This window comes from Leptosomus discolor, chromosome 16, assembly GCF_034619465.1.
Source record: "Leptosomus discolor isolate bLepDis1 chromosome 16, bLepDis1.hap2, whole genome shotgun sequence".
In the NCBI taxonomy this organism is placed as follows: Eukaryota; Metazoa; Chordata; class Aves; order Leptosomiformes; family Leptosomidae; genus Leptosomus; species Leptosomus discolor.
The window spans coordinates 3,274,986-3,345,473 of NC_141406.1; the positions used below are offsets into that span (position 1 = coordinate 3,274,986).

The 70,488-nt window shown below is 48.7% G+C and overlaps 1 protein-coding gene across 1 annotated transcript; it reads left to right on the plus strand.

The window, feature by feature from the left end:
* The first annotated feature begins 7,305 nt into the window (after nucleotides 1-7,305).
* TBX5 (T-box transcription factor 5) lies at nucleotides 7,306-48,599 on the plus strand. The gene is made up of 9 exons (XM_086474182.1): nucleotides 7,306-7,339; nucleotides 9,840-10,015; nucleotides 11,779-11,873; nucleotides 14,581-14,700; nucleotides 15,337-15,484; nucleotides 17,710-17,862; nucleotides 28,050-28,141; nucleotides 39,544-39,770; nucleotides 48,016-48,599. The coding sequence occupies exons 1-9, from the start codon at nucleotides 7,321-7,323 to the stop codon at nucleotides 48,597-48,599; spliced, it is 1,614 nt and encodes a 537-aa protein (XP_086330308.1). The 5' UTR covers nucleotides 7,306-7,320.
* The last annotated feature ends 21,889 nt before the right edge of the window (nucleotides 48,600-70,488 follow it).

Below are 70,488 nucleotides of genomic sequence, written 5' to 3' on the forward strand. Positions count from 1 at the left end.
CCCGCTCAGGGCTCGTCTCTCAAGGAGAGCCGGGGCGCAGCGGGGCCGCGGACCGGTCCTGCCCGCCGGGGGTCGGGGGGGAGGAAGGAACAATTACAGGTGTCTCTTGGGCGGCCTTTTTTTTTTTTTCTTTTTTTTTTTTTTTTTTTTTAACGACTAATTCAAAGCCTTTCGGTTCGGGTTCCTCTCCCCATCCCCCCGATCCATCCCGCCCGCCCAGCTCCCCCTTTCAAGGTCATTGCAAGATCACTTTCAGGGAAAGGCGCGGGGCGCTAAAGACTTTCCCCCTCTTGCCCCCATTAACTTTCTTCCCAGAGCGAGAGCGAAGGCCTTATCTGCTTTTATTTTCTCCTTCGGCCCTAGATAACGCCCTGATTGACACCCTGTTTGGCAAGAGCAGATTAGCCCTTCCATTCCGGCATCGATAACGCGCCCCTCTCCATCGGGAACATCAGTCATTGATCGGGACGGGGAGGGGGATCTCACGGGCACCCTGTGCCAAAAAATCATCCGGACTGGCTCCCTGAGAGTCGAGGAAAAGAGAAATGCAGCCCAATTCCCACTTGTCCCTGTGCCCACAGGAAAATCTGGGGAAAGGGCCGAGACGCGGCTCCCCCGAGCTGCAGTTAATTCTGGGGGAAGATGCCTTTTTGGAGGCAGAGAGGGGTGAGAGAGTAGATACTTTTTGCTCCAGGGATGCTCCTAGTTGGATTTTGGGACCCTCTCTCCCCCTCCCCACTTGGGAGAAAAAGGGGCCTCTGTCCCACGGGCACGCGTGGGAGGCTCCGAAGGACCGCGCTGTGCCCGCGCCACGCCGGGCTCTGCAGCCCTGCCTCTGCCCGGCTGCTTGTTTTTCATTTTCGTCACGGTTTTAAAGCCTGGAGTTCGCCTGGGAAATTAATGGGCTGAAGGGAGGGGGGAACGGTTCTTAATTGCAAGTTTTTTCTTTTTTTTTCTTTTTTTTTTCTTTTTTTTTTTTTTTTTTTTAAAGTAGCCAGAAGGGCGGGAAAAAGGACCCGAAACCACAAACTTTAAAAGAAAAAAGCTGTTCACCTGTAATTAAAAAAATAAAAAAAATAAAAAGCTCGACCCGTATATCTACCCCCGAAGGCTCGTCTAAGCATACAAATTGTAGACCACTAAATGCAGGATTTTGTAATGGAAATGCTGAGACGAGGAGAAAGGTATTGGCGTTCATTTGACACAAATATCTTGCTGATAAACACTCAAATAAATGCAGTCAGCCATCGCCCCAGTAAATTAGGGGAAAAAAAACCCCAACAACAACAAAAAAACAACACCCCAAACAAGTGAATGGACCAAAATTCTTCCAGAGAGAATGACTTTTTTAAAAACTTGTTTTCTCCCAGGTGCGTATTTCGCTAAAGCGGCCAACAAAGGGAAGTTAGAAATAAAAGAAGAGAGAACTGGTCGGAGAGGGGAAGTAAATTACTTAAAAATGGAAGGTGAAAAAAAAAAAAAAAATCCCTGCTATGGGGGAGCTAAATCTCTGGGATAAAAAAAAGTAAAAGAGAGAGTTAGAAAGCCAAAAACTCCGCAGTATATGTGTTTTATAAGCTGGGGGCTGCCCGTCTCTGAGCAGGGTGGCTGCCGAGGAGCCGCCGGCTGCGGGCGAAACGCAAAAGCCTTTTCGATTTGGTTAAGTCGACCCAAGAAGTGATTTTAAAGGGTGTGCGGGGGCGGAGGGGGGGTTAGTGAGTTCATGCTCGGCACTATTTCTTACTGCTGACACCTCGACCCCACTGCAAGCCAGCACCCCGGCCATCCCCCCCTCCCTCCACCTCTCCAGGGTAAAACCCGAGAGGAGAAACCTCGAGGGTGAGTGACACCCTCCAAAGGTAGTAAGAGGGCAGAGGGGCTGCGCAGGGCTCCGGCCATGCGGTCCCCGAAAACCGGGGTTCCCCGCGGCCTGAGGCCCCCAGGACGGGCGGCGGGGCCCGGGCTGAGCGGGTTTGATCCTGCGCTCCTGACTGCGGCGAGGAGCTGAGCAACAGGGATCGAGCCCGGGGGGGGGGGGGGGCTACAGAGGGCTCGCCCCCCCCTCCGCCCAGCCACGCACCCCCACACCCACGTAGGTAAGTGCCCACGGTGTGGGTGTTGGGGTCCGTGGCTGCTGATGGACGCTCCGGTATTTCTACCCGTGTGGGAGCTTAAATATATATATGTGTAGTACGGCGTATAGGCGCTGTGCACACACTTACCCGCTCGCCCGGGTTTTGGGGGCGCGCAGATTTGCGCGGAGCTGTGCGCAGGGTGGGGGCAGGTTGAAGCTTGCGCGCACCCAAAGCCTGTGTGTAAAGCGCCGGTGAAATGTGAATATTCACGCGTGGGGCCGATGGACGGGGCGCGGGCGGCTCGCACTTGCATCGCTGCTGCGGTGCGAGTGTGCGTGGCCGTCTCCTCATCCGCGGACCCCGCACTGCACGGTTTTGTGATGTGCGTGTCCGGCTACGCACACAGACATAAACAGGCACGTATTTTCACGCGTATCTGTACATCTCCGCTCTTACGCGTTTGTGTTGCGCGCTCAGGCTAAAGATATAAAGATATAAAATGGGCTTAAAGCACCAGAGCAAGGAGAAGGCATGGTGTGTGCGTGCGTGTGCTTTTGCAAACCGTGCGTGTGTTCAGACCCACGTGTGCACACCTCTGCTTAGCTGTATGTATATCCGTGTGCCAACCGTCCTGTTGCTCATCCCCCCCCGGGCCGGGCGGTGCCCGCGGCCCCGCAGCAGCAGCGGGACCCGGCGGTCCTGGGCTCGGCTCGGAGGCCGAGAGCAGCGGTTCCCCGGCCGGACCCGGAGCGGGGGGAAGCGCTTCCCCGTCCCCCGGCTGCAGCCACCTCGAGGGGACCTCAGGGGGCACTGGCGGAGGGGTGTCGAGCACGGGGAGAGGCTTTTATTTCTGATTTGGGGGAAATTTTCAACAGGAAGGTCCCATCCTGCTCTGGTAGAGCCAGCACCTCTGGGCAGTCGGTGCCAGCCTGGCTCCCCGCAGGAGAATCATCCTCCGGGGAATTTTTCCCCCCATCACGGTTATTTGGGCTGAGGAGCACGGCCAGACCGAGGGCTGCACTGGGGCAAATCGGGACAAGGCGGGGGGTTTATTCCCCGACACCCCCCCCCCCCCTTTTTTTTTTTCTTTCCCGATCTCCCTTTTTTTTTTTTTTTTTTTTTTTTTTTCCTTCCCCCCATCCTTGCTGGGGCTTTTGGCAAAGGGCCTGGTTTCCCCTGGGTGTCTGCAGAGCTTAGTGGTGGGGAGAGCTCAGCCTGGGGAAACAGAGTAAATCCAGGCAGGATTTTGCCTGCAGGGAAGGGAAGGCTGCCTGCAGCCCCCTCGGCCGGAGCAGGGCTGGGGGTCCCTGCCTGGGAACACTCACCCTCTGCAGTGTCCACCTCCTGCAGGAACTTCTCGCTCTTCCTTAGGTGTTGCTCTTTATTTTCTTCCTCCCTATTCCTCCTCCTCTTCCTCCTCCTCCTCTCTTTTTCTGTTGGAGGAAACAACGTTTTGGCTTTTTTTTTTTTTTTTTTTTTTTCTTTTTGGGTGAAATCTTTCTGCAGCGGCCTCGAGTGCATCTCCAAATCCCTCCAGGCTGAGGGAGAGCTGGGACGCGGGGAAGCGCCGGCGGCTCCTCTGCAGCCGCTGGCTGCACTTGGAGGGATTTGGGGGGGGTTCGGTGTTGGGTTTTTTTTTTTTCTTTTCCCTTGTCAATCTCATTTGGCAAATAATCGCCTCGATTTACTACTTTTTTTTTTTTTTTTTTTTTTTTTTTTTTTAATCAGAGCAAATAATTGGTTCCCGAAGCACACTTGAATCTGTGCGAATAACCAGGTTATCATTTACTATATATAGCCCAGCGTGCTTGCTTCCAGAGGCGCCTGAGCATTCGTTTGACAAGGTTCCTGCTCGCTCTAATAGCATTATTTAGAAAAAAATAATAAAGCTGAATAATGCCAATCCCGTTGGATTAACTGGGCTGCTTCTGGTGAAGCAAGAGCTTCGCTACTGGTTTCCCTTCCAAGAAAGAGTGGGTTTTCCTCGAGTTTCCAGCGACTCCATGCCTGCTTGGGTGATACACACTCATATACGATATATACTCCCTCACACACGCATGTATACGTATACGTTGTATATCTCGGCGTGTGAATATATGTATTTATGTGTGTATACACACACACACATCTATATATAGAGGTTGCCCCTCCGGTCTCGCTGTATTTTGCATTGCACCTAATGGATTTCTTTGGGGGAAAAAAAAAAAAGGAAAAGCGCAGGAATCTCACTGATAGGGCTTTAAAAAGAGGAGAATAATACAAATTAACCTTCCATTACTGCTGCAGTCAACCATGACAGAATAGGCCAGTTGCGTGGTTGGTGACGTCTCCGTGTCCTATAGGAGCAAAGCTCGTGAGATAGCAGCTATCGCCTTGAACTCTCTTTATTTTATTGGAGTATGGCTGGTAATAAACAGTAATATTTAATTTGTCTGAGACCACAAATCGGCTTCTAGCTGGAAGGCTCCTTCGCCTTGACATTACCGTGCTAGGGAGCCTGGACTTGCCGTCCTTTTCCCAGCTGCCTTTTTTTTTTTTTTTTTTTTTTTTTTTTTTTCCTTCTTCACCCCCTCCCCAACCTGCAGACGGAAATAAATTCGATTTATTTGCATCGTTTTCAGCTTGTCTTCAAGGTGTTTGAGAGCTAGTTTGGCATTGGAGAGGTGAGTGCTTTCCCAGGCAGCGGCCGTGCTCGGGTTTGCTCCTACAAAACTTCAGAGCTTTCCACTTTTGCCTTTCTTTCCGGCGAGGGGAGGGAAGCTCCTGTCCTCTCTCACTAGCAGCCGCGAGAAACCTTTCTCCTCGTTGCTTCGATTTTTTAATTTTTAATTTTTATTTATTTTATTTTTTTTTTTAAGAGAAATTCTTCTTCCTTCGGGCGAGCGGAACGCCCTGGGGGGATGCTCCCAGCACACATGCGGTGCGGGGCGGTTGCAGCCACCGAGCTCGGCGGTCCCTCCCCGCCAGCGCCCAGCACCAGGGTGATCGCCTGCTTTATTTATTTTATTTTTAAATCCCCCCCCCTCCATTTGCACCTTTCAGAGCAGCGCCCGTGCGATGGAAGGGCTTTGCGGGAGCCGGACCGTGCCCGCTCGCCCCAAGGCCGGAGCCGGGGCCGCTCCTGCCGCCGCCTTCCCCGCGGGGGAAGAACCGCCCGGTTTGCTCGCTCGTTTATTTGTGTTTGGAAGGGCTCCACGGCTCCTTTCCCCTCTAAAAATAATGAAATATGGGACAAGCTTTGTTCTGTTTGTTTAAGTAGCGTTCTCTGGCTTATTCTCTGCGGCTACAAGTGCAGTTATTTTATTATTCTTATTTGCGACCGTTTACTCTTGGCTGTTTCTTCTCAAGTAGCTGTTTGAAGTGGTGTGCACATGGAAAAAGGTTTGGGAGATGCCAAACTGCACCCACTACACGCACCCCCCTCCCCAACAGCCGCTCGCCCCCAAACTTTTCTCTTCCTCACCTCAAACTTTCAGAGGGCTCCGGTGCTATCGCGCCCTGCGAGAGCTGGGAGCGAGGGTGGATTTGCTAAAAACTTCCGCGAAATGCAAAAGAAATGACGGAGAGGCAGAAAAGAGAGAAGATTGGGGGGGGGGGGGGGGTGGGGTGGGGCACGGGGGACAGGACGGGGCACACCGACGAGAAGAGGGTGGGGGGAGGAGGAGGAGGAGGGTGGGCAGAGCAGATCTAACCCATGCCATTTATTCCGAGTCTTATCAAAAATCCGCCTCGCCAATCTGGTTCTCTTCAGCCTGCAGAATGCGACAGGGAGGCTGTTTACCCTGCGCTGACCTATTCAACTTTACCCTCCAAATAATACATTAAAAAAAGGGAGCGAGAGGGAGCGAAGGAAGATGCAGATAAAGCCACATCCCCGCTCCTCGCTGACGGGTTGATTATTTGAGCACGGCAAAGAGCTCCGGGGGGCTGCGGCCCTCGGCCGCGGCGGCGGGGCCATGGGGCAACCGAGCCGCTGGGCGAGCAGCGCTGCGAGGGGTGAGGAAAACGATGGGGAAGGGCAGGGAAAAGATCCTGGATGCCTCCAGAAGCGGGGACAAGGGCCACCACCCCACGCACGCACCCCGGGGGCCACCTTCGCCGGGTTTCATCCCTTTTTTATTATTCTCCCCTCCCCCCCGGTTACACCCCTTGGGCGAGTCCGTTTGGGGGGGGGGATTCCCCCCCCGAAAAAGGCCTCTGTGAGCACTAGCAAATATAGAGCTGGGTTTAAATCCCCACCTTTAGGCTGCCTTTTGAGGGCGAGGGGGGCCGGGGGTGGTGCGAGGTTAGCGGAGCCAGCGATTTATTTAAAGGGGTGAGGGAGGGAGGGGGGTGGTGGTGGGGGATATTCCCAGGCGCTGAATTTTCTCTTTGGTTGGGAGAGATGGATGGAGGAGGGAGGGAGGGAGGGAGGGAGCGGGGAAGGAGGTAAGGGAGAGGGGGAGGGTTGCTGGGGAGTTTGATGATTGTCTTTGTGCCTTGTTCTTGTTTGCCGGCCAGAAAAATAGGCTGGAAAAGGAGGTTTGGGGGGGAGGGGGCGGGAGGGAGGGCTGGGTGAGAGTGAGTCTCTCCGGAGCAGGATCCCAGCTGGTTGGGCAGTGGGTCCCGGCACTTGGCGAACGGAGCTGGACGAGCCCACGTCACCTCCGCGCTCCGCTGCGCTCCGCGCCCGGCTCCGCGCAGCCACGGCGGCAGCGCCGCGAACCTGCCCGGAGGAGCGGCGGCTGACAGCCCGCCTGAAACTTTTTTTCTTCTTTTTTTTTTTTTTTTTTTTTTTTTTCCCCCCACCCCCCTCATTATTTTTTTTTTTAAGAGGGTGCTGTTGCTTTTTTTTTTTTTTCCCTCTCTTTCATCCTCCCCCTCTTTTTTATTATTTTATAAAGAATATTTTATTTTTAGGTGGGGAGTAGAAAGAGTGGGGTGGGGAAAACTGTATCTTCCAGATCAGGCTGAGAAAGGGGTGGGGGTGGGGGCTTTATCTTGGTCTCAGGATCCTTTCTAGTGCGTCTGACAACCTGGAAGTGTTTGGAGAGAGCAGAGGAGAGAGAGAGAGAGAGAGAGAGAAGCAGGCAAGCGGGCTTGCATTGGATAGATTTTTTTCTTCCAGGCTGGGTTTTCACATGCTGATCCGCAAATAAATAAATAAAAGGAAATATGCACACGAGAAGCCTGATCCCATTGTAATTTCCATTGCAAAGGGGGAAAATAGACACATACATTATGTATATGGAGATGCATTGATTGCATGGAATTCAACAAGCAAGGTAACAGCTCTTCCATTGCCATGTATGTCCGTCGGTGTCTGTAATCCGTGTGTGCGTGTGTGTGACCGAGGGAGAGCGAAAGTGGCTGGCTGGGGGCATTGTTAGGCACAAATTGGCTTTGCCGAGGAGCTGCGAGGCCTCGGGAGACGTGGGGTGCAGGGGAAGGCGGGGGGGGGGCTGCTCTCCCCAGGGCTCCCGCGGCGGTGTGTGGGGCTGGGGGGGCCGGGGCGAAGCTGGAACAAAAGCAGCGGGTGGGTAATTTTTTTATTATTTTTTCTTCCCCCCCCCCTTTTTTTTTTTGTCCTCCCGCAAACCGACTTTGTGCTACTTTAGCGAAGGAAGATGCATTTTTCATACGGCCACCGCGGCCTGGTTCTGTCAAGCTCCATTTCTTCTCAGAAGCTCTTTAAAGGGGAAAAAAAAAATTTGAAGCCACGGATCGCCAATTGCTCTTAGTTGTTGGGTTATTTTTTGCTGTCACTCCCCCCTCCTTTTTTTTTTATTATTATTATTTTTATATCTGCTTAATTGCGTCTCGACACGGAGAGCGTTGGAGAGGCGCTGCCCTGCGCTGCCATAGCTGGGTCCCTCTTTGTTTTAATAAATATGCTTTATTTTGTTGGTTTTTTTTCCCCTCTCCCTCGCCCTCCCCCACTAACTTTGCCAACTCAGGGGGAATAATAGCTCCAAGCTGGAGGGAAATCGATTAAAAAATGGATAACCAGCACTTCCCAAGCTGCAGCAAGGAAAAAAAAAAAAAAACAACCCACAACAGTCCGGGGGAAAAAAAAAAAAAAAAAAAAAAGAGGAGGAGGGGAAGAGAAAAGCCTTAAATGGTCCCTGGAGCTGCGGCTCTGCCCCCACGAGCTGTGCCCGGGCCCGAGTCAGCAGCTCCCGCAGCGCCCCTCGGCCCCGCTGCCCCCCGCGCACTTTCCGCGCTCGTACTGGTTTTTCTGCGCCCTTCAGTCCCTTTACTGCCGAGCGCCTGGCTGGTGTGCGGTGGGAAAAGAGCGGTTGGGGAGGGGGGGAGGGAGGGAGAGAGGGGGGTACGGGCCGTTTCAGTAGATGATCTTTAGCTCCAGTGCTGCGGATCTGGAGTCCCTTCGCTTTTTGTCCTTTTAAATTATATATGTGTGTATGTATATATTACCCACCACTAGCAGGGAAGATAATTTTCTCCCCCCTCCTTTCCACTCCCAATTTTCCCCTGTATTTAAAGGAGAATTACCTTTTTTTTTTTTTTTTTTTTTTTTTTAAAAAAAAAAGGCTTTTAAATATTGTTGCAGGGAGAAGGAGACCTCATTTCAAAACATTCTCATGTACTTAAAAACAATATTGCCTCCATATGGTTGGCCTTTCAAAAATGAATCCCCGTCTTTGAAATATGCGAGATATTTTTTTTTAAGCTACTAAAACTCTAAACTCCTTAAGAACAAAAAACTAACAGATAATTCAATTGTTTTTTTTTTTTTTTTTTTTTTTTTTTTTTTTTTGTGCTGCTTAGAAACTTTTACCGTTCCTGATAGAGCCTTTAAAGCTACGTCAAAATACTGCTTTTAAAACTTGCTGTGGTTACTCGCATCAGATGTAAACCGTGTAATTTTTTAGCTTATTTTCTCTCCTGGTGCAATTTTATGCTAAATGACTGGCTTAGTTCACTTCAGCCCAAATTTCACCCCTTTTTCACCAACCCGAGTGTGCGTTACCTTGCACGGTGCCTCGACCGATTGATTTATTTGTACTTTTATACTTTCCGTATCTCGTCCATCCTTTGCTTTACTTGCAACTACGCGGGGTGAGGGGAGAAAAGGCGCTTTTTTTTTTTATTTTTTATTTTTTTTTTTTCCGTAGCGGTACGAGAAGGAGGATTTTCTTTGAAAACGGGTTTATATAAGGGGCCTCGCTTGTCAGTGGCTTTCGCCTGGTCGAAACTGGAGTGAGGTGAAAGCTCCCACTTCCCTTGGGAGGAAAGTGGAGGCTTTCAGCCCCCTTGGCCGCAGCGAGCCCCGGGGAATTGGAGGTGTTCAAGGCTCGGGGAAGGCTCTGCCCACCCTCCCCCGCCCCGGACCCCCGACCTCTAGAGTCACTTGTGTGATGAGTTGGCCGGTCCACGGCCCCCCGGTGCCCCGCTCCGCGTGTCCTGCCAGACAGACCTAAAATACGCTGTTTACCTTTTCCAAAAGATGCATTTAATAATACCGCCTCCCCCTTCCCCTCCCTCTCCACCCCCCCCCCCCCCCCCCCCCCCCCCAAATCCTATCATCCCTTGCGGGCTGCGATAATAAATAAAAGTCTTTATTTCTCCCTCTCCCAAAGTTAAAGGGCCTTGTTCCCTCCCCGGGCAGCTGGAAGTGAGTTGCGGGCAGCGCGCGTTTGTGGGGCAGCCCTGCCCAGCGCTCCCCCTCGCAGATGTATAGATGTATATATATATATTTTATTAAACGTCAGCACTGACTTATGCGTCTCTTATCTCTTCTCTCTCCCCGATGTGTGCCTGCAGTGGGGGATTCGGCGAAGGAAGCTCGTAACATGGCGGATAGCGAGGAAGGCTTCGGGCTCCCGACCACGCCAGCGGACTCGGAGGCCAAAGAGCTCCAGGCTGAAGCCAAGCAGGACACCCAGCTGGGGGCCACCAGCAAGTCCCCCACCTCGCCCCAGGCCGCCTTCACCCAGCAGGTAAAAACCTCCGCTTCTCTTGCTCTCCCCCTCGCTCTTTATTTTCCCTTTTCTCCGCGTTTTTCCCCCCAAAGAGCAGCTCAGCTGGGGGGGGCTGCTCCTGCTCTGGGTGGGGATGGGTCGTTTTAGGCCCCACGGGAGTGAAAAGTCTCACCTGAGGGTGGGCCTCATCCTGCTGCGGTGTTACGTGGGGTTGTGTTCAAGCACTGAACCAGCGGGGAAGGGCACGCGTGAATATTGGGGTGCGTGGAGGGGCTCGCACGGAAAAGCACCCAAAATAGCGGGGAGAGGAGCCCGCTCACGCAGCGGCAGACGCACACCCACGGTCACGGAAGTCCACGCGTGAGGGTGTGAATGCACACGCGAACACACCCCCCCAGGCAGCTGTGTGTGCGTGTATATGTTTGCTACGCCCGTGCGTATATGTGAGTTCTAAACATATATATATATATATATATACGTCCCCCTCGTACACCTGGGCGTACGCGTGGACACGCAGAGGCAGCCGTCCTTGTGCACACACAGCTCTGCCTGCACCCACGCAGTGGGTGTCACGCGTGGGCACCCCCCCCCGTAGCCACCCGGGGGCCGGGCAGCTCCGGGGGGTGCCACCCTCCGTCGGCCGTCGCTGCCCGGCTGCCGCGTGTCGCCGCGACACGCGTGGGCTCCCACGCAGGACCCGCCGGCCGCAGCTCCCGGCGGCCCTCCGCGCTGCCGAGGAGAGCAGGCCGGGGCGGCAGCGGGCCAGGCCGCCCCTCGGCTTCTCGTTCTCCGTCGCAGGGGCCTTCCCAGCCCGGGCCGGGCGGCGCTGGGAGCCGTCCCCCGGCGCTCGGCCCCAAGCCGGCTCGGGGCAGCCCGGGGCGGGCGGGGGGAAGGCGGGGAGAGGGGCTTCTCCACGGAGATCGCCTCGCCTGCAGCGGCTGCGGAGCCCCTCTGGAGAGCCCCGCTTGTCCCCTGGCAGGTAAACCCTCGGGGGGAATCCCCCCGTCCGCTGGGGATGCACGGCGGGGACCGTGCGGGCAGGGGTACCGGTACCGGACTTGCCCTGGGGCTACTGCCTGCATTTGGAAACCGACCCCCGGAGCACTTGGCGGGGCGCTTCGGCTTCGTTTTCAGTGAAGGGGAATATGTGCTTGGCTTGGGGGGTGAGGGGGGGGATATCCACTGTGCTTCCTACCCCACGGTGGGGGGATGTATTATCCCCGCGGTGGCATCTGCGGGGACAAGCGTGGGGGGCTCTTGGGGCCCCGCTGCTAGGGGCCCTCGTGGGGTGTGGGCGAAGCAAAGGAGAGGGCGAGGGGAGCAGAGCTGACACCCCACGCCGCTCCAGCCTGCAGAAGCGGAGCCGGCGGGTGTAAATCACTCACCGGAGGGGTGTAGCTCTCCCCTGGCTTGCTCTTGAGAGCAGCTGGGCCGAAGCGCCGAGGTATTTCTCCCAGTCACCGGACCGGACCCGGCTCTGGGTGCCCCCTCCCCTCCCCGGGAGCACCGAGGCCCATAGGATCTTGCCCCAGGCTCCCCCCCGCCCCCTTGACCGGCAACACCGGGCTCCGGCCTGAAGTCCCGTTCTCCGCAAGCGGCCGGATTTTCCCGGGGATGCCCCGAGCTCCGGCCTCCACCGCCGGGCCTTTTCCCTCCGAGCTTCCCGCCGAGGTCGTGCGGGGCCCGGCCGCCCTCTCCCCGGCCGCCTCCGCCGGGGCTCTCCGCTCCGCTCCTCTCCCCGCACCGCCGGGGCTGACGGGTTGTGCCTTCCTCTCTCGCAGGGCATGGAGGGGATAAAAGTGTTTTTGCACGAACGGGAGCTGTGGCTGAAATTTCACGAAGTGGGGACGGAGATGATCATAACAAAGGCCGGGAGGTAAGAGGAGTGGGGGGGTGTCTCCTCCTCTCCCTGCGTGGCTGCATCTGCCTTCGTCTGTGCGTGTTTGCGGGGGATTTTCCTACGGGTGGGGGGGAACCCACGCGTGTTGGCACAGCCCCGTGGGTGGGGGTGCGTGGCCGTGGCCGCTTTCCCTGACATTGGGACGGTCTCGTTTGCGAGACACCCCCACCCCCCGTGTATGTATGTATATGTGTGTGTGTGTGTGTGTGTGTGCGCCACGACCCCGGGAGCGCCCGCAGAGCCCTGCCCGGCGGTGCCCCGGCCCGGCCGGGCGTGCGGAGAACCCTCCCTGCGAGGATATATTCAGAAGAAATTGTTTCTTCTGGCTTCTTTCTTAACCAGAACAGTTGGATCGTTAATCCCAATTTCAGGCCTTTGGAAGCTTTCCAGGCGAACGCGAGTTGCAACCACTTGGCCAAAAGCTAACCTTGTTTAGAGCAGCTCGCTGGGCGATTTCGTTATTATTATTTTTAATTAAAGGAGCAGCTCGGCCCTTCTGCGATTTTGCGAGGCCTTACGCTGTTTACAGAAGTTTCTTATTTATTTTGCGCACGCTGAGGTGAACATATCCAGAACACCCACGCCACCCCATTTAAAAGTATATGTGGTCTGAAGCTACTGTTTATATACTGATAGCAAAGCTGTTTAGATGCATAGATAGATGTGTCCGCAAATAAATAGCATGCGGATCTAACTGCGTCCAGATACACGTTTCTATATGTGTGCGTTTGTCTGCGTGGGTGTGTAGAAAAATATACAGCCTCGCAAATCCAACTTTATTGGGACTGCGTGTAATCGATTCCATGACCGGCTTAGTAAACCCGATCCATAGATATTTATATGGGTACGCGTGTATATCTGAGGCGATCTAACGTTATCTTTATTATTAATGTGTTGGAGGACTGTTAAACTGAAGAGCGCCTAAGCCAGCGAGACCCAGTAAAATAGTCTCCCCAGTCCGGCTGGCAAACTGGGGGCAGCCCGAAAGAGGCTCTTTTCGTTGTGATTTTAAATGAAAATCCTCGGAGGAAGGGCGGGGGGAGGGGGAACCCCTCCACGCGGAGAAATAGTAGTAGCTTTAGATTGCAAGGGCACAATAAACATCGCAGAGTCAAACTTTCATTTTGCTCTGTCATCTGGTATTTGTTGTGGTCTTCCAAAATTTGCCTGAAGAGGGAGGAAAAAAAAATAGAGCTGGTTGTATAAAGTTTTCGCGAATAGATTTGTCTCACGGCTCGCCTTCCCCTTGAACCTCGCTGCTGCTGGAAAAAAATGGGTTTTAAAGAAGGGTCTTGTGTCCAAGGGGACGTGGCACAGAGATGGGGGTGGGAGGCTGCTGGGGGCCGGGATCCTGCCGACCCCTGATGACGGGACACGAGCTGGGGGAGCGGAGGGACCTCCCGAAAAACCCGAGTTCACAGGGAAGGAAAAAAAAAAAAAGAAAAGCAGCTCACGGAAAGAGACATAAACCACCTTGCAGAAATTTCAAACAAATATCGCAGTAGACAGAAAGCTCATCTGGAGAGCAATAAAATAGACATTTACAGCGTAGGGGCTTTAGCGGAGATACGGGATAGGTTTCCTTATTTATATAATTCCCCGTGTTTATTGTTGGAGAAGTCCGTGTTCTTGCTGGTCAGGTGTTTTCGATGGAGTTACAGATCATTCTTCAGGTGGAATTCCGTTTCTTCTGCCGTAAAACGTTAGAACTAAATCCTCGCTTTTTTCGTTGGTAGCTTTTTACCCCTACTCCAGCTTTTTACAAGTGAGTTAAAACCCAGCCCAGATGCCCTATCGCAGAGATAAGAGCCCCAGCCGCGGAGAAGAGTGCAGTATTTTTAGAGGTGTGGGGTTTTTGTTTATGCGTATTTTAAGTCCAGGGATACATTTTCATCTGCTTTATTTTTAAATATTTGGAAAGCTCAAACTAAAATAACATCAGTGTTTTAAGTCCCTGCCTTGCAGTAATGGAAAATATTTCGAAAAGCCCCTGTCTTCAGTGTATATCCGAGTGTTTCCAAGTATTTGTCAGGTGCGTTCGCTGATGTCTCCGTACACGCCTACGGCTGAGCACAGATTTGGTGTTACACCTGAGTGCGTGTAGGGCTTGTTTAATACCTGCACACAGAGCCGTTAATGCACATGCGGGTGATTGAAATATACGTATTTTAAATACATATATTTATAGAAATATATATATACTTTTACTTTTTTTTTCTTGGCACATCTCCCCTCCTGTTCCAACGGTTTATGTCTAGGGGGAAGTAACTTGCTTCCAAATGTTCTCACGATCACATTTGTTCAAAGAACGGAGAGTCGAAGTCTTGGCGAAACAAATAATTAATAAAAATATGACTAAATGTGAGCAGGCACACGAGTAGGTGAAGAAATAACCCCACCAGTCTCGACTCTGTCGTGACAAACCGCTCGTTTCGCCTCAGCTGGGACCCGGGGTGCAGACCCAGCGGCACCCAAACATCTCCCTCACCCCAGGGGAAGGGTGCACCCCTCTTCTGCCCGAGCCTTTTGGGAAGGTCCATCTGAGAGTGTGGCGTTGCCCTTTTGCTAAATGACCCCCCCGCCTCCTCGCAAATACACACACGAAATCGCCTTGGAAAACTTCCCCTTCTCCGCTTTTATATTTATGTACTTTTTTTTTTTTTTTTTTTTTTTTTTTTAATAGGCGTATGTTCCCCAGTTACAAAGTGAAGGTCACTGGACTTAATCCAAAAACTAAGTACATACTGTTGATGGATATTGTACCAGCGGATGACCACAGATACAAATTTGCAGATAATAAATGGTATGCACGCGTGGGGGAAAGGGGAGGGAGGGGAGCTCTGTGTCGGGCTTTCTGGGCTGGCCAAACCTGGATGAGGGAGATACCCTTGAATCAGCGGCTCATCCTTCTCTTTCCCCTACAATGGAGAGACTTTGGGCTGCAGGGGCTTTACCTGAGCCTCTCGGGATGCTCCCGCAGTCCTTGGGAGAGAAATGCATCCAAAACAAGGAGAAAAGTCTGTCGCAATTAGCTAACGATAGCTGTAATCCTGTTTGACGATGAGATTATTGGCTATTGTGGAGCCGATAGTTCAATTATATGAAGGAAGGGAGTATCTCCGAGCAGGAAAGTCCTTAAGGATTGGTACGTGGTCCGTCCTGGCTTGGGTGCCGGTAATTAGGGAGGGGGGAAAGGATGGGGTTAAACGGGGAAACAGCGAAAGCCACCTCGGACGGGAAAGGTGCCAAAGAGCTCAATTAATCCCCGGCGCAGTGTTTTTAAACGCCTGTTCTCCCCACGCACGGCGTGACCGTCCGGCACCGCGCTGCCCCCGCGGACGGGGACACCCGAGTGAGAGGGACCCCCCGGGAGGGGACGAGCGGGGGAGCAGGAGCCCACGGGAGGTCCCCGCAGCTCAGTGCCTCTGTCCCCACGCAGGTCGGTGACGGGGAAGGCAGAGCCGGCCATGCCCGGGCGGCTGTACGTGCACCCCGACTCCCCGGCCACCGGCGCCCACTGGATGAGGCAGCTGGTTTCCTTCCAGAAGCTCAAACTCACCAACAACCACCTCGACCCCTTCGGACATGTAAGTACCGGGGGTGGCAGACGGGCACGGCACCCGCGAAGGGCTACTGGGGGGTCCCACGCGTGAGCACGGCCCTTTTCCACGGCGTGTCCTGCACCCACGCGTGGTCTCCCCCACCACAGCCATGGCAATGTCGCCCACCCCCAAATCCGTTGTGTTGGCGGGGTGTTATTTTCTTCCCTGAGAGGGTGGGATGAACCCCAATGAAGGACACCCCAAAAATGGAAGCATAAACATTAAAAAGTGGGCTATTTAGCAGCGCTGCGTGGGAATTGATTACAGACCCCGGGGGCCGGAGTCCACGAGTGGGCGAAATGCGTCTGGCTTAATTGAGTACTTAACTACCTGGTTTTAACCTCATGGAGAGTCTTGGAGCGTTAAAAGCTGCTCGCTGCCTCCGTGAATTCGGCTACCAGGTAAAATCAATCAGGCATAACTATTCGAGGAAGTAGGACCTAAACCCATGCGGATCCCTTGATCAAAAAAAAAAAAAAAAAAAAAAAAAAAGAGGCAACGATAATTAAAGACAATAAAAAAAATATTGAAATCCCGCTAGAGCTTCTTGGACATAAAAAGGTCTTTGCTAGACTCGTGGGGCAGTGAAAGCTTGTGTGAATTCGGCAGCCAGCAACAGCCCTCCTTCGAAGGTCTCCAAAGATGCGTGTTCCTCTGAGCAAATATATATGTGCATGTATGAAAAAAATATATACCTATAAAAATATATATGTAATTACTTAAGCGGGAATGCGAATCCAGATCCCGCCACCCCTTTCCAAGAGCGTATTTTTCTCCAGTCTCGTTTCAACACTTCAGCTTCATTTTTTTTCCAAGTTTTTTTTTTTTCTTCGCTTTTCAATGATAAATCTTGTGCTATTATATCCTCATCCACGTGGTCGCTAAGAAGCAAGGGCGGGAGGGGCGCTGCTGCGGAAAGCAGCCAGACGACCCCTCCCGCAATGCTGAGCATCTTTTTACGAGCGCTCCTTTCCACCTCCACATGTTTGGTGGTTTTTTTTTTTTTTTTTTTTTTTTTAATTATTATTATTTGATTCTATTTTTGCCTTGAGCTGGGGGCAAAACGCTTTGCAAGCGCTGCTTTCCAGCCATCAGGTCCTTCCCCACCGCCCCCCTCATTCCCGGGAAGAGGGAGGGAAGAGCAGGAACTCCGCATTAGCTCAGCCGGGGGCGACCTCTCCCACCCCCCGGGGTGGTTTTGGGGAGCAGTCCCGGGGGGGATCCGGTCCGGGGGGACGGGGCCAAGCATCCCCCGCTGCGAGCAGGCGGCTCTGGGGAAAAGTCCCTCTAAACAACCCGAAGGCGCTGAGGGGACAATAAGGGACTTCAGTGGAGGAGCTGCACCAGGAGTCTCTCAATTAGAGTCGCTGTAATGAAATTAAAAACCATTAGATCGTTCACCGTTGATGTCTACGACTTTCCTGGATGTCAAAGCAATTTGCTTAAACCCCCGGGATGGGGGAGGCGGCGGCGGGGCGCGCTGCGTCTCGCTGTCGCCAGGGTCCGGCAGTCATTATCGTGACCGAGCGGGGCCCCCGCCACCTCCCCCCGAGATTAACCCGGTACCGAGCAGGGACCGCGTTTTGTCTTGAGCGCAGCGCGTCCCCCGCCACCCTCCTCTCCCATCCTCTGCGAGGACACCCCCCCCCACCCCCCCCACCCCCCCCACTAAATCCCTCCAGCCCTCTGCTTCCCTCCCCGCTTTTTGCCTCTTTGACCTCCTGGGGAGGGGGGGGGCTGTGGGTGTTGAGATGCCATGGTGTTCGTGGTGGTGAACCCCCCCCCCCAAACTGGGGGGCTGTGAAGGGCCTGGAAAGGCAGAAAGCCCCCACCAGCAGCATGTTCAGGATGCCAACGTGTGTTGGGGGAGCAGCTCCGGCCCCCCTCGGGGCGTGTGGGGGGACAGCAGTACAACCCAGGGCTGGCGGGAGAGCAGCGCGTACGGGCCCACCTTTCGCAGCATCACCCGGCCCTGATGGGCTCCTTGGTTGGGGGTGGGGGGTGTTCTTGAGAGAGATGTTCCCCCCCAGCCCAGCACCTCAATCAGCACTTCTGGGGGAGCCCTAAAGAGGGCGAATATTTTGAGGAAGGCGATGCGAGGACCTGCGGGGCCCTTTCCTCCTCTTGCCCGCCCCGGGCAGCAGCGGAATGCTCCGCGCTGTGTCCCCCCCCATTCCCACTGGATGTCCTCTCCTTCTCCTCTTGCCCAGATCATCCTGAACTCCATGCACAAGTACCAGCCCCGGCTCCACATCGTGAAAGCGGACGAGAACAACGGCTTCGGCTCCAAGAACACTGCCTTCTGCACCCACGTCTTCCCGGAGACCGCCTTCATCGCCGTCACCTCCTACCAAAACCACAAGGTGAGGGGCTGGGCCGGCCCTCGCAACGGCAAACCGCGTCCCCTGTCCTTCTCTCCTCCCGCTGCTCCTCCTGAGGGCCTTGGTTCCCCTGTCCCCTTCCCCTCCCTTTTTTTTTTTTTTTCCCTTCTCTTCTTTTTCTTTCCCCCCTTTTCTATTTCTTTGTCCCTTCTCCTATTTCTTTTTCCCTCCTCCTTTTTCTTTTTCCCTTCTCCTTTTTCTTTTGCCCTTCTTATTCCCCTTCTCCCTTCCCCCCTCTTTCTCTTCCCCCTCTTTCTCTTCCCCCCCTTTCTCTTCCCCCCCCTTTCTCTTCCCCCCTCTCTTTCTCTTCCCCCCTCTCTTTCTCTTCCCCCCCTCTCTTTCTCTTCCCCCCTCTCTTTCTCTTCCCCCCTCTCTTTCTCTTCCCCCCTCTCTTTCTCTTCCCCCCTCTCTTTCTCTTCCCCCCTCTCTTTCTCTTCCCCCCCTCTCTTTCTCTTCCCCCCCTCTCTTTCTCTTCCCCCCCTCTCTTTCTCTTCCCCCCTCTCTTTCTCTTCCCCCCTCTCTTTCTCTTCCCCCCTCTCTTTCTCTTCCCCCCTCTCTTTCTCTTCCCCCCTCTCTTTCTCTTCCCCCCTCTCTTTCTCTTCCCCCCTCTCTTTCTCTTCCCCCCTCTCTTTCTCTTCCCCCCTCTCTTTCTCTTCCCCCCTCTCTTTCTCTTCCCCCCTCTCTTTCTCTTCCCCCCTCTCTTTCTCTTCCCCCCTCTCTTTCTCTTCCCCCCTCTCTTTCTCTTCCCCCCTCTCTTTCTCTTCCCCCCTCTCTTTCTCTTCCCCCCTCTCTTTCTCTTCCCCCCTCTCTTTCTCTTCCCCCCTCTCTTTCTCTTCCCCCCTCTCTTTCTCTTCCCCCCTCTCTTTCTCTTCCCCCCTCTCTTTCTCTTCCCCCCTCTCTTTCTCTTCCCCCCTCTCTTTCTCTTCCCCCCTCTCTTTCTCTTCCCCCCTCTCTTTCTCTTCCCCCCTCTCTTTCTCTTCCCCCCTCTCTTTCTCTTCCCCCCTCTCTTTCTCTTCCCCCCTCTCTTTCTCTTCCCCCCCTCTCTTTCTCTTCCCCCCTCTCTTTCTCTTCCCCCCTCTCTTTCTCTTCCCCCCTCTCTTTCTCTTCTCCTCTCTTTCTCTTCCTCCCTCTCTTTCCCCCTCTTCTTTCTTTTTTCCTTTCTTTTATCCCCCTCTTTCCTCCTTCTCCTTCCCCCCCTTCTCCTTTCCCCCCCCTTCTCCTTTCCCCCCCTTCTCCTTTCCCCCCCTTCTCCTTTCCCCCCCTTCTCCTTCCCCCCCCTTCTCCTTTCCCCCCCCTTCTCCTTTCCCCCCCCTTCTCCTTTCCCCCCCCCTTCTCCTTTCCCCCCCCTTCTCCTTTCCCCCCCCCTTCTCCTTTCCCCCCCCCTTCTCCTTCCCCCCCCCTTCTCCTTCCCCCCCCCCTTCTCCTTTCCCCCCCCCTTCTCCTTTCCCCCCCCTTCTCCTTTCCCCCCCCTTCTCCTTTCCCCCCCCTTCTCCTTTCCCCCCCCTTCTCCTTTCCCCCCCCCTTCTCCTTTCCCCCCCCCTTCTCCTTTCCCCCCCCCTTCTCCTTTCCCCCCCCCTTCTCCTTTCCCCCCCCCTTCTCCTTTCCCCCCCCCTTCTCCTTTCCCCCCCCCTTCTCCTTTCCCCCCCCCTTCTCCTTTCCCCCCCCCCTTCTCCTTTCCCCCCCTTCTCCCCCTTTCCTTTGGCCACACACCCACCTCATCCCCTCTGTTATTCCTGGCCACACGTACAAAGCCTCTAAAGACGGGGCTTAGGGCGAGCCGAGGGGGAATTAGCTCAACAGGATGGTTTGCTCAGAGAGGAGACGACCAACCGAGGAAGTTGGCTTTATCTTCTTCCCCCTCTCCATCGGTCAAAGGCTCGTAATCTGGAGAAGGGAGCCCGGCGCTCCGCTCTGCGGCCGGGCCGCTGATAACCCGGGCTGGCCGGGCTCCGGTCCTTTGTTTGGGGACGGGCTCCTTCCCCGGCCGCTCCTCGGGCGGCCCTGTGGGGAGGTCGGTGGGGGGCTGCGGGCTTGGCAGCGAGGAGGCCCTGGAAGGAAAGGGAGGCTCTGCGCCTGGAATCGGGTCTTCGCCTGCCCAAGCAAAACAAAGCAAAAAAAAAAAAAAAATCAAATAATAAGGTTTTCTTGGGGTGCTGCTGGGCAGAGACACGTGGGTTCCCTCTGCTGCCCCCTCCGCCTGCCCCTCCAGGGGGACCCCACCGTGGGGCTGCTGCCCCCTCTTCTTTCCCTGCTTGGCTTTTGGGCTTCTGCACCCAGCAAGGAAGGAGGAGGAGGAAGGTTCAGGGCTGGGGTAGTTCCCAGCACATGTCTTAGGGATGCCTTTCACCAACTGCTTCTCGCTGCTGCCCGCAGACCCTCTCTAGGGCAGAGGCCCATGAAAAGCCCATTTTCCTGCAGAAAAAAAGCAAATTCCTCTTCCAATTGCATAGAAAGTGATTACTGCAAGCTTTCACTTGTACTTATGGGCAGGTAGGATGGCTACTTTGCACTTGACAGTGAAATCCTTGTGTTTTCAAACGGAGAAAGGTCATTTAACACCCTGGATAAATCCTGGATGCTTTCCTGGAGGTGTAACTAGGAAGCTCCTAAACCTGCGCGGAATGATTGTCTTTCCTCAGTCCATCAGTTGGCAAGGGAGATGCAGAGAGCAGAGGTAGGCTGGAGAAGAAAGAATGTTTCACTGTAACTAGGGAGAAAAGAAAATACTTCCCTGCCCTTTAAAATAGGAGCTGTTGGCACGACCAGGACAAGCAAACTGAATCCAAATTGAGTCCTCGCCAAATTATGCCTTAAATTATAACTCCGCTGTGGATGCTATAAAATCAAGTTTAACTTCTGCTTGATGGATTCGGAGAAAGAATATAATATTAATAGAACTGGGAGTTAATAAAACAGGACACACTGCTCGCTTTAAAGGCATTTCCCTATGAGAAAACAGACCTGAATTTAACTGCTTTCCTTTGAAGAAAAATAGGACTGTTTCATAGAAAAAGAAATTATCATGCAAATAAAACAAAAGCAAAGCAGAAACATGTAAGCACAGTAGTTTGGGAAAACTGCCATATTAGGAGGAGCAGGAATATTTGATTGTAAATCAACAACATCTGGCTGATAAGAAATGACATCTGCGTATCCGTCTCTGTCAAAACATACGCACTGACAAACGCATGAATCCCTACAGACACACACGCGCTCGCATCCCAGCAGACACATGCACCCGCACACAGACACCACTACATATTTTACACACCCCCCTACACATTTTACATCCACTTACAACCCTCGCCCCCGACACATGCATTCCTCTTCTTGCTGCACTGCATCATTGGGGGAACAAATAGAGAGGGGCTGTAGCCCCAAGATAAAGGCCCAATTGAGAAGGATAGAGCCATAAAAATATACCAGGGAATGATCTACCCTAAATGGCATCTCCCTCCAGGGAAGGGAATAAAATTTGTAGCTTGTCCCAGTGCAGATGGAGGACAACGTCGGGGCTGAGGTGGCGTGCAGCTGATGCTGTTGCAGATGCCGGCTGTGCTCAAGGGGTAACATCCTTCGGCTGAGGCGAGTGGCAAGTGGGCTCTTTTCCACAGGCAGAAACCTGAGTTTAGCTTTCACAGCTGAGATGTTGCTTGGCAAAAACGTATTTTCCCGGTGCAAGGCAGACTGTATTTCCTGTTGCCATAAACCATTGCCGTCCCACCGGTCTGTGTCTGTCTGCATCGAGCTCCCCAAAGAGGGTCTGCCTCTCCATCCCCACATCCCTTTGTCAGTGCACTACCTATTTTTTTTCCCATTTACAGCCACCTCTCTTTCACTTCCACACATCACTCGTAGTGTGTGCTTCATGTAAACTTACCTATCCCCACAATCACACACAGTTTGTGTACGCCAACGTGTGTTAGATGTAGTTTTTATACACCCGTGTATTTTACGCACACACACACATATATGCACAAACAAATTTATACATGCGTGTGTTTTAGGTTTCAAGAGCTGTGTTATAGGTGAATTATATTACAGTATTAATTGTATGACTTGCCCACAAATGCATTTGAGTCTATGCTTACACAACTTATAGAAATACCTACCTGATTTCAGATCCGTCAATTTATTTCAATAGCACAGCTGCAATCCCAATGTAGGGCTTGTGCTTATTTCCCCTGATATTTTAGACAGCCTGAAAAGATATTTAAGCACATTGGGATCTCCCCCTCCCCAGCCCTACTCCCCAAAAGGAGGCTTAAACTGCGAAGAAAGTTTTGGTAAAGTTTTCAGTGCGGTTGTCAGCAGCTTGGTCGACCACCCCCCCCCCCCCCTCTGCAACCCTGAAAAAACACCCCAGAAATATTGAGGTGTTAAAATAGGTCACATGCACATTTCATTTCCTTGCCATTTACACAATGGGTGCTTGCAATCAGGTTGATTCGCAAATATTAACTTCCCCTGCAGTTAAGTACCATTTTGCTGTAGCTTAAATCATTGTGTTACTAGCTCGTATTTATTAGGTACTAGCTCTCTGCTTAGGACCAGGAAATGAACCCTAATAGACAGAAATAATTAAGGTTCTGCCCTCATGAGGGTTCTTTCAAAAGCAAGAATTCACAACAATTATTCTCATTAATTTTTACAACCGACTTTCCCCGTTAGCTGGACTTGGGCTTTATATTGGTTCTCCCCCTCAGGATATCCGGTTTTATGCAGATTTTTTTTTTTTTTTCCTCTAAGTATTTAACATTCTTGGTAGCCCAAATTCTTTTAAGGAGATATTAGCCCCATCTGGGATGCTATAGGCACCCAGAAATCCTATGTGCACCGTAGCAAAGCAGGGGACAAGGGAAGGACCTGGCTGAAGATTAATCTGATGCGCTCCTAGATAGCCACTGGACATAGAGGGTCATGCTGGTGGGCTTTGTGAATATGTAGGTTCATCCCACCCCCAGAAAAAACCCTGTACTAAAAGAGCACTGTTAAGCTGGCCCAGTCAACTGGTGCTTCACCCAGCCAATTTTTGGAGACCTGCCTGTGCGGTTCTCCTTTGAGCACACGGCCTTTTGCCGCTCTGTCGAGGCATCTTGCAGGGCTGTGTAGGTGTAGGTGCTGCCAGAGGCAGGCAGGTCCTTGGTCTTGGGATGTTTTGCCCTGAGGGCTCAGTCTCCTTGTCTTTGATTGCAGGGAGCCATCTCCATCCCTTCAGCAGAGGCCACCACATTGGTGGCCTGGCTGCTACCCCATGGAGTGCCTCCGCGCAGAGACTGGACCCGGTCCTGTCCCCTGAAGCAGCCTGCAGGGCTGTGTCCCCCAAATTCTCCCTGCCCAGCCTGGTGCCATTGGCCCCATGTCTTATCACCTCCGTGGCAAGAAGGGGCAGCCCTTCTCCTTACTCAGGGCAGGCTCTTCTCTGAAGTGAAGCCCCCCAAGAGCTGAGAGGGGCAGGGGTCCCTGGGGTTAAACAAGGCGAGACCATTTCCTCTTCATCGCCAGGACTGGCGGCTTCTGTGCAGCCCTTGGTCACTTGGGGACCACAGTGAGATTTTCTCTCACTGACCCTCTCTGTGGTTCCTCGTGTCTGTGCTCTCAAATGCTTAGTCTCGTTCCAGGCTTCGGCTGGACAGTGCTTCCTTCGAGAGGTCTTGTGTCCTTCACGACCTGCGTCTGAACCAGTCCTGTCCTCCCTCTGCCCCTTTGTACTCAGTCTTGTCCCTGCCTCCCTGCCAGCCCTGGGACAGGGTGCTCAGCCAGCCATGAGCTCCTGGCCCCTTTTGGTCCTCAATCCAGACCGCCCCCTCCCAAGGTCTGCAAAGACACCATAGCTCTCTCCAGACTCACTCCCACCTACTGACCCACCTCCTTCCCCCCCCAAACTGTGCAAGGTCTGTCTCTTCTCACCCTCTGCTCTTGTCTCCCAGTTCAGCCAACAGCCTCCTCAATGAGCCCCTCTGTCTTGCACCAGTACCTCCGACCAGCCACTGGCTCTCAGTCCTTCCCATTTCCTTCACTGGCTTCTGGGTTCAACATCTTCTCCCCCGTGCCAGCAGCCCCCCCTTCCCCTGGCCTTTACCTCGGGCTCCAAGTCCCAGCTCCCCATCCGGCTCCTCTGTTTGGCCCAGCCAGATGTATGTAGTCTCAGCAGGCACCTTGTCTTCATCTATTTCTTTCCTTCCCACTTCTCTGGTTTGGCTTCCTCCTCCACGCTGACTTGGTTTCCACCTGGGGTACGTGAGAGTGCAAAAGAAAAAGGCTCTGTGCTTTCAAGCCTGAAGTCCAGCCTCCCAGTTTCTCCCAGCACAGCCAGCTGCAGCGGTGGCAGGGATGGTCCTGGCCACACTGAGCAGGACTGTGGTTACCTGCAGGGCTCCACAGCACGCTCAGCCCAAGGGTAATCACCTTGACCTCTTCATCACTAAACGAGGGGACCAGAATGGTGATGTGTTTTCCCACTCAAACTTTTAAGCTATCCAAGTGGGCAGATGTTCACAAGAAAAAAGCTCAGAAACTAAGGATCCCCATCCCTTGCAGAAGGCGAAGTCCCTTTTCCAGAATGCCCAGCCTTTAGGACAGTTTCAGAAGGGCCTCCAGAAAAGCCCAAGAGGGTCAGAGTGGTGTGTTTTCTCTTAGCTGAAGTGCTCAAAAAAAAGTGGGACCAGTTTGGTTGATAGCAAAGTAAGTAAGTAAAATGGAGCCCAGGGCATACACCTGCTGTGGAAAATTTCAGCCCTAACAAAGTTTTGTAAAGTTAGAAGCAATTGAGAAAAATCTTATTGTGGCAAGTGCTTCACTGAGTGGTAGTTTTGACCCTGTCCATAACAATGTTCATGAGCCTGTAGACACAAATACCCATATAAATACAGATGTGCACAAAAAAAAAAGAAAAAAAGATAAAAGCATCTTTCCTTGACCTAACTAGATGTAAAGCTAAATTTTATCATGCTGGAGCTAAAGATGTTATTGGAAATGTCTCAGCAGAAGTGCTTCGTGGTCAGTTAGCCCAGAGAAAGGAGAGCAGAGGAGCGGCACTGAGATTTCGTTGTGAACTGTTGCTTCCTGTTAAAGTGAAGACGAACCCATAGATCAGATAAGCTTGGGAAAGTGTAAATCTGGGAGGCTTCACCCTGGAAAGCTCTTGTCTCAGAAGGGTCTGCAGCAACTTTAGAAATCAGTGGTCAGATGTGAACTTTGCCATCACTTTCTTTTAGTAACAAATACAATAAGAAAACCCTACAGTTTTATTAGATCTGTGCTATGTAATTTAGCCCTGGGCACTCTGTCTTAATGACCTTGCAGGACGTTGTATTTTTTAATTTATTTTTCATGATGTAATTGTCATTTGACTTTCTGACAGCTTTTTCTCCCCGCCCCCCCCAATGAGTTACAGTCAATTAAACAGAGTTTCGCTATGGCAAAGCTGATTCAGAAGCAGGTTATTTCCACCCATTCGTTTGCTTTTCCGCCTCTGAAATAGTTTGTAAGTCAGACAAAAACTGGCCAAACAAAATATCTTCCACAGGCTGTTTTCTAAAGCAGGAATTCACCAACTTTTTCTCTGTTTTCTATTCTGTTGTGTACGGTTTTGTTAAATCTGGCTTGGACTCTCCTGGCTTAGTGCTAGGGCTGATGCCATGAGTTATCATCTAGGGAAATTTTGTTCTGAAAGCCATCTGAAGTACACCAAAAGCTGAGACCTAATTTAAAACCTTTTGTAGTCCCTGGTTTCTAGATACCTTCAATCTAGCAGGTCTCTAATATTAAGGAGACTGAAGTTAGCCATGCTTGGGGCTTTCTGCCACCAACACTTACATTAATACCTTTGCTTGTAAGAGTGTTCCCAGTGCAGGTTAGGGGACTTCTCGACTCACAAAGCAACACATTTGCAAGATCAAGGGCCCATACGATATTTTGTCCGACATTTTGTGGATGATTAAAGGCTTGATTCATCAAACAGGGCCTTAAATCAGGGGCTAGCATGTCGACGGCTCCTTCTCCAGTGAATGGAGAGTGTTGGGGACCTGCGAAGGCGATGTTACGCACCTCAGAGCCCCAGTGCCCTGTGGCAGTCCCCATCTCCCTCCGCTGATTCCAGCAGAAACACTGGGAGACGAGGTTCCCAGTGCAGGCGCCTTGGTTAAAATGCCTTTGGTTAGGTTGGGATGAATCCGGCCCTTTGTACATTTGTGTGCTGGTGCCAATACTGTAAATCCTTGCTCAGTGAAGGATTTCACTTATGCAAGCAAATATTGCCATTGGGTTCGGCAAGTGAGGACAACTCGTACATTTAGTGTGCTTCAGAATGCAGATTGCGTAGAAGCATTCAAAAAGTTGAATAATGCCTATTATTCATTAGAGAAGTGCCACCACCTCTCTGGTGGAAACCGATAGGCAGTTTCTTTGCAAAATACACAGCTGGTTGTCTAGTTATTCAGGGCTTTTCATTATAAAATGCACCCCTGTTTTACTGCTAGAGAACAGCTCAAATGGCAAATTGGACCAAACAGATTGTTTGTTTACCCTTCTCTTTGACATCTTGAAATGCGTGACAAAAAAAGCGCAATGCCTTGTTTATGTACTAAATTAGGTCCTGATTTAATGGGAATGCCCATGGGGACAAGCGTGGGGGTGGTGGGGGTCTTTGTGTGAGATTTGGGGCTCAATTAGGCAAAAATGGCGAATAAAGAAATGGCCTTTGGAAAAAAATACAGTATAAGATGAGAAAATAGCAAAATAATCTGGTCGTACAGGCAGCTGGCGGGATTTACTATTGACACTATCTGAGCCAGATTTTTCTCTTTGAATTTTGGCAAAGTCCAGTTGTGTGTGCCTGACTGGGTGAACATGAACCCCTCTCTGTTCTCCTGCCATTAATCTCGAGCTCTTTCCTTCCCGTTGGCCAACTTTCAACAGGAAGGAAGGACAGTGTTTCCATAAAACATGGTGAGTTCATTAAGTTCCTCCAATGGCAAACACAGTGTTGTCTCTCCTCCTGGGCAAGTCCAAGTGGCTCCCCCGACTCCTGGATGGGGGCTCAGACCACCAGGCAGCGATGGAGAAAAAGAAGGGGAACTGTTGCCCCTTTTGCCTGAATATTAGGGCGTTGCAGCTAGATCACACCTGATCCAGGCTCACTCTGCAAAGAGACCAATGCAATTGCATCAAATTTGGCACTGCAGAGCGAGTTTGTACAAGATCAGCAGGGCATCTGAAGGTGTTGCTGGTCCACAGTTAATGTTTGCTTAAATGACAGCCCCGGGCTTGAGAAAACCTACTCACCTAGGCCCTCAGGAGGGGTATGTGAAGGACAACATTGCATCTCTTTGAGCGACACAATTGCTTTGCATAAAGGTACATTCTGTACAGCAGATGCTTTAAATGTTTAACTTTGATGTTGTAAGAGGACCAAAGTTAGGAGTCTGAGAGGGATTCATCCCAGCAAACTTTAGATGCTGAAGGCAGCCAGCTAAGCGAGCAAAGTAGTCCCTCTTAATTCCTTCTAACACTAATGGGGAGACAAATACTCCTCCAGGGCATGATGGTCAGAGGTGGAGTTGCCCTCCAAGCACCTTAGGTAGTTGGTCCATGCAGTGCTTACAGGTGTGGGGCTGACTAGGGAAGGATGTAGGATGCAGAGCACCTGGAGTACATTTAACTGCTCTGAAACACAGAAAGGGTGAGCCTGACCAGTCTGAGTGAGAGGATCCAGGGTCTGGGAGGTAAGGTTTTGGCCAGGGCTGCACACTGATGAGGAAACACTTGTTGGTGTCAGTGTGATTTGTTCAGGCAATATGACGTTCATCCCCGGTCCTCTCTTCAGTGCAGCCCCTTCTGTCCCATCAGCAAAGAGAAAGTAAGTAATTCTAAGAAAGCAGGTTTCCTCCTGAGAGAAATTTGTGTGTGTGTGTGCGGTCCCACATGTTAGTTATGGGACAAGCCTGAGAGAAGCGTGAGGTTGTTGACAGGAGATATTTTTCCAGTGGAGAGATCTAGAGGAAAGCCCATCTGGAGTGATCAATGCCTGAGCTGAAGGACGACTTGAGTTCCTGAAAGCTGTGTTTTCCCCCACGTCCCTATTGACTTGGGTTTATTAAACAATATCCCCTCTCTCCCAGGCCATGCCTTGGACTTGTGATGAACTCGTTGCATTTCCTCCCTTTCAGATCACCCAGCTAAAGATTGAGAACAACCCCTTTGCGAAAGGCTTCCGCGGCAGCGACGACATGGAGCTCCACAGGATGTCCAGGATGCAGAGGTAATGTGTGCCTCTGTCATGGGGACCCACTCAGGACCCTGAGAATTGCTTGGGCTTTGCTTTGCATGTCACTTGTGGCTTGAGCTAAGCTAGGACTTAGTGGCAGTCCCTTCTCCAGCATCTGCATTTTATTTCAAGCTGCTGAAATATCTTCAGGATGTGGGGTTAAAATCCAGGACTTCCCGCTCCAAGGTGAATGCCTTAACTGCGGGGTTACAGGGGCAGGATCTCAGTTGCGGGTTGTCCTCTTGGCCACGAGGACCTTGTATTTCTTTTTGACATGTCCCCATCCAGAACAACCTCTAGCTTTGTGCTAAACAGCTGTCTTGGCAGCTATGTGTGGGCTGAACCTTGTTTAAAGCCACAAGAGACTTGGACTAGCTCTGAGAAGCTCTGGTCATCAGGCTACTGCGGGAGAGCTGTCGGGTATTTTTTTCCACAGGTGGCAGCTTTAAAGACAAAGCTCACAGCTTTGTTCTGGGAGCAGGTTTGTTCAGGATGCTCCAGATGCCTCTGGAGATCTTGGCGCGGAGACCTGTGTTGTGCTGGTTTCTGGCCTTCAGGCAGTCTTTGGCAGGAGGGGAGTGTTTGCCTGGTCAGTTCTGGATATGCAGAGCAGGAGCGTAGATGTGGTGGTTTCAGACTGAGGAAGGAAGGTATTAGAAAATGTTGGGATCTCCAGGGCTGGGTGGCTGAACAGGTCTTCTTGAATCTCAGTTTTGGAAGTACTTAGGCTGAAAATCAAGCCTAAATCCTCTTTGAAAATCCTGTTTAAAGTCCTTTTCTAAATGTCAGGTCCTGCCAGTAATTAACATCATGCTTTTCACTTCACTTGGAGCTTCGTTCCTGTGTCAAGTTTCTTCCTGGTGCAAATGTTTTGCAGGAACACTGCCATACCCATGATTACATCTAAGACAGATGTAGACGCTCAATATAGCATTTTCCATCCAGGAGGGCAGGAGTGACTCAGATCCCTTGTTCTCCAGGACCAGCAGAGCTGGCTCTCAGTGGAGGGCTGTAGGGACCTGCTGTGTGACCTCCTGCTGGGAGGGCTCTCTCGGCTGCCTGCCTGGGAGCTGGCTGTAGGTGGTCACTGCAGGCTGGAGTGCAGATGCCGGTGCAGATGCAGGAGCCTCTTCTGGTAGCCGTAGTTGGTGACCTGAGCGTAGTTCTCCATAGCCGTGCAAATCCCACTGTGAGGCAACAAGTAATGCCTGTAATCCTGCAAATGCTTATACCCGTAACCCTGCTCCAATGGGCAAATATGCTCCTGTGTACAAACACTTTCAGGCTCAGACCCAGAAAAGCCTATACGTAAATAAATATATATAAATGTATATATAACATTTACTCGTCTCAATCTAAATCATCTCTGCGGTCTTCTGAATGTGCCTTGTGTTCCCTGCCTGCCCTGTTCAACGACAGCACAGATCCTGGCATAATATGTCAATATTTATTTATTTATGGGTGCACTACCACTTGAAATAGCTTTTCCTCCCCCTCCCTCCCGTGCCAGCCTCCCAGCCTCTACTGGAACTTGAGTAACGATGTCCCCCGCGCATATTTGCTGCTAAACTACCCTTTTATTACGGTCAATGGAAAGATTTGAAGGTTTACATTCATCGTGGGGTTTTTTGGAGAGGGAGGGAGAAGGTAAAACAGTGAGGACTATTAGAAGGGCTTCATGCCATATGAAGAGCATGGCATCTAGCCATGCTGAGCTTGTGCTAAAAATTGCTTGGCATTTTATGCGGGCCTGCGGTCATAGTCGATGATACAATGAATAGAAACACTTGGAATATATAAATACACCCACTGAGACCTGGCAGGGTTGAAAGGGTTAAAGTCCACAGCGTTGACTTTACAGGATAATTTCTGATGCTTCCTTAATAACTTATCCCCTGTACCGATAGCATAGAAACGACTGTGTACCTTTACAAAGATGTCATTTTTTTTTTTAAGGGAGAGCAGGATAAGGTGATTATACTAAAATAAAGACCCATTCAGGGTTGAAAATATGAGACAAATATGTGCCCACTTTTGTGGTTTTATAGATATCTCTGAATATATACAAAATTATATATAAAATATATGAAAACATATATAAACCAAATTATGTATATAAAAAAATAAATTGCATGTATAAGATAAATAACCATTCAGAATTGAGTATGTTAGAGAAGTAGGACCTACCTTTGTGGGTTTATATAGGTTTAACATAAATATACATTAAAATATAATTAAATATATGTATAAAATACATTTTACTATATAAATGCATGTGTGTGCATATGTAGTGAAGTTGTTTCCTGGTGATGGACACACTCCCCAGCTGGCAGGTATAAGTAAGTCTCTCTTGGCTTTAGGGGAGTGATGTTTATTTATGCTTTTGGAGAATATGGTGGGATGTATTTTCAGTGCTATTTCTTCATTAGAGAAAAAAAAGTAGCTGGAAAACCCACACTTTTTTAAAACGAGGCACAACCTTTTGTACTGGGAACTGGTGACCTGACATTCAATACATCACTGAACATCTCATTAAAGGGTATAGCCACGGAGGGAATGAATTTTTTGTGCCAAGGAAAGCCTCAGCACCTCTATGTTTTCTTTATTTAAATCTCAAACTTTTCTGAATTCCCTGTTAGGGCTATGGCAGGGGAGTGTCTCCAAGCCGAAAGCAGCCCTGGGAGAAGCAAACCCCAGCAGACAAGGCTGAGAGGCAGCGCTGACCCAACCGGGCACGTGAGCTGGCTTGTGGCATCCCATTTTTTGGGGAAGGCTGCCCCCAGCCGTGGCCAAAGCGTGTCCCTCTGCTCATCCCCCTACACTCGCACGCCTCAGAGCAGCCTTGGAGGCCTGAGCCCCGGTGAAGATGTGCTTCCAGCACAAAACCTGCAGGTCCTAATGTCTGGTGTGGAGCTTGGATCAGGTGGGAATACGTGTGTGGTGGTTGAAGATGCTGTCTCGAAGCAGCGGCCCCAGGCTGGGCTGGTGTCTAGGCTCTCTCTGCGCAAAGCAGAGCGTGATGGGCACCTTCAGAGAGCAAAGCTGCTTTGCTTTGAGAGCTCACCCCATGGATGGCAGTGTGGGTGAGAAGCCCTCCCTCTGCCTGCCTGCCTGCCTTTTCAGTAGCTAAAATTACATGAGATAAAGTCCGTTGTAATAGAGAGAGCTGCCAACTGGCCAGCTCTGGTGGTCTCCTTGCACCTCTGGCTGTCAGAGGATGGGAGGGTCCAGATTGTTGGGTCCAAACTTATTTCACTCACCTCAGAGCCGGTCTTGCAGTGGGGTGAAGTAGGAGGAGGTTTAGGTGCTGGTGGAGACTTGGCCTGTGATTCACCCCTTGAACACCTACTCTTGGCAAACGGTAGGGACTGAGAGGAAGGAAAATGAAGCAGGGAAGACAGACGTCTTCCAGTGGCATGAGTGAGATCAGAGTGAGGTCCCAGGTGCTTTTTCGAGGACTCTCCCACCATCTCTGCTTGCCTCCCCATGCTCTGGCCAATTGCTGTGCTGGTTCGAGTGGACCCTGGGGACAGGAGCTTTGCAGGGTGGATGGGGATGTCTTTGTGAGTTCATCCGTCTTGGTGGCTTTCTCCTTCGCAGGGCTTCTGTGTTGGTTTTTCTCCTCCTGTTTCCCAGAAGAAAAGTTAATAAGTCTGTCCAGGTAGAAAACTTCATTTAGTAGTGATATTAAGCCTTTCAGCAGCAGATGATTTCATTCAAAAAGAATAGCCACGAGCTCCAGAGAGATCTAAATTCCAGTGAATACAGACTTCTGATACACATTCATTTTTTTGTCCACTGCCTTTCTTTCCTGAGACACACGGGACCCCTTTAGCAGTTTCTTTGACAGGATGAATGCTATGGGAGATCATTTTTAAAAAAGTTTTCAAGTTTCTGAGCATGAGATAAAGTTGGTTATTTCCTCGATTAAAAAAAAAAAAAAAGGAAAAAGGAAAACACACTAGAGGAAAATGTGTAGAGGGACATGAGTTATACTGCATCTGTGTCCTCTGGTCACGCTGCAATTGCAAAACATAAATCAGGTAAAAATTACGTAGTTGTGATGCTGGGAATTTTAGGCAAAGTGTTCCTTTTGGATCTCTTGCCCCACTGTACTGTAAAAATTCCTTTTGTCTCCGCTTAGAACTTCTGCCTGTGCCAAGGGGAATTTGGTGTGGAGAGCAAGAGCAGAACGCACAGCAGCAATCCAGAGGGTGAAGATTATGCAGAGGGATGATGAGATCTGCATTGCAGATGCCAGCGTAGGACTTTGCCCTTAAAATTCCCCATGCATGAGGGTCGATGGAACTGTACTAATAAACCATAGCTATTGGGTTATTTGGGGGGTTGCATGCATGTCGTAGTTTTTGGTTTTGTTTTTGTTTTTTGCTTTTTTTTTTTAATCTGTGACTGCCAACAGACAGCAGGGGAGAAGTGTTTGTGAGTCTGGGGCTAGAGCACTGTAAAAGAGCAATTCTGCTAAGCCCTTTAACCAATTTTTGCTAATCATCTGCTACTCCCATTGTCTTTGGTGGTTATTATGGGTGCTGAAGAGCTTCTGGAAGTCTCAGGCCCTAGTTACTGTTCATTCAAATTAATGTAATTTAGTCCTTGAAGCTTCTTATTGAGAAAGCTTTTGAGAGGAAAGATAATTATGTGAAAGGGTGGCTCTTAGCAGCCTTGATGGGTATCCTGGGCCTTTTCAAAGTGAGACAAAGATCCAGAATGATCCACTTGACAAAGAAGAGTGGCAGTGTAGTTTGTTACGTTAGGATGAGAGAAAATGGCCTCAAGTTGCACCAGGGGATGTTTAGATTGGACATTAGGAAAAATTTCTTTGCTGAAAGAGTGGTCAAATGCTGGAATAAGCTGCCCAGGGAGATGGTGGAGTCACCATCGCTGGTGGTGTTCAAAAACCTACAGATGTGGCACTTAGGGACATGGTTTAGTGGGCATGGTGATGTTGGGATGACAGTTGGACCTGATGATCTTAGAGGTCTTTTCCAACTTTAATGATTCTGTGATTCTATGTATATGTTTTCTCTGTCAAAGATTATGACCATAGTTTACTGCTGTTGGTATTAACCCCCAGTAATCTTCCTGGTTCCAAAGGAATTATTCCAAAGATTTCCTGGTGTAACCGAGAACAGAAACTGGGACAGATGCAAAGGACATGATATCAGTACTGTCATTCAGAGCTGGAATAAGACAGTGCATTTTGCGATGCCAGTAGAATAAATGGATGAGCTTCTAGGCTTGAAAAGAGTTGTCTGCCCTGGCGTCCTAATGTCGTGTTGGACTGATAGGCACTGGTTTGACTAATGCAAGTAGGTCTTGGTCCACTGCAAATAACCTTGCTCTTCTTGTGTCTTCTCATTGCATCTTTACATCCACTTTCATTTCCCATGTTCTGTCACTGAAGTCTCCTGAGAGCCACATGCTGTCTGAAACATTTTCAGTGAGAGACTCAGAGTTATAATGTCTGTTGGAGAGATGACGCTTTCCTCCAGTGAACGTCTCCAAGGAAATTTTCCTGATCAAAGCTCCAGTGGAAACTGTAGGCTTGAACTGCACTCTGTAGGATTTGATGGAATTCAGATGAAATCCAAAATAAGGCTCTACAGACCTCACTGGAGGGTATCCACAGCTCTTTTAAAGCGAGAAAGTCAGCCCAAGAAACACAGGGTAGCTGCAGTTTCCTTCATTGCCCCTTTTTTGGGGGAATCTGCCCAGTAGGACCTGATCTGCAGAAGCTCAGCCCAGCATGAAGGGATGCTGATGTTGTCTCTGCTGGCCAACATCCACTCTCCATCTCCTCTCGTGTTGCCCTTACTCCAGCATGAGCAGTGGTACTTGTCTGCAGGAATCTAGCTTTTTCTTTGCCTAACAATGATAGCTCTAGGTCTCTAGCTGGTTCTTTTCCCTGCTGGTTCTTGGGTTTGTTGCAGTGATCTCTTTGGGCTGCGCTGCCCAGGTGAGCGATGGAAGCACTGGTAGTTAACATACCATGTGTGCACCTGAAACAGCGTTACTGGACCCCTTCACGTTCTGGCAAGAAGATCAGGACATTTGATGTGTTAGTGGAGAGCGCTGCTGTGAACAGCCTCCCACATTCCTCAGTGAATATTTTGACTTATATTACTAGACATCCAGTCTAGGGTATTATTTTCTGTGGGGCTGGCCTGCAGTGCCCATACAGAGAGAGCTCATATTTGATCTGAAGGCAAGACTGAAGGAAGTACTCAGTAGCTCCTCTCCTACCAAGTCTTTTCCTGCAGTAGTTTATCCACTTCAGACTCTCCAGACAGTCTCTCTGAGAGTGGTCCAATTTTTTTTCAGTATGCTGGAAAGAAGCTGAAATGAATGCGCATTGACAATTGACAATTGTTTTCTGGTTTATTTTTTTTTCCTGGGAGGTGGTATATTTATTTCAGCCACTTTTTTTCATCTTGCTCTTTCTGTGTCTGTTACGGCTGACTTCCATTTCTTTCCTACTCTTGAGCCTCAGCAGGAAGGACAACAATTGGTGGCCTGGGATATATAAACCCAAACGCCTTGGAGATATATTTGCACATCTGGAATTGGGGTCTGATTCTGCACCACTGTGTCCACGGGTGCTGGGTGGGTGGAAAAGACAGGACTGATAGACTAGCAAACATTTGTCCTTTCGTAGTGACTGACCAAGGAGGAGTTAAAATCTCCTGGCGATTTGGGAAGAAGGGGAATCACTGTGGCCACTGATACACCTTTGGTCAGCTTTTAGACTAGGAATTGCCATCGAGAACAAGATCTAGACAGTGCTCATCTCAGGAGCTTGAAGGTTGCTGTAAGAACATGGCAGCAGCTAACCATGGGGAAATCCTCTTCCATATCATTCCTCATCTTGACCTCAAGCAGATATCACTATGATCCTTGGGACCTGATGTTTAGTAAGTTTTTTTAAGTCTTGTTACAGCAGCTCTGGAAAGCCTTGGTATATAATGCTTTGTTGCAGAAATATCAGAAACATCTTCTAAAATAAATTGCTTAGGGCTAGTAGGGCTTAGATGCTTCAACGCAGAAGCTTCCTGGTTATAAACTGTGGATCTTCAAAGAGATTTTTAACAAGTTTTTTTGTCTGGCAGCTGTATTTACTATGCGTTGGCTGGTACATTAGGAAACTTCAAGTCTGCACGTGAAAATACATTGAAAATTATTACTCTCTTACAGTGTAGTGATAAGCAAGAAAGTGGACCAGATGCGCTCTGTGAAGGTCTATATTTATAATTTTTTCACAGTTTTTATTAGTTTGCAGAGGCCAACAAGGTGTCCAGCTCTGATATTACAAAACCTTCTTGAATTAGTTCCTTTGAATTCTTTGCTAGATATGAATTTGCGGCATAAGTGATCTTATGGAGCTCCTGAAACTGTCATGGTGAGGGCATCATTTGGCCAGGGGAGGGGGAAGATGTCAGGAGAAAAAAATGAGACTGAGTTTGCTAATTCCACCTGGTAGAGGTCTGATTTGGATGGAAGCTTGGGAAATGCAGGAAGGATTCAACTGTAAGGCTGGATCTGTAGGGTTGGGGTTATGTGATGAACTCTAAAGAGGAATGTGTGTGCGATTAAGAAACTGTTATACAGCGCCAGTGTCTGATCCTACAGATCTGGGAAACATCTAGCCAGGTAGGAGTTAAGAACTGAATCCAATTTTCAGGACCAAGTGCCTTCACGATAGATTTGGACCTCATCCCCGAGTTCTTCCTCCAAGCTTTAATGAAAATCAAATCAAAGTAATGTTCTCTGCTGGTGGCCCTTCAGCTGGAAGCCCAGTAGTGCAGAGACTGTACAGCACCTTGCGCAATGCGGCTCTCCCCTTCCTCCCCATCCCCTTCTGCTATTGTAATACACCAACTGTGGTAACTGAATATTCATCATTAGCCTCCAACAGACTTTAAATAGACCAGTGACAGCTTCCTTCCTTGTAAATTCTTTCCCCAACCAACTTTTTTTTTTTTTTTCCCCTTCTAATTTTATGACTTTTAATGCAAAAAAAAAAAAAATGTAGCCCATTTACATTCACATGTAAAACTAACTCACATTCTGGCGCAGGCACAGAGTCTCTTCTTTGCTGTGTGGATAATTTCCTATACGGCCTAAGTCAAGCTTGAACGCTTTTTTCCCCTTTCTACTTTGCTACAGTTTTTTTGGACAGCAAAATTTCTGGACACAAGAGTCATTTTGTGCCAGCGGTGAACAAAACCTTTCATTTCATTAAATTGTGGCCCGGGATTACAACCAGCTATTTTGGAAACAGTGACTTTTAGGCACTGAAAAAAAAGAATCTGATACATTTTTAAGGACCGAAGGACAAACTGAAATGGTAGCTGTGCACACTGCGTGTTAAGTGGGCTTAGGAAACAGCATAAATGTCTCAAGATGACTGTTGCTTTACCAGATGCAAAGATATCTCTTTATTAGAGCTCAGCTCCTATAAGGAAGAAAAAGGTAGAAATGCTGAGATAACTGCCTTTGTGTATGGAAAAATGGCAAAGTGAAAGAAAGGGAATATTTTAGATATTTAGCTAGAAAATACTTTCCTTCCTCTCCCTCCTCAAATAATTGATTTTTTGGCAAAAATAGAACCCAACATGTTTTGTCTGAAATGGAAATATTTCAGTCTGGAGAGAAGTCACCGTGATACCTCCTGGGAACTGCTGTTTGGAAACTTGGTGTCTGCAACCTGTTCCCTCTCCCATGTGACTCCCTACTTGCACTGTGTCTCCTGCAGAACACCACAGTCCTCTCTCATGGCCAGGGAGGCTGTCGTGGCCCCTGGGAAATGCAATCTGAAAGGGATTTGGTACACTGTGCACAATAGGAGTGTGGGATCCTGACACTACCTATGCTGGTACTCAGGGAAAAACATTGCTCTTTCAGGCATATAGCTCCTTTGCAGAAAGAATTTTTTTTTTTTTTTATCAAGCAAAACCAATTGTGTTGTTAAATTTTCCCCCTCTCGGGTCTCTCAACAGAGATAGTGTTGATTTAGGCGAGAACTGTTTGGGATGGGGATGGCTTCTCAGTGTTTGTGTGGTGCTTTGCGCAGTGAGGGTTTGATGTTGATTGGGTCCCTGTGAGCTACTGTGAGGATTTACTGTAAGGAACTCCCACGTAGATCTATTCCCACATCCCAAAGAACCATCCAGTTCTTCCCCTGCTGAAGCAGGGAGAAACTGTGAGAGCAGTCATCTCTACATCCTCCAAAAAAGCCACAAAGAACATGATGTGGCATCATGCCATGGTATGTCCCTCCTTCTCCTCCACTGTAGCTCAAAGGTACCCAGTAAAAAAAAATGAGGCTCTGTCACTTCTTGGAGGACTGGCTGTTGGTAGTGTTGGAACTGAAGAAGAAGGAACCAGCCATTCCATCAGCAGCCTATCATTAAGGGAGAGAGTGAAGGACAAGGTCCATGTGTCACCTGCCTGTGAATTGTCTCCTTGGATGGGAAACATGGTGGAGATGCAGCTTTGGTGTGTCATGATGGTACTATTTCCATGTGGATTGCTGTGTGAAGGTGGAGCATGACAGGAGCAGGCAGCTCAAAACTGTGATCTGGAAGGGCTGGGAGATGTCCTAGGATCTAGAAGATCTGAAGGTCATCCACAAGGCCATAGCTCTTGACCTTCCTGAAAAGCCACCAAAACTGCCCTCCAACCAGAAAGAGCTCCTGGGGTGGAAATGCTACTGCTGAGTGTCCACAGATGAAGAGGTCCCACCACGTACCCTGGCATTCATTGCTGTCTTGTGTATCTTGAGCCTCTGATTCCTCTCAGTCCATCTCTCTTTTGCTCCTCACGCACAGCCTGGACTTCAGTTGTGGGAAAAAGCTGCCTGGTCAGCCAGTCCAAGTGAGTGGAAAGCCATGCTCCTGCTGGCCCGGTGGGGAGGAGCTGCTGGGCTTCCAGGGGAAGAAACCTCACCTTTGGAATAGGCTTTCCTTGGCAAGCCCCCAGTGCCCGGGGTTTGGAAAGCTTTCGTGGCACAATGAGAGACACATTTATTTGGTTTTGAGCTCCTGGGTGAGTTTCCCTTCCATTACAGCTCAGTTGCTGATGTTTCTGGCAGCCACCACAGCAGTGGTTTGGATGAAAGCTCCCTGCTGTGAGGAGGTTTATATAATTGGTATTGTTAAGTTTTGTAAATAAGTTCTGAGTTGCTGCAGTGATAGGTCCTCTCTAAGGGGTGTAATCGGAGATTCAGGGCTGCTCCTCCGCATGTAAGTGGCCCGGTGATCCTGTTGATGGGATTTAAGGACGTATCCTTGCTCCAACACAGTGATTTTGGGCAGATGAGTAGGGTATCTCAATGCCAGCTTGGTCCAAGGGTTATAGCCTCAAAGAAGAAAGCTTGTGTTGGAACCTGGGCTCTGGTTCATGGCTGCTTTGAGCCTGGTGGCACTCTATAAGGTGGTGTTGTACCACTTGATCTCGATGCATTTTAGCAAGTCCCCAGGTTCAAGGAGCACTCAGCTATCTCAGAGGCAGCCCAGGAGCAGGCTTGCACCCCACCTTAAGTCTCTGAGACCCCCTGCTCAGCTTCAGTTCTCCCTCCTGCAGAGCAGGAATAATCTTGTTCAGCCACGTTGCTAGTGGGCTTGGAGAAATGTCTCCAAAATACACTGTAGGGTCTTGTAGGAGAGGGGTTTTCCAGACAGTGTTGGCAAAGCATCCCCGCTTCAAACCAGATTTCAGAGCAAGGGAACAAACCAGACTTTCCATTAATGCTCATCCTCATAGCCTGGCTTCACTGGGGCGTGTAGGTCTGGTGTGCATCAGGTCTTGGTGATTTATTTCTCTCCTCTGAGCGCTCTGGAGTGGAGCTTGTTCTCTGGTCCAGGGATCCCCCATCCGGGACAAACAGGCTGGCAGACCCTGGGGAAAAGGAATGGGGACAACTACCATAAGGGGAAAAAGTAGACCTAAATATTTAATCCGTCTCCAAGTCAGCTTGGCAGAAATGAGGTTTTTATTTACACGCATGTGCACATCCACTTATACAATATAAATAGTATATAATTTATATTTACATATTATGATAGCATTTATAAATCTTGTGTATCTTGCTATAACTGCATATGTCTATTTTATGTATGGGTGTAAACAGCTGTTGTGGTAGAAGAGGCATAAATCTAAGGGGAAAGATAGTAAAAGGAAAGTGAAGTAGGACAGTACTGCATGGATAAAGTATGGCAGGGCTGCAGTCTTTTGGGAGGCATGTCTCTATTTCCCTGAAAGTCTAAACAAACACCATGACACTAATGTACTGCCTTCATTTATTAATCCACTGATCTATTTATTAATTGATTGCTTTTCTGCCTTGGTTTTTTTGTTTTGTTTTGTTTCTCTACTTTCAGTAAAGAGTACCCGGTTGTTCCCAGGAGCACAGTGAGACAAAAAGTGTCTTCGAATCACAGCCCCTTCAGTGGCGAGACCAGGGTCCTTTCTGCCTCCTCCAATCTGAGCTCCCAGTACCAGTGCGAGAACGGGGTGTCAAGCACCTCCCAGGACCTGCTACCGCCTGCCAACCCCTACCCGATTTCCCAGGAGCACAGCCAGATCTACCACTGCACCAAGAGAAAAGGTCAGACCTTGGCTGCTCCCCACTTGGTGCTTTCCTCTTCCTAACATGACTGTCAGTGTTGTTTTCTGATGCTTCCCCTTGCCCACAGGCTGGACAGCCCCAGCGTGCTTTACGGTGACACTTGAGGATGAGGAAGGGACGAGGGTTGCGCACTGGAGGTGGGCAGGCTGGGCTGGGAAACCCCTTTCACTGGTGGTAGCCTAAAACCCCACCTCTGCTGCTGGGCTGGGAGTGAGCTGTTTGGAGGGGTGACAGTACCTTTCACCCACGTTGAATCCACATTCAGTAAGATAGCCGGTGCCAGAGATAAAGATGACTTATCTGTCTCCATAGCCCCTCAGACAGGGTTAATCTCCAAGTGGAGATACCTTGACAGCTTGGATTTTGCACAGTTTTCAACTAAGAGTGTCACAGTTGGGAGACAGTTATCTGTCTGCAGAAAGCAATTCCACTTAGATGCTCAGTCTAATGAATGGGGCATGGGATTGAAAATCATGATATCCATGTTCGTTCCCCTCTGGTGCGACTGACCTGCTTTGACAGAGCTTGAGGGATCAAACTGTGAGGGCTTTACACCGACTGCTCAGCTCGTCCTGGCGTGAAGAGCCCCATGGTATAGATGGGATAACTGTTCCCAGGCAGGAGTGAGAGGTTTGCAGTCTCTCCTTTCTCCCAAGGCAATGGGAACGCTTAGATGCAGAAACCCTTGCAGGACTGAGACAATAAAAGCCTCAGATCAGCTCCACTCCAGACATGCAGAAGAAAATAGGGAATTTCCAGGGCTGATTGCAACCCTATGGGGTGGGCAGGAGATGGTTACCGCCTACCCCTGTTCCCCTTTCTCAGGATTTAGTCCACGTTGCACAGGAAAAGCTAGCAGGAGTCAGCATGCACCATGGCGTTTGAATGCACCAAGGATTTCTCCAGCCCAGTAGCCTCTCCCCGCAGCAGATCCCTTCCTGCTTCCCTGCACGGTCCTATCAGTCAGCCACATGTCATTATTTTTAGTAACCTAACCCCTGGGGCGCTGGGATGTGCAGTGTAGACACACAGTCTAAGGTAGCGGATGCCGGGAAGTGCTGGCAGATGAGGCAGGAGGGCGGTGGAAACATCTCCCACATCCTTGGTGAATCCCCTGAACGTTGTAACAGCACATGTGTCGTGTACAAATATATATGCAAAAGTTGAGAAATATATTCCTGACACCAAGCTGACCAGTGGAAAACAGAGGCATCATTTTCTGACCTCTCCAGCTGACCAGGGAACCCTCATGTATCCAGGCTGTGAGTGGAAATGGCGATGCTAGACTTCAGCTAGCTGCAAGGTAGGGCATAAGGAGATGCAGTGGCCTCCTAAAGCGTCCCCTAAGGTCAGAGGTGGGGTGTGTGGCCCTTGCTACCTCCGTGCTGGTGTGGGACTGTGGGTGCGAGGCTTTGGGACACAGCTGGGTTGCCGCAAAGCCCTGCTGTTGGTGACGGAAAGGCAGGCCCCGTTCGCCCTTGGCGTCCCTCAGCCTGCGATCCATCCGCGGTGCTCCTTTGCCCTGGGAACTGAGCTTTCACCGCTCCTCTTCCCTTTCGCGAAAACTAACGAAAACAAGCTGGCCCAGATGGCAACAAACCCTTTGGACAATCTCCGACTGCTGCGTGTCCCCACACCACAGGGCAATTCATCATTTGCCTCCACATTGTAACGTGATAAGGAATCAACAGAGGTTTCCTTCCAGTTTTGGGATTCCCGCTAAGTGGTGTCTCCATGGGTGGTTTCCCTCAATCCCCCAATTATCTCACTTCCTCTTATTGTCACAAAAGAGACGACTATCTGCCCTGTAATAAGCTCCCCGGCCCCTTTTGGCCTGCGTGGCCCTTGCGAAAGTGCAGCAGACTGGCAAAGCGAGTCCCTGTCTGTACGGCTGATGGCCCCTCATTATCTCCACGATGGCTTGAGTGGCACAAGCAGTTAAGGGTCTTTTATCAAAGCCGCCAAATGCTTTAATCAAAGAGAAGCAGTGTCCTGTCCGATACCACCGACTTCTTCCATGAAGCTCTACGTCTCAGGAGCCTGGGTCTCTGCTTTCCTCCCTGTGCCTTTTTCCCCTGCCCCATGCATCTGGTAAATCGAAAACAGCCACCAGGGCTTAAAGAAAAGAAACACAAAGTTAATAGGAAACAGAGAGCCAACGTAAGCTGCCAAGCAGCAGTTTGCAAAGTGAAATTAATTAAAAAAAAAAAAAAAAGTCACTAGAGATGAGCAATTCTGTTCAGATAAATCAGAATGTGACCCAAGGTTTCATCTCAAACTCAGACTGAGCATAGCACTTTCTTCTAGCATTGAGCAAGGATCTTTATTGAACTTGGGAAAATAACCTTACCTATAATATTCCTCTTTTTCTTCCTTTCCCAGCCTGTCCTTTCTAAGAGTAATATTCGGCTTTCCCTCACAGCTCTCCTGCTTTCCTACTTTTCTGCATAAATTTTAACAAGCCTCACCATCTGAGAAAACATGGAAGCAAGAGTGTGTTCACTCCTAATGCACCTCTGTCCGTTGTCTGGACTGGAAGCTTCATTGATTTTGTCGGATCATCAACTCCCCAAACATTGACTCGTCTTCAGTCAGTTTAGGATTTATCTCAAGCGGATTGTTTCCTTTTTGCAAGGCTGTGGTTACGAATAAGTGCTTGCAGGGGCAGAGGGCAATTCAACCGGGTTTGAGACCAGCTGGTGTCTGTATCTTCGTAGCAAATACCACCACTGTTTTCCAAGACAGTCTCTCAGATATGGGTCCTTCCAGCTTTGACATCTCATGATGTTTCTGTGTATCCTTTTAAATCAGGAGATCAAGTCTTGGTTTAGGCTCAGTTAAGAATAGGTCTGTATTTGGGCAACCCAAAGGCCCCTTATTCAACTTCTACTTCCTTGGTGACCTAAGACAAAGATTTAGCTCTGTGGTTGACAGTGTTGTTCTTAGCTGTCAAGTCAAGATGGATTCACTCTGTAGATCTGATATGAGGTTACATTAGGGGAGAGCAGCAGGGCTGCAAGGGGATGTTATCTCTGAAGGCTCCTCTGTTTCAGGGAGGTGATGCTCTTTTGGGTGAGGGAGGAAGGAAGGATGCATCCCAGAGGCCCAAATCTGGCAATTCCTGGTGTGCAGGTGGGAGTGTGTGGTCGCAGCTTTGGGAATGACCCCAGTGTGGTGCAATGGGTTTGCTCCTCAAGGCACCTTCTGAACGTGCTGAATGCTGGGGAATGGCAGTCATCCAGGTGAGAATCATCCTGCATTGTAGCCCAGCTCCACACTGAGTTTACTTATGGCATTTCACAAAGTCGCTGGTCTTGAGAGGATGGATTAACTCCAATCCTGTTTCCTACCAAGGAGCGGCCTCAGTTCTTGATGTGGATTTTTAGGCTGCAACAAAGACCAGTTAGAGCTTTGTCTCTTTTCTAGTTGTTTTCCACCTCTCCCTCTCTCATTGTTGTGCTTGGAGAAACCCAAAAGGACTTACCAGCAGGCAGCTTGCTTTCTGTCTTTCATTTGAGCCCCACGTCCCAATTAGGGCATTGGGGCTTGTTTTCCCTTGTGTTATCCTCTCCCTCAGACTTCCTGTGAAATAAAACGCCATCCCTCTAAACCTCTGCTCCCTCCCATCCTTACACAATCTCAACCACTTGGCAGATTTCTGGGATGCTTGTGATGCTGAACAGGAGGCGACTGGAACAGCCGCTCTCTGGGGAGGTTACAAAAGTTGTCATGTTGGCACTCTGGGGGGAAAGAGGGACATGGCAGAATCCACCGGCTCCAACCAGTGAGGACCATAGCCTTCAGCCACCTAGCTTGGTCATGACCCTGGCCATGGGGAAGAATATATTTTTGTCTTCTTCCTGCTTTGATGAGGTCGGTGGGGATACAGCAATGCCTTTCCCCCTTCTCCGGAACAGGCACTGTTAGAGTGGATAGACCACTTTGTTGACCGAACTGATTTCTCCCTCATCTAATGCAGCTTTTCTTTCACTCAAAGGATCTATAGGACAAAAGTCAGGTATGGGACGTCATCTTGAAGGACATGCTGCTTATCCTACTGATGTTAGGAGATACAATGAGTTGTCTAAAGCTTGAGCTATGCTGCAGCCGGAGGTGTTTGCAGCTTGGGTAGATGCAGTGGAGCCCAAAGCAAGGTGTCTGTTGGGGCACCGAGGGTGAAGAAAAGCCTACCTGCGTGCTGGGGAGATATTCAGGGGGCTGATGTGCACCCAGCTTTTGCTGTGCAGCCACGCTGCTTGTGGCACTGTAGTTTCAACAGCTTCATATAAGCATCCTGCTCTCCCATCAGGAGGTGCCTCCTGTGACTCTGCAGGCAGGGTTGGCAACGCGCTGCCTCTGGAAGAGGTTCCAGCTTTTGGTGTTGGATTGTCTCTGCCCCACAACCCTTTCTGTCATGTTCTCCTGCAATACAACACAGCCATATTCCAAACCATGCGATTGTTAAAGTAACTAGTGTGCCTTAGGTTTCTTGCCCTAGGGAGTACATCTTATTTGCCCTTTAGGGATTTTAATTTTGATTGAATCTTCTTCTTTTCTTCTTAGACAACCCTTGTTAGTCTTGCACACTGGTATTGGTTTTTCAGGCTCGTGCTAGATTCATACTAGAAACTAGACTGGATAAAACAACAGCAATAGTGATAATCACCCATTGTGTCTCCCTCACAAAGTTGGGATGAACCTACTGTAATACCCTGGAAGCGTGGGTGAGCTTTAAAACTAAAACCAGTTGGGTCCCATTCCTCATTGTCTTCTGTCCCAGGGAGCTGATTATCGTGAATTGGAAAGGAGCTCTCCTGATTTACACCAGGGGAAGAGGTAGACCCCGTGCACCCTGAGGTCCAGAGATTTTACATGTTTGCATTTCATTCTGGATGGACCTAATCTTGGAATTGGGAAAATTCCATTTAAAAAGCCATTTGTGTGGTATTTACAACCCAGCTGGAAGTAGTAAATACCGGAAATCTTGGAACTGCTTATGCTTTCGCTCAAGCTCCTTCATTAGATAGATCATCAAATTCCTTGTGAGGGAGCCAGTTTCCACCCCATTCTGCAGACTCCGTTTTCCTTGGATCCACTTCGGAGCAGCTTCTCCCAAGTGCTGGCAGCTTCTCCCTCTTGGCAGAACCTTTTGCTTTTTGAGGTTTGTGCAGCATTAGGGGGCTGGTCACAAGAGCTGATTGCCACCCTTGGCTTCCAAGAATCTCAACAAAAGTGGAGGATGGTCAGCATCTCCCAGAGGTGCCCAGCACCTCCTAGGGCTCAGTGGCAACAGGAAAAGGACAATGAAAGTGCTATCAGGGAACCAACATCAGGACTCAAACCCAGAGCAGACCAGGCTGTTATCTCACATGTCCTGCTTACGCTGATGCTAAGGAGCTGAGAGGACTTTGAGGGAGAGCAGGTGGGGATGAACTTGAACTGCAGTCTTCAGTGTTGCGTGAAAGCTCTGTTGGACTCTCCTCTTTCTGACCCCAGTTCTGCTGCACATGCCATGTGGACGTACTTCACCTGCTCTGTGCTGGCTCTGGTCTCCTCTGCGAGGGGTGGTGGGACAATGACAGATCAGACTAGTCTGGACCAGTGTAAATTCTGCAGCTGGCACCAGCTGAAGATTTCTGGTCTGCATCATCCCATCCAATGATGAAGATGGACTGTTCTCTTCCTTCTCCAGCACTCTGAGGTTATATAGATGTGAAAATCTTCAGGAAGAGGGGCCAGAGGGCAGGCAGAAGCTGTTAGGGTAGTCTATAATCCGTCATTAGTGACTATGTCCTCTTTGGAAATGGGTACAGTGTCCTCACGCATCTTAAAATCTGGAGTGATCGTGACCTTTCCACATATGACATCAGAGAGCCTGGCTCTAGAGAGGCCAGCAGAGTGAGTGTGAGACCTTACAGAAGGAGAGAGGGCACCTATAGGGTTTCCACTGAGATCCTGCTTGTTTTTGTTTTTCTTTCTTCACCTGCTATAAATTCTGGAAGCGGATCCGTAATGTAGCGGCTCTGCCTGGCGAAATGTCTGGGCTAAACGGAAAAATCAGCAACCTCAGGTTGTCAGTCAGGCACATTTTTACACAACGGAAAAACAGAGTTTGACTGTTTCGTGTTGTATATTTAAAAAAATAAAAATAAAATAAACAGTCAAACCCCAAGCCAATGATTTCTAATGCCAGCAGAGTAATGCGGTTTGATGCTGAAAACTTTATTAGCAGAACAATGCTTCATTTTACAAGACATTGTTTTTCCACCCTAGTGTTCTTATTACTCAGTGATGGGTTAGGGATCCAAAACTTTTAGGCTGTCTGTAAAAGCTAGAGCTTAGGCTGTTCTTCCAGATGTACCTCCTGTGACAGACCCGTGTTCAGGAGGGAGCTTAGACCTGTGCTTCCAGCTTTTGTCTTTCAGGGGACCACATCCTCTCCACCGCTCCTGTATGAAATGAACCTGCTCAGGATTAAGGAGAGTGATACACTTTTGCATTTATCTACGTACCGATTTAGCTGTTTTAAAGATGTAATTGCATTGTTTGCTTATCCCGTCCTACTTTCTGTCCCAATTTAAGAGAAGGCAGAGGAGGAAGATAACTTGAGTATCAGGGCTCTGCACTGCTGGGACTAAGGAGCCAGGTTTTGCTGTTGTCAGGAAGCAAGCAGGACACGGGACTGTGGCTTTCCAGATGAATTGAATAGCAGCTGCTATTGCAAAGTCAAAGAACACCAAGGGGAAAGTCCCCGTGTACCTCAGTACCTGACGTGTTCTGGGGTTGAGGGCCAAGAAGACTAACAGCAGCAGTTGTTCCAGCTGGACTTGGTAGACACCTGAGTGGGAGTAATGGGTTATTTTACAAGCAGAGTGGGTGCAGCTTCCAGGAGAGAGCACGTGGCTGTTTATAGCAATAAGGGTGTGTGGATGTTTACAAGAAACAAAAGGTGCCTGCACTGCTCATCTGCACCTCCTGAAGATGACATGGGCACTTGCACTGGAGCAGCCCAGTAGCAACACTTGTGTTTTTGCAAGTTAGTTTTCTTTTTTTTGTGGAACTGGCTTATTTTTTTTTTTTCTTTTGTATTTTGTGGGTGAAAGAAATTACAGCTCAAAACACATTGGTTGAGAAAAATTTGAAAAGGGCCATTTCTTGTGGTGTCCTTTCAAATTTTACCCCTGTTGAAAGGGTGCAGCCAAGAGGGCTTTAAGTGAAGTCGGGTGTTTTTCTGCCTGCACCAGAAACCTTGTTCTTGAAGCCGCAGCAAAGTTAATCTGTGTCAGAACAAGCTCCCCTTCTCTTGCCTTGCTGTCCTTAAAATCTCTTGGTGAAGTGCTTGTCCCTGGGAACTTTGCCATCCATTCCAGCAGAGCTGGATTTCATTTGATGACCCTGCAAATGAATAAATAAGTGCATATTCATTTATTCACTTTGCCTTACCCTAGAGATTTCACCTAAATTGTTTATCTCCTTCCCTCTGTTGGCCTGAGATGCTGCAGGCAACAAAGGGCTCTGCAAGCTGCGCCTTGTTGTTTCTAGCTGTGAAATTTACTTTTCTTTTTTGTTACCCTTGGCTCCAGCAGACATCCCTGCATGGATTTATGTGCCCAGCTCCCTTGGCACAGCTAAAGACTGGGGCTGTAAAACTCCAAATCTGATTGTCTCAATTGTGCCATCGCTGATGCTCTCCTGGGGGGGATTTTTATTGTGATCTCCATTTTTTAGCCTCATCTATCATGAAAATAGATCATTGTAAAAGCTTTCAGTTAACAGGACCAGCTCTGAGCCTCTCAGCCGGGAGTGGGGACCTCTGTGAGGTGCACTATATCCACAGCCAGATGTTATTCCTCTGGTCAAAGCACTGGCAGAAGGAAGGAGACCAGGAGTTTGGGGGTGCACATGGGGTATTGCCAAGCAAGCTGAGCCTCAGGATTCTTCCAGCATCTTACAGCCTTGTAAGATGTCTTGCCCCCCCCTGAGCTCCTAGCTAATCCCTTCCCCAGTCCAGCAGGCAGGGCCAAGCGCAAGACTTGGTTTCAGCAGGATTGATTCAGATCGATTCCAAGGAAGGGATCTGGATTTACACTGGCACGACTGAGAGAAGTGTCTGGATCAGCTCTGTGCAGACTGTGCCCTCGGTAAAAGGAGGGTTGTGGAGAGGGAGGTTCACCCGAGGGCATAGTATTGTTGTTCGCTACCAGGAGTTTTTTTCTTCCAACAGATGAGGAATGTTCCACCACCGAGCATCCCTACAAGAAGCCCTACATGGAAACTTCTCCAGCAGAAGAGGATCCTTTCTACAGGTCCGGTTACCCCCAGCAGCAGGGACTGAACACTTCATACAGGACTGAATCAGCCCAGCGCCAAGCATGTATGTATGCCAGCTCCGCTCCCCCCACGGACCCCGTGCCCAGCCTAGAAGACATCAGCTGTAACACGTGGCCGAGCGTGCCATCCTACAGCAGTTGCACAGTGTCTGCCATGCAGCCGATGGACAGGTTACCCTACCAGCATTTCTCTGCCCACTTCACCTCGGGGCCACTAATGCCCCGGCTCAGCAGCGTGGCCAACCATACCTCCCCCCAAATAGGAGACACCCATAGCATGTTTCAGCACCAAACCTCGGTTTCCCACCAACCCATCGTCCGGCAGTGTGGACCTCAAACTGGCATCCAGTCCCCCCCCAGCAGCTTGCAGCCCGCAGAGTTCCTGTATTCCCACGGCGTGCCTCGAACCCTTTCGCCCCACCAGTACCACTCGGTCCACGGGGTGGGCATGGTGCCAGAGTGGAGCGAGAACAGCTAACAAGGCGGTCAGGAAAATGCAAAAGCATTAGCCATGGAAAAAAAAGAAAATGGGAAAAGGAAAAGGAAAAAAAAAAACCCACCCTGTCGAAAATAAAAGCGAGAGTATTTTGCAAGACTCCTTTAACTGAATGTTCACCGATAGCACTCGCGAGGGACAGACACTGATTGAAACCACAGATGAAATGGTCATCGGCCTCGGTGTGACTTGCCCCCTGCCTTTTTCTTTTGTTTCAAAAGAAAAAATCAACAGATCGGCACACTTCTCCCCTGCCACCGTCCCCACCCAGTTTGTGTTGCTGCCACCGCCGGCCCTGTGCCCTCGTCCCCCTGCCTCTGCCCTCCTGCTCTTTTTTTGTTTCCCAAGGGACACCAAACTCCTGCTGCCTTTCTCAACACAGCCAGAGTGCTCGAACGAAAGCAACTAGGATGTTACTTTTTTTTGTGGTGTTGATGTTGACGATGTTATATAATAAATAATAATATATATATATTTTTTCTTTCAATTTTCTCAAAAAAAAAAAGACACCGGCCCTTTTTACAAGGGTGGATTTTGGAGTGGTGTTTCTTCTTCTTTTTTTTTTTTTTTTTTTTTTTTCATCAGTATTATCATTTTTACTTTTCAACAGAGAGAGGTTTTATGAACCCACGAATAAGAAAAAGCAGGTACCTACCTCGAGAAAAATCAGTCTCTGCAGGGTGCCGTGTTTCCTTACAAACGCCCCAAAACACGTCTCTCTGCAGGAACAAGCCCCATAAACTCATCTCCTTTCCCACTCGCGTGTCATTTTCTCACTCTTCTTTCCTTCCCATCTCTGGGTCCTTCCCGGTCCATCAGCTGTCTCTGGTGGAAGCGTGGGGTGTCTTTCAAACTTGAAAACAGCCACAGCTTGTCTCCTGCTGAATTTTTACCGGCATGCAGAAAGCGAGGCTCTGAGCCAGCTGCGACGGGGGGGAAAGCGAGGGGAGAGGATGCAGACAGCGAAAGGGAAAAATTTGCTCATAAAAATGATGATGAAGCTTGTTTGCAATCCTGGACTTTCATTTTATCATGCGTTCTTTGTCTTCCTCTCAAAAAAAAAAAAAAAAAAAGAAAAGAAAAGAAAAAGGGATATTGGTCTGGGCGTGTTAAGTGAGATATTAAGTAAATGTGTTTAAAAGGAGCAGAAAATGATCATGAGAGGCTGGGAGCGGGGGGAGGTAAGAAGAGAAGAAAAAAGCAAATGTGTGTAAGTAAAAATGTCTACTGCAGAATTTTTCAGGTGTAAAATTTCCTGGTACTATTTATTTATACATGGGAGTTCAAATAACTCAGAGTATGTCACAAAGCCAGCGAAGTAGATGATTCAAAGGGGTTTAAATTTTTATTGAAATGGAAGTTTGCTTTCTTTTCTTCTTTTTTTTTCTCTCCAAGCTGTGCACACTCTATATAATTTACATATATTTTTAATTAAAAGTAATTCTAATTAACAAAAGAGATATACCTGTGTGTCAACAACGGAGGACGTGGCTGTGAATGCACGGGAATGCCGGTATGTGTGTGGGAGGGATTATGGACAGGTATCCAAAGCCATGTAGCTAAGAAGAAAAAAATAATCCCTACCTAGCTACGGTTTCCTATTCTTGTTTGCCAGTTTATGTCTAATAAATACCACATGCTTTCAATGGCAAGGGACCTGCCCACCTATTTTTAATTTTATTTTGTTTTGGAGTGGGTATTTCTGGTTGTTTCTGCTCAATGCCCATAAGTTTTATTTTTATTTATTTCTGGGGTACCACAGGAGGTATGGCATCCCAGCGGGGAAGGCTGTTAAGCAGTGATGGGCGGGCTGAGCTTGAGGCTGCTTTGTGTTTGTCCGTTACGGAACGACCTGTGTTCCCCAGGTCACAGAATGACAGAATCGCAGACTGGTAGGGGTTGGAAGTGACCTCTGGAGACCAACCCCCCCCTGCTAAAGCAGGTTCACCTACAGCAGGTCGCGCAGGATCACATCGAGGTGGGTTCTGAATATCTCCAGGGAAGGAGACTCCACAACCTCCCCGGGCAGCCTGTTCCAGTGCTCTGCCACCCTCAGAGTAAAGAAGTTTTTCCTCATGTTGAGGTGGAAATTCCTGTGCTCCAGTTTGCGCGTGTTGCCCCTTGTCCTGCTGCTGGGCACCACTGAAAAGGCCCCATCCTCTTGACACCTGCCCTTGAGATATTTATAAGCACTGGTAAGATTCTCTCTCAGTCTTCTCTTCTCCAGGTCCTTCCCACCCAACCTGTCCCCAGGGGACATGCTCTCCTGGGGTCACTTTCCCATCAAGGCAGATACAGAAGCGAATTTGGGAATCCAGGTGGGTGCTGGGGTGGCACTAGAAAGCCCTCATGGAGGTGGAGCCTGCCCCCATGCAGATAGGGTTGGTGGGGGACATCTGGCCCAGGGGAGGTGTGGGGCCTTGTCCCAGCCTCGGTGAAGGAGAGGAGGATGCTGGATGCTTTGTGGATTGGAAACGAGGTGGGAAAATCAGCTCCAGATAAATAAAGAGATTGCACCTGAGAAGCCCAGCAGAAAGGTCTCCTCTGTGTGGCTGGTGAGGCACGGTCAACCCCGGGGAGAAGCATGGCCAGGTCCTGGGAATGAATTGAGGAGGTGTCCCCAGCCAGCTCATCTGGCTGCAGCAGCAGCACTGCCAGTTTGTGGCCGGCAGCCTTGGTGGCCTCCTTGGTGTGCCAGAGATTTGGGGATACCTTGCAAAAGGACAGGGAGTGAGTAGGATTAGTAGATCCCCTTCACAGGTGGTGTTCCCACCTAGCTGTCCCATGGCAGATGGGACCCGGGGGATAGTGTCCCCTGGGGCCATCCCAGCACTAGTTACAACCCAGCCTTCTTCCTTAGGCTGGCTCTGCTTTTACTGTCTTCTTCTCGCAACAACTGGATTTCATAAATGTTGGGTTAGACACGGTCAAAATGCGATGCTGTGCTACCCTGGGGGCTCGCTCTGGGTATCAGCCACATTTGCAAGCAGAAGGAGATGTAGGCACCATGTAGCCCTTCTGCATGGCTGGGACCTCACAAAGCTGTTTGTCTTCATGAAGCCACCCCCAGGGAATTACTCAAATGCTGCATTGCTCAATAAATGACATGCTCTTCCTCCAGAATATGCAGTTGTCCAAGATCAATGACTGAGTAAATTGCATTTTGAGTTAAGAAATAAAAAATTACACTGTATTTAGCTGTCAGTTGTACTTTCCAGGCTTCGTTATCCCACTTCTAATCATGTAATCATCTTATCACTATATGGTATTTTACATGAAATTAAATGGCCAGTGGTTACTCTGTAAGTGACGAGGTCTTACCAGAAACGTGTGCCATGCATCTCGAAGAGTATTAAGAAAACTAAACCCACATGGTAAATTATTTCTCAGGCTTCAGAAGGAAACCCTCAAGCTTTCAACTTGACTAATTTCCTCTGAGCTCCTCACATTATTTTTTGGCTCTTCAGGGAAATGCCGAGGCTCTTTGGTGGAATCTACGATGCTGTGATGGGCTCTGATCGCTGGATTTTGGCTGCTGAAGAGCCAGGTAGCTCCGTGAGGACGCATCTTTATGGAGCCACGTGGGCATGAGGAATAAGGAGGCCATCAGTGACGGGAGAGTGGATCTGTTACACCAGCAAAATCTGGGATGAAGGCTAGGGTGGGTGGGAGGAAGTGGTGTAGCCTTCCCCTCCTCTTCTTGAAGAGTTTGTTACTGGCTACTGCTTCAATGTGGCATTTCTGGGCTTCAGCTTTGATGGAGCCCAGTTGTGCTGTGTGAGCACAGCCTGGTCTTCCACTTGAATGAGCAGGACTGTGAAGAGTCAGAGAGAATGTGAAAGAAAAAGGTAACTTGTTCAAAGGCCCATGGTGACTCCCAGCCTGGGAGCGGACGTGCCTGGTCTATGCTGGGCCTCGAGAAACAGCTTGTACTTCTTCCCAGCTGGTCCAAAACAATACTGGGAAGCTGTCAAGGAGGAGGGTGTTCTCTCCCTTTGGTTATGATTTTATGTTACAAAGAGCCTGAAGTGATTTTCTTAATTTATCTTTTTATAGACTTATTCCTTCGTAGACGATGAAAATGATGACAATAATAATAAACAAACAAAAAATTAGGAAAAAAAGTATATAGGAATTACTGTCATTGAAAGAATTGGACAAAAGAGATTGCAAAATTCACCCTATTCAGAGCTAAACTGGCAATTCATCCATAAGAAGCCTTGAAACTTGAGGAAGACCATCCCAGTGTAGTACAAGGGACTGAGCACGGCCACGACCAGCCTTTCCCTTCTTGCCTGCAAGTCCCAGGAGCCCTAAAACAATCCTCAGCGTTGCCTGGTGTTTTCCCATAAACACCACTGAGGGTGTTGGGATTGGGCTGGACCTGGGGTGCTTCTGCCATGGGCCTGGATTCAGGGATGGTGGAAGAGTCCAGGAGAGCTGGACTTGCTGGGGGGGGTGAACCATGTCCTCGGGCGAGGAGGGAGCTGGGCTCCAAACGGAGCCCTGCAAAGCCAGTGGAGAAGGAGGGCTGGTGTGGTGGGTGGACAAGGTGATGATGGCCCATTCTCCTCCTCATGGGCAGGGGACCTCCTTGCCTCAAACTTCTCCCTTTTTGTGAGGAGCCTTGGAGCAAACTTGCTGCTCTGGCAGGGTGGAAAGTAGCCGTGAAACATTACCAGGCAGAAAAAAACCCCAGGGATTTATAGATGAACCATAGTAAGTAAGTGCAGGCTGCGCAATTCCTTCAAGCAGAGAAGGAGAGAAAGAAACTCAACCTCTACTAAAAACATCTTTTAAAGAGCAAACACAAACTGCCAGGCTGCGGTGTCCATGCTGTTTTTTCAGCTGCCTTCCTGGGCTAAAATGCTCCCTGCAAGTTACCGTGGCTCGTACTTAGGGAGGCTGCAGATGCTCTGAGCAGGCACACAGAGAGCTCTTTGTCTGCCCCTATCAGCTCACCTCCCCATTTCAAGTTTCAACAGCGAGGATGCTGGGTGGTTTTGGGAGGTGGCTTTTCCCTGCCAAGGTACCTGCTGGGAGGGGCAGCTCCCAAACCTGCAGTGGTGAGGTGTTTTTGTTTATTTCCTAGGGACAAGGATGCTTGAGAGGGGCAAATCACCCCTCTCCTGCTCCACGCTGCGCTCCCAGGGTAGAGCCAACCTCCTGAAAAATGCCTTTGTGCCTTGAGGGCTGAGGGGGAAAAAAATATCCCAAAGCCTCAAGATTCTTGCCCATAAATCCAGCCCACAATAGCATAGATTTTATGGTGCTGCCAATTCTGACAATTTTATGATGGGTCTCATGTGATTTGCAAAAGTGTGGTGTTTTGGTTCCTTTTTTTTTTTTTTTTTTTCTTTTTTTCTCTCTTAAAGTTTCCAGTTCCTGGAGTCCTGTGATTATATGAAACTCTCAAGGGATTCTGAGCTTTCCCCCCCCCCTCCCTGTATTTATTTTGGTCTTTGTTGGGTTTTAAGATATACAATAAAGTTGGAAATTTTACTTGAGAGGAAAGTGAGGCAGAAAAAAGACTTGTATGGAGGTGGGACTAGAACGCATCACCAGACAACAATATTTTGTGCTTTCTTTTTTTTTCTTTTGAGTTTTCTCTGGAGAAGTAAATGCCTTTGCTGCATTTTTTTTTGAGTAATAAGAATTTCAAAATTTTAAGTGAACCGAAAATGTTCAGAAAGTGGCTTGAATAAATTCCCACCCCCAAAAGGAGAAATATTTTGTCTACATTTAGAAGATTTTACTCTTTTCAAATTTCCGAGGCATTTTTTCCACCTGAAGTCATTTCAGTGTGAAATACTGACATGTTTCACTTGGAACCCACCACACTCGGTGACTCCGATGTCTTCTACCTCCTTTGTTTGGTTGAAACAAATCCTACAGCCTCAGCTGGGCCTGACTGTGCTTTGCTGAGGGTTTTTCAGGCTTCACCTTGCATCTGGGAGGACCCAGCCACAGTAAAGTGTAGTTAAAAGTCAATGAGTGTCTGCCATGGTTCTCCTATGAGATGAATAAAGGCATTTAGGTGTGACAGCTCCTGCTACCAATCGGAATGGCTGGTGGTGGGGCCATGCTCTGTGTTTGAGCATCCTGGCCAGATGTGCTCTCTCCTGGGAATACCTAGGCAAAGCCCATTGCTGCAGAACGCGAGTCCTGTGGCATCCACAGCTGCCCTGTGTTAGGTAAAAGCAGCTGGAGTTATTCCCCAAGGCTTCCTACCAACATTACTTCCACCTGGATAAGCCCTCCCACCACAGGGATTCAAGGTGGGGACAAGACTAGGGTTGGGGGTTTGCCATGGAGGTTTTGCATCAGCAGCTTCTAGTGATGCTGTCAGCTCACCAGCACTGCTGCTCTTGGGAGCACGTTTAAGCACAAGTAAGTGAAAAATGGGGAAGGGGTGAGGAGATGGAAACTGGTCCCTGTGCCTGGGTTTCTATGTAACCTGTGCAGTGCTCTCGCTCTGGGGTGTATCCTGGGCTACAAGTCGAAGGGGTGGGGTGGGGTTTGGCCCCTACTGAAGATGTAGGAAATAACTTGTAATCTGCCTCAAGGCAAAAAACGTTGCTTGAATTATGAACAGAAAGTAGAGCCCTAAATTGGAGGGGGAAGGGGCAGAAACCCTGTGCAGTGCATAGTGAGCTCTTTGATAGCAAGGGACTGTGTGCTCTGCCAGTACTTATATCCATAAATGTTACTGTTGAGATGTTTTTGTTGCATAAGGCCAAAAAAAAAGGTTATTATTTTTATTAACATGATGATAACAGTATACTGCTGTTCTTCCTCTACTTTGTGTGATCTTGTATGTGGAGAATGCCATTAGTAATGTATGTCTGTATCGCTCTGGGGCTTTGGGCTGTTGTGATATCCCTGTTGCTAGCTCCAGGGATCCCAAAGTCATCAATATTTCACTTCAGCTTTTACTTATACCTGGGCTGTGATGAGTCAGGAATTTGTTTGTTGTCCCTGGGGCTTTCAGGGGAACACTCTCATCAAAAGATAATGAGGTGATCACGATGGAGGACTATTTCCTTTTTTCCTGCTCTTGGTGTCTGGACTTCTAATACATCCTCTATGATCGCATCCCTGGACCTGTTGACTATGTTTCTGCTTGTGCAGCTGACCTTCGCTGCGAGGCTGCATGATTGGCTTCTGTTCAACTTGTTCACCAGGACCCCCTGGTCTTTTTCTGCAAAGCTGCTTTCTAGCCCCAGCCTGCCCTGTTGTATGGGATTGTCCATGCTGGAGGCAGGGCTTTGCCTTTGAACCTTTGAGCTTTATGAGGTTCCTGCCATCCTACTTCTCCAGTTTGTTGGGCTCTCTCTGAGTAGCAGCTCTGCCTTCTGGTATATTGGCTGCTCCCCCAGTTTGTTACCATCTGTGGACTTGGTGAGAGTGTGCTCTGCCCCATCTTCCTGTTTGTTAATATATTAAGATACTAAAAGCATTGGTGCCAATACTGACCCTCGAGGGATGCTGCTACTAGCCAACCACCAGTTGGACTTTTTGCTGCTACTGGTCACCCTTTGCACCTGATGGTCCAGCCAATTTTCCACCCACCTTGTTGTCTACCTATCCAGTCCTTATCTTGTCAATTCAGACTTGGAGAACACTATGGGAGACTGTCAAAGGCAGCTGCAGGTCCTGATGTGCATCAGAAACTTGGGCTGGGGGGGGGGTCCCCCCAACGTTTTCCATCTCAAGGTCACTGTAAAGGTGAGGATGTCTGCATGCACCCTCTTCAGCAGAGCTTTTAATTAGAAACACCGCAGCCCAGTAAAATGTGGGATGGTTTTTTCTGGGGCACGCATCTGGCGAAAGCAAGTCTAGCTGAAGGCTGGTTGAAAAGCTGGGTTAGCGTGACGAATTGCCTGCTGTTCAAGTAGCGTTGGCTGTCCTGCCTGGGCTTGGCATTTGGTGTGCCTGGGCAGGGAAGGAGAGGTAATTCCAGACTAGGAGAGCCTTTTAATTTAAGGCAGAGGGTCAATGGACCACGGATGGTCCGTGTAGCTGTAAGCAGGCCGGAGCTGGTCAGTGAGTTATGAGAGCGTGTGCCTGTACACAGACACTTTAACAGCCTCGCTGAGTGACAGGCACTAATGTTGCTGTTGGGTCGATGCCAGTCAAGGTGGTGATGACAAATCCAGCTTGGCAGCGGCTGCAGCACTTGCCTACGTGGAGAAGAAATAATAAAATTCTGGTTTGGTTCATTTACAAGTGTCCTTGTGTAGCAAGGGAAGGAGGCAGCATGGCATAGCCAGGGCCACAGGCCACAGATGAGGCAACCTTGCACTGCCGGGTGATCTTCAAAGCCTCCAGAAACACTTTGCAAAGGAAATTAAGTACCGCTATTGGACCAATGTGGATAACTGGGTTTTTTTGGGTATATTTAACCAACACCAAAACACTGCTTTGGCTTGAATGACGTAATTTGCTTAGCTTACAAAGAAATAATTGTACTTTTCCCTCCTTTTTTCAAACAAATCACCTGAAACAATAAAGCATATTTCTGCATAAAGCGTCTCCTAGAATAGGAAACATCGAAACTGATTAAGCTTTAACATAAAACATTGCTGCTGGGGTGGGAGGTGAGGGTAGGTCTCAGTGGTTGCTGAATCATTTTGTGAGGGCAATTGGATGTAATATGCCTTTTTTTTTGGGGGAAAAAAAAGCAGTTCTCACCTCATGCCACTCCACCATCTCAAAATGTTGCACAACTCTAATCGGTAGTCAAAACAAAAATGAAACATGGCAAAGTCAGAACTAGGAACCAAAAGGGCCACCTCATTCCTAGCTGTGCTATAGCATTTAAAAAAATAAATCTAAAAATCTTAAATATATTCCTAGTGTCTGTTTTCCAGACACGGTGGTTCAGTCTATGCCAAGATTTGAAGACTCTTTCCCATAAGGAAGTGAGCCCTTGGTCTGAGTGGGATTATCACCATCCCAGGGTGCTGCTGATCTTTATATGGGAATATTTTTAATGTTGGTTTGCTTGGATTTTACTCCCGTTTACACAGCTGTTAATAAAGTACAGGAAAGCAGTGTGCGATATCTCCTTTCTCATCTGATTGTGCCAGCTTTTAGGTCAACTTTAACAACTTGATCAATTATTGATGGATGGGGCAGGAACCCCCTTGGTTCAGTAGCTGGGTCCAGTCCGTAGCGCTGTCTCCTGTTCCTCCCAGTTGGCAGGCAGCTGCTGCTCTTTCCAGGAGCACTGACTTCCAAGAGCAGGAGAGGTGGCCCTATGCCTGAGAGGTGCAGCTAGCTGAGATGTAACGGTAGCTATATATAACCCAAATTAGGACTTAATCTGAAGCCAAATCTGGAGGCTTTGTGAGCCAGGAAAAGTTTAACAGGTACTATTTAAATAGTGAAGTAGCTTGAAAAACTCTTCAAGCTCAATGTCTTCTTACTAAGGACCCTCAACAATATTCAACCTGAAATTTTTGATTGTCTTTTTGTTGAAGGTGGTTGAATTTTGCTCATGAAGGTGAAAAGCTCCCAAGAAACAGCTGCAGTGATTTGATCAGGCTCATTTCTTTAGGAAATTAAGCTACAATATACTCTCTGGACCAACTAGCCCCCAACCAAAAGGCTTTATTCATCAGTCTTCTCTGCAATGGGGCTGGTATTTGGGTTCCAGTAAGAATATTCCCGTAGACAGGTTACATATGTGCCCATGCAGAGTTAGGCTGGAAAAAGGTCTTGTGGGTTTTTTTGGTGTTTGAACCATTCTGATGAAGTTCAGCCTCGTGGAAACATATTAATTGAATCCTGCACTGTTGGGAGTCTGTCCTCCTGCAGGACAGATGAGTGGGATAACTGGGGGGCTAAGTTATTTGTACATTAATGATAACAGAAAGTGCAGGCGTTGTCCAGACTTGGCTTGTGCAACTCATGGCCTGTACTGTTTGGGATTCAATCGATGTGATACTTGCCTGAAGAAGAGGAATTAAATGATAGGATTAAAAAGAGTAAAGTGGCAAACCCAGGAAACTCCCCCAAACTCTACTAAAAGACAAGCAAACACTGCTTTATTCTCACACTTTGGAATGACCCCAGCAGCCGGCAGTGCTGGCGGGGAGATGCTCCCTTGCATCTCAACCCTTCCAAAGCGTTTAGTGCTGCTGTTTGTGGCAAGCAAGCAGCTTCTTGGTGACACAACCCCGAGCTGTCCTCTGCTCCCAGTGCTCATGCTAGTGCTGAAGGGTCTCTTTATTAGTGTCATTGATGACCATGACCTTTCTGTTCAGTCTCTGCTAGAGTTCACGGTGCTTGCCCATGCTGGGGAGGAATCGGGCTCGGAGACCTGGCAGCGCTTCCTCCCCATCAGCCCCCTGGCTTTAGGTGGGGTGCAAAAATCTTCAGGCTACCTGCCTCCATTTCTTGAAGCGAAGGAGATGAGGGGAAATGGAGGAAAATCCCTTACATTGCTGTAATTTTTGAGACATAAAAGCTTTTCTTTGAGAGCAAATCCTTTTTTTTTTTTTTTTTCTTTTTTTTCCCTCCCTCTTTTTTCCTTCTCATGGCATTAGGGCTCAAGAAATTCCTCGGAAAATAATTTGTCAAGGCCCTGACTGATCAAAGACATATACATAAGGACCCTTTTTTTTTAAAGGGGGAAAAAAATCCCCCTCCAAGCTCAGAATGAATTGGCAATTCATTTACCAACTGTCAGATAAAGTAGCTCAATCCCTATCACGTCTTTAGCTGGAGCTGTGGCCAGAAGGAAGCAATTCTCGGCCCACTGTGCGTACATGTTTGGGGTATGTTAGTGATTAGGGTATTCCTGCCTGGGGGATGCAGAAAGATATGACTCAGATTCGCAAAAGAGCCATAAATCTCCCTCCCTTTATTCAAAATGTGTGTTTTATAGCCATTTCCTGGCCAATTTCTGCCTCGAATAAATATGTAACATATCTGTGTGTGTATAGTTTTTTAGGTCTAAGTGTTGGGCTCCTTCTCAAGAATGAACTATCTGTTCAGGAAAAGTTTGAACGTGGTTCTCTGTTGTTCTTTCATTTCCAGAAAAATCCCTCATTGAGCCTTAATTGGCTGAGTGGTGTCCTGGTGGCACCTGCTCCTGCTCTTGTTCATCTGTTGTGGGGTGACCTGGAAAGGGATTGGGTGGGAGATATAATCCAAAGGACTCCAGAAGGTCATCCAGGCCCCAAGGCAGGATCAACTAGACTGAAAACTGGAATTTTTGGTCCAAAGGCTCAGGCAGGATTTTGGTAATCCTAGTCATGAGCCAGGCCTCACACAGCACTGGATTTGAATGTCAACAGCAAGTGAAGCTCAAAAGCTCAGTAGATGCTCTGCTAACATCCCATGACTGGGTTGACGCTCACCCAGGAGCTGGGCTTACTGCAGTGCTGGAGCCCACCTGTCTCTGCAGCTGAAATCACATCTTGTCCCAATTTGTAGGTGACATTATACCTCCAGCCCACGATACCTGTGGGATTGCCCTTCCTCATCTCAAGAGCAGCATCATCCGTGCAACTCTTGCATCCTACATCCCTTCGAATCATCTTGGTGTCTCCAAGCTTACTGTTCCCACACCCTCTTTTCCACCTGTTTCCCAAGTGCCCTCTCTGTCTGGATGATACAGAAAGGACAAGGTAAACTTGAAGGAAAAGGCAGGAGGAGGTGGACAACATTGCAGGAAGAAGTAAAGGCGGGAATATTTCTCTGTTAGGTCCCCATCATAGGCTGCACAAGTAGAAATGCCCAGTGTCTTTTAATTTTGTTATTTTTTCACACTGGTGAGCTGTAACTCTTCACTGAAATCAGCTGAAGTAGCTGAGAAATGCTCACCAGGAAGAGGCTGAATCATTTGCTCTTCTCCATGTTTAGCCAGAGGATGAGTCTCAGGAAGAACAACAAAAACAACTCTGCTGTTGAAGAGTAATACCATAAAGTTTTCCATCGGTGTCTTGCTGTTCCAAGTCTCACAGAAGGCTCTGTAAAACAACAGGGAAACCCATCCTCTTTGCAAGGAAAGCAGTAAAAGTTTGGGGTCTGGCATTGCTGGTGCTTTATTTTTAGCTCTTCCTTCTAATCCTTTAAGCCTGTAGTTCCTTTCTGTTTCCTTTTCCCCTAAACCAGGAGCTGCAATCATTTGGCCTTGATTCAAAGACTCAAAGCCAACGGCAAACCTCCCAGATCCCGTGCCAGAGAAGTCTGGTAGAGGCCTAAGGTTTATCTTGTAGAGGGCTTGGTCTGAAAGCTGCTGAAGTTGGTGAGAATCTTGCCACTAACCCTGAGGAGCTTTTTTTTGCCATGCCCTTAAACATACCCTGCCTATCTGGCAGTATCCTGAGTGTACATGTTATTTTTAAATAACACATGTGGTTGCAAGAAAGTCTTGAAGTTTCCTAAACTTTGGTCTAAGACTAGAATTGATCTCACGTACACAATGTGATACCTTGAGTAAAGGATAAACCAAGAAAGACACAGTGGATTAATGACTGGGGAATGACGGGAATTTCTTCTAAAGGTAGGTGGCAGAGGACAACATCATTCACTGTTGCGTATGTATGTGTGCTTTGGATGTTCTGCAGGGGAAAGGCTCTGTCAGGCTGCCCTTCCTCTGCTGCTCTTGGCTGCTTCTCGGTGATCTCTTTTGGATGAACATCACCTTCTCCTTGCAGGTTTAGACCCTTCCATCAGCCATTCTTAACATGTGAATAGTCCTGTGACTTCCAGTGCCAGGAGACGTTTATTCACTTGAATGACTTGCCCCCTTACTATTGCTACTACCTCTGCATTAGGCTGTTACTGCTGTCGTTTATTAGCAGAGGAAATTACTTCTGGGGATATCCCAGGTGCTGAGGTTAGTAATTCTGTACCTGAGGGGAGAGTTTGATTTCAAATCAAGAAACATCAGATCCGAAACCCTCCAGACAAGTGTTTTTCAGTTCTGGCTGCAGTTTTTAGCTGGTGGGTTTTTTTTCCCTCCCCATGGTATCTCCATTTAAGGCCCACTCATGTAAACATTTACAAGCACACGATGGTTTTAACAATGATTCGTCCTATTAAAGGCCAAGTGGCCACTCACAGGATGGTTTCCAGAACTAGGTAATAGATATAAAAAGGGCAGGGACCATGACTTTTCTGCGCTATCTCAAGTGGCTAACACTTCAGATGCAACAGGCTCAATTTCAGAGGAGCTGTTCTCCCTTCGCTATACGTTAAAGCTGCTTAGAAACACATATTTTTTTTTTTTTCCTAGGAAATCCTTTGTGTTCAAACATCCCAAATAGGCTGAGACTGTTGGGGCAGCTCCAGTGATGGTTCAGAGCAGGGATATCATGTAAATCGTTCTGGGAGGAGAGTGGGATGTGACTTTCTACACACAGCAAGCTTTTATTACCAGCCAGAAAAATAAAAAATCAAGTTAAGACCTGCCAGCTAGTCATTTTCTGACCCAAACAGTGGGTTTCAAGGTGACTGTAGAGAAATATCACCTCGAAAAGCTTTTTTTTAACCCTGACTTGGGGCACTCACTGTGTTTTACCCATCCCCAAAATGCAGCCGGTGGAAGGGCTGCGGAGGGACCTGTCTGGTCCCCAGCTCGGTGCAGGCGTTTGGGAAGCTGCTTGTGTGCACGTTGGAAGCAGCCGCCAACGGTGGTGGCAGCCCCTGGCTCTGCGTGGGGACCACGTGCTGCCCTGGAGAAGGCACTTGGCTCTCCGGGCTGCATCCAAGCATTTCAAATACCACTCTGAAGTGGCCTGTGTACCCAGAGGGGCTCTGTGCCCCTTGGTCTGGGACCCCCCGTTCTGGCTGGGAGGGACATGTTAAACCAGCTCTGTGCCGCTGCAGGCATGCCGACAGCGACGTCCCTACCTGGTGGTGTCACGCAGCACGTCCCACCACTGCACAGGTTCTCCGGGAGCCTGATGGGAGGTAGGGAAAAGCCAGGGAGGATGGAGAAGGGGCATCCCTGGGCTATTCCTTAGCTTCTGTTTGTGACAGACTATCAAAGCTATCTCAGGAATGGGGCTTTTTTTGGATGCCTCCCTTTGCGTTTAGGCAGAGAACCTCAGAGGGATTTCAGGGGACGTCTATGTGGTCTTTTGCAAGCAGACGTGACCTTGTCTGCCCATATCCTTAGCTGGCTGGATGTCAGCCAGCTCCGCACTAGAAGGCATGTAGCTTTGTCAGTGTGGTGTTCAGCCTGAGCTATTACCAAAAATAGGAATTAAAAATGTGTTCAATGCTTTTTTTTTTTTTTCAAAAATCATTTAAAAAAAGTAGTAGAGGTTTCCCTAGCAAACAGTGTGGTTTTTTTCATGTGAGACTTAAACGAAAACCAAAAAAAAAAGTTGTCCAAAATTGAAGCTACGGCAAAATTATTCTTCTTCATTACAAGATGATTCAATGCAGAGAAATGTTTCACTCTTTTAATGATTTATCAACTGTCTTCAAATATACCAGGCAATTTAAGTTAAAAATTATCATTCTGTTGAAAGATTACATTTTCTCTTGAAAAAATGTTTCAAGGGAAAAACCTTTCTCTGGATACCAGGGAAGTGCTCCTGGAGGTATGTAGCTTCATGATGTGGTGATAGGAAAAAGGAATGAAGCAGGCTGATTATACATGCACGTATAAGATATTTGTAAGTTGTCTATAAAATATTCTTAATCTGTTCAATTGGTGGGCAACCAAGCACTGAGGCAGAGATGCCAACATGATGTATTTGTGGGAGTTACAACCTCATCAGACATTTGAAGAAGGTATCTACGGACCATTGAGACTTCTGCAAAAAGAAAAGTGGCAGCAGGATGTTATAAGGGAGAAAACACAAAAGCCAAAGACCCTGAGCATGGCCAGGCAGTTGCTTTGGGGAGGAAAAAAAAAAAAAAAAAAATCAGAGTTGCCAGGAAAAGCCTCAGGATGATCATGGTAAGGTTGAGTGAGGGAACACCTGGGGAAGATTGATTAAGAGACGGCCAGTGTGTGTGTATGATTTATGAGGAGTGGTCCTGGCTTTAGTAGGAGTTCTTTGGAGATATTGCTGCTATGGTGCAGGACAAAAAACTCCTGGATGCAATATAGTTACTGGGTTGTCAAACATCACATGATAAGGTTCCACAAGTGAGATTATTAGCTTAGCAAGGGAGAAACAGAATATGAGGTCAAATAAACTGTGGGGCAGAAACTTGCTTCAAGAAACTGTAATTCTCTCTATGTGTCCCACTAGATGTGTGTGTGTATATATATCTTGATACATCTATCTCCATCTAGCTATTTACTCAGCTAACATCAGTCACTCCTCCTCCTCCTCCTTCCTGTCAGCTGGGAGCAACTCAGTGTGGTGACGGGGTGGTTGCTTCAGCTGGGAGAAGATTATTTCAGGGACTCCCAGGGTGCCCCTTTGGACTTCATTTTTCTCATGCGAGGAGAGGGACAGTTCTCCTGTGTGTTGGTTGATGGAGCTGGAATCAGGGGCATGGTGTTTTGAGAGACAGAAACTGGTGAGTAGCCCTTTGGGCTCTGGGCATGTTGACTGGGAATCATGCAGCAAAGTTGGGTACAACCTGGGGGCCTGTACCCCAGTGAGTGAGTGAGTTCAGTGAGTCAGTTCAGTGCCTCTCCCCTCTAGTCCACTGGGGCTTTGCAGGTATGCCCCAGTGTCCACCCAGGGCTGGCTCCCCTTGAAGTAAATGCGATGGCAGAAATTACATTGGAAATGAAAGAAAATACAGCTGGGCTGGGCTGTCATCCCATCTCTGCTCCTCTCTATCTCCTGAGGGGCTTCCATCCCCTCCTTTTGCTCTTCCACTACCATCATTTTGGTCAGCTGTCTGTGCAGAGTCCCTGAAAAGTATCCCAATGCAGGGCTGAGTGTCAAGCCCAGTGGCACCAGTGGTTCCCTTTGAATGTAAGCCACAGAACTCCTGGGGAACGATGGGCGCAAGTGGAAAACCATGGCTCTGATAAATCCATCCCTCCTCTTTCAAGTGTTTACACTCTCCAAGGCACTGAAGCCTCCATTTTAGGATCTGACGAATAACTAGGCCGTGTCTGAAAGATGGCTAAATGAATACACAGTGTTTTCCATCTGGATAAAGACAGGGGAGCAGATAAGAGAGGTTGGATAATTTTGGCTTTTGGTGTGAGCGATGACCTCGAGCTATGTCTTATTAAGGTTGTCAAAATGAAGGAGTTTGAGCACCCCTGGAGCTTGCAATGCCTGAGGATTCAGAATATGCAGCCCTATGTATACTGCCTTTCAAATGCATCAGTGGAGTTTTCTGTAATGTAATCTTTGGGTTTATTTGTTTTTATGTCATTTTGAGTTATCTGGGGAATAACAATGACTGGGCTGTGTTCCATCTCCTTTGATAAGGTTGTAGCTTTTGGAATTTTGCATTTGGAGGTGAAGCTTTGAAAGATCTGTCCGAAAGGGAGTGAGGCAGAGAGGCAGACAGCTTTATAGATTTTGCTTCTGCTCTTACTCAAGACAAGGTACCAAGCTGCTTCTTTCTGTTCTGGTTTTCAGAGCCTAAATAGCAAGATCTGTTTCATTCCTGGTCAATAATCACTCTTCTTGGCACAAAAATGCACAATTCTGAAACCGTACGATGAGACATCAGAATGCTTTCAAGGTCATATTGAGAAGCCAGACTATTAGAACAAAAGAGAAAGGAGGAAGGCATAAAGCCGTCTCATAAATCACAGAAATCTTTCGATGCCGTCAGCTCTAAAGCTACAGTGGGGTAAAACCACAGCTAGAAAAAGAATATGGGACACTGGGGTTCTCTGTAGTGTGGAATCAACTGGGAAGTTAGGTGAGATACAGTCATGGCATCATCTTGGGAGAATGACCATACTCAAAACAACGATTGCTTTGGCTTGTAAGGAAGGATGTTACTGTCCTATGGACTGGGGAAATCAGGATGAGCCCATGTCCAAAGCATGCTCTTTGGGGAGGGACCTAAACTCCTAAACCAAGTTTTTACAGTTTGGGAAGGGACGGAGCCACGTAAATGGCTCATACTGGTATCGAGAAGGAGGTTCAAAGTCAGTTCTGGCCATTAGTAACAAGGGAATTCCAGACAAAGCTCTTCCCTGACAGGGCAGTAGAAGGATGGAGGCTGCTGCTGAGAAGACCACAAAGGCGTTGTGTGCTTTTAAGGCCCAGCCAGACATTTTCATAGAAAAATAACTGTGTGTGGGGAGCTCAGAGTGAAGGTAAATGGGGAGGGCTATTGGATGCAACAAATGGGAGGAGGGATGTGTTTTGGGGCTCAGCCCTTTTTGAGAACTGCCTGTAGGATTGTCTTCTGCGATCTGTGTTCTGATCTCCCTAATGCTGACCTGAAAGGGTTTTTTCCAGCAAATTCCCCCTCTGGCTTATTGTGTATGAGGCTTGCTTGAACCAAGACCTGGGGAGAGCCGGTGCAAATGGAGCAGAGCCCATAGGCTTTTCTAGGGAAATATGCCTGTGAGCTGCATCTTGTACTTGTACCCAGCTGACGCACGTTCCTACAAGTTCCTACTGTAATAATCAACGTGCTGAAAAAGAGAATAAACTGTACTGGCTCTTGCAATACCCTGGCAAGTGCAGCATCTGCCACTCTTCCAGGGCAGAACGGGATGGCTGGCAGTGTAACCCCATCCCCACATATGTTTTCCTTGGAACTTAACTCTATTCCAGTCAAAACCAGCACAGGGAGAAAACTCTACCTCCCAGAGAGATCAGCTGTTCTTGTAGTCAGGGCTGGGAGTCCTCATCATCTAACTTTAGCAATTTAAAATTCAGATGTGGGATCTAAGCTAACATCCAGGCTTTTCTTTAAGCGACATGCGTGTCCTTTGGCTCCTAGAGACGCGGCAGGCCAGTACCGCAGCAAAAGTACAGATAAAACGCGTGGTTGTAGGGATGCCCCAGCAGTGCGAGACAATGCACTGGCTTTGGGTGAGGACACAGAGCTGGCAGAGAGTCATATTTCTGTTCTGAGCCTCTTGTATGCCTAGACAGAAAGATAAATAGAAATGGGAAACAGTGGCTGGATCAACAGAAATGCAGCTTCTATTCTGATAGTTGCTCTTGGTGGTGGTTACATTCTTTTAAAGCAGAGACAAAGTGAACAACAACACTACAATAATCACAGCAGCAACAACAAAAAAAAATCCCCACTAGGCCTGTTTCCTAGCTCATGCTTTGGCATGGACTGTCTGCTGCTTGCTTCTTGTGTTATAGCGCTGCTTGGAAGTGATAAGAAGCACACAACCTCCTGTACTTTAAAGTGCACTAGAAATAGAAAGAGAGATACAGTGCTACAAAAGGAAACCGACTGGCTTCAGGCTTTCCCCAGGGCTGACTTTGTGGTTCAACACCCAGGAGCCCGATGTAGCATTGCAAATCAAGAACAAATTTTCCATCCTCTTTGATGTGCAGTAGGTCAATCTGCTAGTCAAAACTGAAACACCTCTGCTTTAACCAAACTTGCCAGGATTGAGGCATCAGTGAGGTAAATGGCACATACACCGTTGACACAACCATGCTTTGACTGAAGCCCTTTGGTCAAGAACCTCCTTTTCATTTTAGGTATAAGGTGTCTGTGGACTTAGCAGTGTTAGAAAAATGATGGATTCTTTAGCAGAAAGTTCCATGGATCACCCAAGTATGATGATAAAAAAAACTCGAAGGTAACCTCCTCCTGTTTGGAAAGGAGGAGCTTGGGGCAGCTTGTGGCTTATCAGATGTGGCCCCTCTTGGGCTCCTATAGTTTTTAACTGACTCTGTTGCCTTTTCTTACTGTTCGTCCTACAGATGGCAAATCCCTTCCAAACCATCTAGAGAGACTAGCAAGTATGGGAGGGAACTTCTGCAGTAGATGTGGGCTTGAGCTTGCAAGATCAATGAAGAGTGCCAGACCCTCTGGCTTCACTGTACTTGGTGAGGTGTGCAGGAGAGGGAGATGGCCTTTGTAAAGCCAAGAACTGATGCCAAAGGCCAGCCTGAGGGAGCAGTTGTGTTTCACCAAGCCTCAGACCGGTAAACAACAGTAATACCTAACGTAATTTTTTTAGCTCCATTGACCTGAAGGCAGCATCCAGCCTTTGGCCACAAGATAGGTGAATGTGAGTTCATGGTGTTTGCTTGCACAAGCTGGCAACCAAGTTCAAACCATCTCTGATGTTGGGCGTGTGTTGATCTCACACTACTGCATCTTCACCAGCACTGTTCTCATGCTTGATCTAGCACATGCTCACCCTGCATTTTTGTTTTCTGGCAGTGGATTTAGTTATGCACCTGCTCAACTATTTTATAGAGGTGGGCTCAGGAGATCAATAGCTGCACGAGAACACCTAACGCCCGTTTTCCACCCCACTGACGCATAAGTTCTTCAGCCCTCCAAAGCAAACATTTCAGTATGCAAGAAGATGAGGACTGCTTTCCATGAACAGTTTTGCTCTGTTCTTAAAGAAGAGACCTGGGAAAATCTGTGGAAATTTTCTCGCTGGCTCAAGTGAATTGAGAGAAAGAAAACATGCTTCAGAGTCGAAGAGTGAGATGTTTTTGTTTTTTCTTGCATTCAGAGATGAACATGAAAGGCAATTCATGAGGGAAAGGGGAATGGCTGTCTGTAGAAACCACAAAAAAGAAAGCTTTCTAGGACCTGGCTCCAATCTTGCTGTGCTTGGATTAATCGCTGGTTTACAACCTGGATGTCAACAAGAGTCATACATGATAAGCTCCTCTGCAAAACATGCCATGTACTGTAGGACGGGGGAAGGAGGTCTATCAGTGAAAGTCACTGTTTGACAGGCCAACAAGTAGACAACCGGTGTTTGATCAGAATTAGTTCAGTCTGGATCTGAGCTTGCTAATCTCTGCTAAAATCCTGGCCTTGTCCTTCCTCTTGCACCCCTCCCCAGCTCAAGGAGGCAAAGGGGGCAATAAAACAAAAGGAAGTGGTTGAAAAAGTCTTTAAAGAGGAAAATTCTTGTCTAATTCTAGGTCATGGCAGGGTCTGTGTGTTCTGCGTGAGGAGATGATAGAATCTACTGTGACTGGAAAAAACATTGGCCATTTCAAACCCAGCACTAAAAGACTTCCTCCCATCTGGCCCCAAAAAGGGAGAAAAAGAAGTGGTTTTGCACATGGAAAGGGTGGCTTGTTACACGGGAGGAATCATGTCCTGGCTGCTTGGAGAGGCAGGATGTCAAACTCGGAAGGCCAAACGTTTATTTTGGAGAAGCAAGCTCCAAGATTCTCATCTGCACATGGATGTGCTTCACCTCCCTCTCCTCCAGCCCCCTCCTCTTTCATGCCTTTCCAGCCAGTGTTCCTGGGAGGAAGAGGAACGATGATCCCAGCCCTCCTGGTGGCCCTGTCCCCCCCCCCATGGCACAGTGTCACTCTGTCACCTCTTGGCAGCAAAGCTCTTGGCAGAGGAGGGTGACACAGGAGGCTGGTTTCCTCTTCCCAACTCATTGTGGTGCTGCCCTGCTGGGAAGCCTTGGCTTCTTTGGTTTCCCACACTCGCTCCATCCATGAGTTTCCAAAGTGCTTTGTGAGAAGCCAAAACACCTGCTCTGTGAACTCGGATCCTCGGGGGAAGTTGGCAGACATGCTTTTCCTGGACTGGTGTGTTTTTTTTAAAAAATCTCAGGTAGATATGATTCTTTCTTTCTCTTCTGAAACATCTGGCATGTTGCTTCATTTGTTACCTCTTCTTTCCCCCTTGCCAGCAGTATCTCTCCCTCCACCTCTTCCCTTACTGCATTTTAACTGCAGCAGTGGCAGCAGGTTACCTGTGTCAGGTGTGTCAACCTGAGCCCTCTGTCCTGGCTCCATGAGCATGCCATCTCACAGCCAGCAGTCATGTCTTGCCTCCAGGAGGTGCCTGCTGTCTACCAGCCAATGTCACTTACAGAGCTCTGCTCTTCCCACTGGATGAATAATGGCATCGCTTGACTGTGCCAGCTCTTATTTCTGCCTAATGCAACTCTCTGAAGTCAGTCCAGGAGTCTGATCTTGAATTAGAGAATGACAGTGAGGACTTAATCTCATGTACAATTAGTGGTCGAGACTCAGCGGTACAAGCGAAGAGACGCAGCTTCTGCTATTCGCTTTTTCAGCAACAGTCGAATAATTCTCTAAATCCAAACTTTGGATTGCTCGGCTATTATTTTGGAAAGGGGAACAAAAATAACATAACTAAGCCTGTTGCAGCCCCTTGAAGTGGACTCAAATGGAAATAAAAGCCCTTTGCGGAGTGAGCTTTGGATTGATTTTTCATTTCATGTCCAAAAATTACTTGGAAAGATCATGTCGGCCAAAGGCCAGGGTCTAGTCTGCGTACCTGCGCTGCTGTCCAGATGGAGAAGAAAAAGAACAGATGCATTGAGATGAAGAGAAGGATTTCAAATGTGTTTTCAAAGCCTCCTGTTTGCTGAAAGGGCTGGAAAGCAATTTAGAAAACACATCTAGGGTTTCCTTTGAACGTAAGGAAAAAATTGACTTGGACAGTGCTAACATAGTGCCTTTCCAGGCTTACCACAGTGGGGAAATGTCGTTTGCTTGCTAGGAACTCAACCCAAACTCTCCCTTGGGTCAGCTGCCTCTCTATATTGAACAGGCCGGTGTGGGAGGAGACAAGCTCATGGGAAGTTGAATGAGACTTTCAAAATATTTGGCCTTCCTATAATGGAGGCTGAAGTTGGCAAATGGTTTGGCATTTTTTTTCCTATGACTTTGCCCAAGTGTCCAAAGAGATCTGTGATCGTAGTGCTCTCGTACGTTCATTAGTTAGAAGCAAAAAGAAAGAAAATTCTTTGGCGGGCCCAGATTTGGCTGTTCGTGGAGAGGGCTGGCTGAGGCTCCCATCC

What these genes read in the sequence shown, in the direction of transcription:
- TBX5 (XM_086474182.1), top strand. An exon ending in ATCATAACAAAGGCCGGGAG is followed by an intron (nt 11,874 to 14,580) that starts GTAAGAGGAGTG and finishes TTTTTTTAATAG; the next exon opens with GCGTATGTTCCCCAGTTACA. An exon ending in CCTCCTACCAAAACCACAAG is followed by an intron (nt 17,863 to 28,049) that starts GTGAGGGGCTGG and finishes CCTCCCTTTCAG; the next exon opens with ATCACCCAGCTAAAGATTGA.